The sequence below is a fragment of the Leptodactylus fuscus genome, chromosome 11 (genome assembly GCF_031893055.1).
Source record: "Leptodactylus fuscus isolate aLepFus1 chromosome 11, aLepFus1.hap2, whole genome shotgun sequence".
Taxonomy (NCBI): Eukaryota; Metazoa; Chordata; class Amphibia; order Anura; family Leptodactylidae; genus Leptodactylus; species Leptodactylus fuscus.
Genome location: NC_134275.1, coordinates 41,039,729 through 41,106,043, shown reverse-complemented (window position 1 = coordinate 41,106,043; position 66,315 = coordinate 41,039,729). Strand labels below are relative to the sequence as shown.

General features: G+C 43.9%; 3 protein-coding genes across 6 annotated transcripts; all 3 read left to right on the top strand.

Moving 5' to 3' along the window:
* Nucleotides 1-5,892: 5,892 nt before the first annotated feature.
* SWI5 (SWI5 homologous recombination repair protein) lies at nucleotides 5,893-10,695 on the top strand (the record flags this gene model as incomplete). The annotated part of the gene is made up of 5 exons (XM_075259749.1): nucleotides 5,893-6,029; nucleotides 6,890-6,938; nucleotides 8,225-8,346; nucleotides 9,019-9,113; nucleotides 10,483-10,695. Coding segments are annotated over 5 exons (468 nt in total), but the record flags the coding sequence as incomplete, so codon positions are not given.
* Nucleotides 10,696-13,978: 3,283 nt separating this feature from the next.
* SLC27A4 (solute carrier family 27 member 4) lies at nucleotides 13,979-38,755 on the top strand. Of its 4 annotated transcripts, none has more exons than XM_075260605.1 (14): nucleotides 13,979-14,172; nucleotides 16,529-16,578; nucleotides 23,219-23,383; nucleotides 27,883-28,277; nucleotides 28,615-28,773; nucleotides 29,048-29,117; nucleotides 29,201-29,292; nucleotides 30,709-30,818; nucleotides 30,902-31,111; nucleotides 31,194-31,320; nucleotides 32,410-32,547; nucleotides 32,624-32,788; nucleotides 32,880-33,026; nucleotides 33,941-38,755. In XM_075260605.1, exons 3-14 carry the CDS (start codon nucleotides 23,220-23,222, stop codon nucleotides 34,096-34,098), a joined length of 1,935 nt encoding a protein of 644 aa, XP_075116706.1. In that variant the 5' UTR covers nucleotides 13,979-14,172; nucleotides 16,529-16,578; nucleotide 23,219; the 3' UTR covers nucleotides 34,099-38,755. The 4 variants fall into 4 exon arrangements, with proteins under 4 accessions (XP_075116706.1, XP_075116704.1, XP_075116707.1 ...); XM_075260603.1 differs by having other exon boundaries at nucleotides 13,979-14,220; XM_075260606.1 differs by lacking the exon at nucleotides 16,529-16,578 and having other exon boundaries at nucleotides 13,979-14,220.
* Nucleotides 38,756-46,248: 7,493 nt separating this feature from the next.
* Nucleotides 46,249-61,589, top strand: URM1 (ubiquitin related modifier 1). Its single transcript, XM_075258818.1, has 5 exons — nucleotides 46,249-46,302; nucleotides 53,106-53,176; nucleotides 56,378-56,459; nucleotides 58,177-58,225; nucleotides 61,279-61,589. The coding sequence occupies exons 1-5, from the start codon at nucleotides 46,268-46,270 to the stop codon at nucleotides 61,345-61,347; spliced, it is 306 nt and encodes a 101-aa protein (XP_075114919.1). The 5' UTR covers nucleotides 46,249-46,267; the 3' UTR covers nucleotides 61,348-61,589.
* The last annotated feature ends 4,726 nt before the right edge of the window (nucleotides 61,590-66,315 follow it).

The following is a 66,315-nucleotide window of genomic DNA, read 5'->3' as shown; positions in this document are numbered from 1 at the left end:
TGCCTGACATTACTAGGCATGGTAATAGGCACAGCAGGTATCTGTGTGTTTTACTTTCACTTTATTCTAGCCGTCTCTCCTCGATGCAGGGCAGCAGCAGGGGCCTCCCGGGCTTTCATCTCTCTTGCTAAAGAAGGGGGGGTGTCCTATATTATTACTGTAGCACTAAAGGACCTTCCCCTTCATTTAATTTATGCAGGGCTCCTGACCAATACATTTGTATTAACAAAATGAGGATTAATAGTTGGGGTTTGGGGCCCACCAGGGGAATCACCGGTTCCCCGTTGGGCCAGTCCGACCCTGAGTTGGACCCTGACTTGAGTATAAGCCGAGGGGGGCTTTTTCAGCATAAAAACTCTGCTGAAAAAGTCGGCTTATACTCGAGTATATACGGTAGATTCTAGCACTAGGGGCTGCCTAGAAAAGCTGTTGGTCTAGGTTCACACATAAGAATCTGCCATGGATTTGGGAGCGGATTGATCAGTAGGGGGTGATCTTCAGTATTTCTTCTTCTTGTTCTACCTTCTCTTCTTGCAGCCTCTTGACATTGAGCAATAAGAATTACAGCTCGCCCCAAAAAGAAAAAGAGCTAGGTTCACATATAGAATCTGCCACAGATTTGCATACTTCCCAACTTTTGAACAACAGAAAGAGGGACAAAATTTAGACCTTCCCACTTTTATGTCTATGTATGAAGAGAAGTGTGCTGATTCCAACATCACTAGGCGCAGTACACACTGTGTATGAAGAATTTTTTCTTCCATTACAAAAGTAAACAAACACAATGAAAGAAAGTAGACTGCGCCCGCCATGTTGTTTACATTAGAGTCAATGGGAATGGACATACGGAGGGGGCTCAGTCTGTGTCTATTACTTTGCTACTGTAAATGTCCGGTGCTCTCATCCTATGACAGATGACAGCAGCGGATTGTAATGATGGTGGTATAGAACTTTATTTTCTCCACATCCCAGGAATTACAGCTGTAAATTTCCACAGGTTTGGGATCTCAGCTCCATAATGTCACTCTGGTCCCAAAACTACCTGAAAGGTTCCCATACTTTTACATACACCTGTGTAGAATACACAGAGTACACTATTACAGGATAGGTGAATCCGAAAACGCCATGTCGCTGCACACTGTATGAGGCTGAGGAGGCCAGTGATGGCTGCGGCGGTCATGTGTGACATTATCATACTAGGAAATAAAGACCAGCAGAAACCACCAGAGCATTTGGGTTCTTTTTTTCTCTTACAATTTCCTGCTGGTAGATTACTTGACATCAGGACAGCCCCTTTAATATTACTTCCATTTAAATGCCTATATATGGCTCTGTTCACACATAGCTTTTAGGTTGCATTTTTGCTGCAGTTTTTTGCTTTTTGTTAATCAAAGCGTGTGTTTTTACATGGAAAACCTCTATCCATTAGTTTACACACATATATGTAGAGTTAAATGTACTTGTTATTATTGGAATTAAAACAATCGTCCAGTTCTTAAGATGCTTTCACAACAAAGGCGCAATAAAGATGCACTGTGTGAACATAGGGTCAGGGGATAATCGTACACATCAGGGAGAGTGTGTGCCTACATAGGCAGTACGGAGACTTACAAGTCATTCCTGCTCCGCTAGGGATTCTGGGTAAAAAATATGCAAATCTATTCTTCAGGATGTATCAGACTTTTCCGCCCACTCTCCTTACGTGTAGCTGTGATCTACCGTCCACCTGGCTCACCCTACCAATTTTTGGACCACTTTGCTTCTTGGCTTCCCCACTTTTTATCCAGTGATATTCCTACCCTCATCATGGGTGACTAACATCCCTATTGACACCCCTCACTCCCCAGCTGCCTCACAGTTTCTCTCATTAACCACTTCTCTTGGTCTTTCACAATGTTCTTCTTCTGCCACACATGTAGGTGGAAACACGATTGATCTTGTCTTCCATTGACTCCTCACAGTTTCTAAATTTACTAACTCTGCTCTGCCCCTCTCTGACCATAATCTTCTGTCTCTCACCATCAGTGCCCTCTCCCCTTCACAAGATACATCTACCCATCACACATATAGGAACTTGCGTACTATCAAAACCCAGCACCTCTTTGATACTCTACAGTCCTCTCTGTCCCCCATCTCTTCAATCTCCTGTCCCAATCTGGCCACCAGTCACTATAATGAAACCTTTAAAAATGCATTGGATGAGGTGGCTCCCCCCTCCACTCGTAAAGTCCCACATAGGAGGCATCAGCCCTGGCACATGCCACAGACACGATTTCTTCAGCGGTGTTCTAGGTCTGCCGAACGTCTCTGGAGAAAATCACGTTCACCTGCAGACTTCCTCCACTTCAAATTTATGCTTAAAACATATAGTTCTGCCCTTTACCTCACCAAGCAAGACTATTTCACCGCCCTCATCTCTTCTCTCTCCAGCAACCCTAAAAGGCTTTTTGAAACTTTTCACTCCTTACTCACACCCAAGGTGCAGACGCAAGGTACAGTTCTTGCCCCTTTTCTCTTCACACTATACACTGCTGACTTTAGGCACAACTCATCCAGTTGTTACTTACAGAAGTACTCCGATGACTCTGCTATAGTAGGCCTTATCACTGATGGCGACGATAGGGAATACAGAGACTTAAACCGGGATTTTGTTGAATGGTGCCAGCAGAACCAGCTCAGGATTAATGCTGGGAAAACCAAGGAGATGGTGGTGGACTTTAGTAAACGGAGAGGTGCTCCAACCCCCGTGGAGATACAAGGGACATGCATTGAGATAGTCAGGACCTATAAGTATCTAGGCGTGATCCTCAACAATAAACTAGACTGGGCTGATCACCTGGAGGCGCTGCACAGAAAGGGCCACAGCAGGCTCTACCTGCTCAGGAGGCTGAGGGCCTTCGGAGTTCAGGGGACACTTCTTAGGGCCTTCTTCAACTCTGTGGTTGCCTCAGCCATCTTTTTCGGTGTGGCCTGCTGGGGGAGCAGTATATCAACCAGGGACAGAAACGGACTTGACAGGCTGATCAGGAGGGCCAGCTCTGTCCTGGGGAGCCCCCTGGACCCAGTACAGGTGGTGGGTGACAGAAGGATACTGTCTGTGGTGACCTCCATGCGGGAGAACAAATCCCACCCCATGTATGGGACCCTGATGGGACTTGGCAGCACTGTAAGTGACCGTCTGCTTCACCCCAAGTGTGAGAAGGAGCGCTATCGCAGGTCCTTCCTTCCAACCGTGACCAGGCTGTATAATCTACATCAGACCAAGCGAAGATCACTCCACACAGAGAACTAATGATTATGACGATGACCATGAAGTCTTCCTCTTTCTCTTCTGTTTTTTTTCCTTAGCTGCTATGGACTCCTAGTATATCTTCTCTTCTCAGCTTATGTGTGTCTACGTCTGTAATATATTACTGTGTATTATCCTGTATCTGTATTATTATTGCTGCTGTAACATGCTGAAATTTCCCCAATGTGGGACTATTAAAGGATTATCTTATCTTATTCACAGACCTTAGTGCCGATGACCTTGCCACTTATTTCCATGATAAAATTGATAAGATCCATCAGGAAATTACTGCCCAAGCCCCAGGTGGCATTGATCCCCTCACCAACCGCACTTCAGACTGTCCATTCTCATCTTTTGAACCTGTTACAGAAGAGGAAGTCTCCCAACTACTTTCTTCATCTCGCCCTATTTAACCTCTCTCTCTCTTCTGGAATCTTCCCATCTTCCTTCAAGCATGCTGTTATAACTCCGCTATTGAAAAAACCCTCCCTGGACCCATCCTGTGCTGCTAACTATCGACCCGTCTCTAACCTCCTCTTCATCTCTAAACTCTTGGAACGCCTGGTCTATTCTTGTTTAATCCGCTATCTCTCTGCTAACTCTCTGCTTGACCCCTTACAATCTGGTTTCCGCGCTCTGCACTCTACTGAAACGGCTCTCACAAAAGTCTCCAATGATCTCCTAATGGCTAAATCCAATGGTGACTTCTCTCTTCTTATTCTTCTGGACCTCTCTGCAGCTTTTGACACTGTTGACCATCAACTCCTCCTCACTATGCTCCGCTCAGTTGGCCTCAATGACACTGCGCTCTCCTGGTTCTCCTCTTATCTCTCAGACCGCACTTTCAGTGTATCATTTGCAGGCTCTGTTGCCTCCCCTCTTTCCCCTGCTGTTGGAGTTCCTCAGGGCTTGGTCCTAGGCCCCCTGCTCTTTTCTCTCTACACAGCCCCCATTGGACAAACCATCGCCAGATTTGGCTTCCGGTACCATCTTTATGCTGATGACACCCAATTATACACATCTTCCCGGGACATCACCCCTGCACTCACACAGAACACCAGCAACTGTCTCTCTGCTGTCTCAAATATCATGTCCTCACTCTATCTGAAACTAAATCTCTCCAAGACTGAACTACTACTGTTTCCACCATCTAATAGATCTGTCCCTGATATATCCATTGTAGTCTCAGGCCTCACTATAACTCCTAGGCAGCAGGCCCGCTGCCTTGGGGTCATGTTTGACGCAGACCTTTCCTTCACCCCTCATATTGAATCACTCGCACGTTCATGTCACCTCCACCTCAAAAACATCTCTAGAATACGTCCTTTCCTCACCAGAGATACACTAAAGACACTTATTGTCTCTCTGATTCATTCTCGCCTTGACTACTGTAACTCCTTACTTATCGGTCTTCCCCTTACTAAACTCTTCCCTCTACAATCTATTCTGAATGCAGCGGCCAGGCTCATCTATCAGGCTAGACGCTGCAGTGATGTCTCCGGTCTGTGCCAGTCGCTACATTGGCTGTCAATTCATTATAGAATAAAATATAAAGTTATCACCCTCATCCACAAGGCTCTCCATAATGCCGCACCTCCCTACATTTCTTCCCTCATCTCTGTCTACCACCAAACCCGTGTTCTCCGTTCACTCAATGACCTAACACTTACATCCTCTATTATCAGAACCTCCCACGCTCGTATACAAGACTTCTCCCGAGCTGCACCACTTCTCTGGAATGCTCTACCCCGGACAATCAGATTAACTCCCAATTTCTACAGTTTCAAACGCAAACTAAAGACACATCTTTTCAGACAAGCCTATCACAATGTGTAACGTAAACCCTTAACCCTCCTCTGTCCCCGCTCCCACATTACCCCACATGATATGATGCCATTTCAGGCTAACTCTATATATCCAAGCTCCATCCACATGTTAAAGGACACGACTGGTGACGGCTCATAAAGTCTTATGTTTATGTAATGACAGTCACCTCTATTACAAAAGTGTCTGACCTCTGTATAAGCAATGCCGCCCCTGCTACCTCTTGTGTCACCCCCTCTACCTCATAGATTGTAAGCTCTTGCGAGCAGGGCCCTCAGTCTCATTGTGTGAAATGACTTTCTTTGTAATGTATCTTTCTGTCTGTATTTGAACCCTACAAATTGTACAGCGCTGCGGAATATGTTGGTGCTATATAAATAAATTTTTTTATTATTATTATTATTAATTAGGAGAATAGTGCCTGTGTGTGAACATAGTCATAAAATCACATTCAACTGGCAGCATGACAAATATTTTATAACAAATCTGCAGCTAAAAACGCAAAAAAGAAGCACAGAGTGAACACAGTCTAACAAACCATTCTGTTTGCCTGCAGCTGCCACTAGGGGGCGGTCATATTAATTCATATTTAGCTAGCGCCCTCTAGTGGTGACTTTTTGGCTCTTCCCATGTTTCCCGGTCTGGAGGTGACAACACATAAGCTATGTGGCCAGTGAGCGTGGCTTAGAGACTAGACAGCGCAGACAGGTTAGACACGTGACACGGACCATGTGACCAGTCAGCTGACACAATTCCCTCCCTGTTTTCTGATCATGTGACCTGCTGTGAGTGAAGCGGCGCGAGGCACGGTGGAGTCTCCTAGCGGCCCGGGGCGCCCCCAGGCGGGGGTTTGTCTGAGTACACCCAGCCATGTATCGTCCTCCCTGACCCCCAGACCCCGGGGCAGTCTGCGCAGGTACTCTTATCTATTGCAGCACACTAGCAGGATGTATTATACTGACAACACTTTCTTTCTTCCCCACATTCAACAAGCGGTTTGACCCTGATAAATGAAGTGCAGCTCTGAAGCGCCATCTTCTACTCCATAATAAGTCATGTGATCCTTCTGCACCGTGTGACTGAGCTGCTATACCAGACACAGCCACTAGACTATGTGTGGCGCTGTGCCTGGTTTACAGTGAAGAGGACGCAGCATTTGAACCCTTAAATCAGCTGACTGGTTGGGGTATTAGGGGTCTAATGAATGCAACTGAGGGGCGTCCGATGGTCCCTTCCGATTAATTATAGAACAAGTCCTATCAGAAGCCCCCATAGAGGCAAGTACGTCACTTAATGTACTTGTATAATAGTCAGAGAGTCACCCAATACATTCCGCTGCAAAATCGCTCCCCCAAACCCTTGGATGGCACACTCGATTGTGTGCATGGGGTGTAAGAACGTGCAGTCTATATAAAAATCCTGCTGTGCCCCTTAAAAATGAAAGACATTCCTGGCATAAATCGGCCTGGCGGTAAATATGGTCTATAGGGGGTGCCAGTGATTAAACAACTGTAGCTATATCCATTATACTTACAGGGTCCTCCTTACCTTATACATATATAGAGGTTCTTACAGTGTATTATAGTCTTATTCTGTGGTGTACACCATCAGTGACTGAGTGTATTTGTCCATCTGAAATGTGTGCCTGGAAGTGTTGTCATAGTAAACCCTGGTAAAAGTGGCAAATAGTGACTACTACAGAAGGGGTTGCAGGGATGGGGATTGTTCCTGCTGTTTTTCATAATGTCATCTTTTATCCTTCCTGTATTCACCTAGAACTCCCCTGGGAATTAGAGGACGATGCAACAGTGGATTTAAGTCCCCAGTAAGTATGGAATGACCCTATGGTAAAAATGTCCCCAGTAATATGGGATGTCACTATGCTGAAATATCCCCAGTAATATGGGATGTCACTATGCTGAAATATCCCCAGTAATATGGGATGTCACTATGCTGAAATATCCCCAGTAATATGGAATGACCCTATGCTGAAATATTCCCAGTAATATGGGATGTCACTATGGTAAAAATGGGGCATATTACAGAGCATATAATACTGGGGGTGTGTGTGTGTGTGTACTAAACGCTTATAATACTGGGGGGGGGGGGGGGGGCGTACTGAGGAGCATATAATACTGGGGGGGGGCATATTTATAAGCATATAACACTGTGTGTGGGTGCCACTGTGGAGCATATAATCCTGTGGAGGGCTAATATGGAGCGTATAATACTGTGGGGCTACTGTGGAGAATATAATACTGTGTGCTGGGCCTACTGTGCAGCATATAACATTTTAGGGGGGGGGGGGGGCACTGCAGAGCATATCATTCTATCTTGGGCCCCCTCACTATTTATATCACACAGTATCTGTTTTATAGCAGGCGTGATATTAGTACAGGCTGTAATACCATTGCTCAGTCACTATAAAACAGATCCTGTGTAATGTAAATAGTGAAAATTAATTGTTCAAAGTACAAAATGCTGAGACCTTTACATTTCAGTACAGTTGTTTGTATTATTGAAAGCCCTGTAAAGCCCCATTCACATGACTGCAATTTGTGGTCCGTAACTGTCCACAATTGTGGATCTGCGCAGTATTAAGTTTAAACTGCTGTGTTGGCACTCCGCGAAAATTTAGTGGGTTTTGGGTTGCAGTTTGGACCCTCGGTCACTAAAAGGTTCGCCATCACTGCCCTATCCTATGGTTATACTAGTGCCAAAATGGTGGCTGCCAGGCGCTATAGCCCACCAAGCGGTTCCCTTATCGCTAGTCTAGTGGGATATATACTGCGCCTGGCATCCAATTGAAAAGGTCGTGATGATGGAGCATTGTAAGAAATCTAAGAAATCAACCTTCTTGCTTATGTGTATGGAGATAAATGGATCATTAGTCTACATTTTATTATCAGGGGAAAGATCACTTAAGGAGACCAGTGGTGCTGTTGTGTTTGGCAGACGCTTATCCGCTATGTATATAGATAACATTAGCTTGTCTGAGCTGAGCGCACATGGTGATGGTGCTGCTAGGCCTGGTAGATGTTGTGTGTTAGTTCTTGGCAACATACATGTGTGATACATGTAACCACAGCTCTTAAACGGATTTGTCCACAGGTTCAGTCTCCAGATGTTGGCAGATCTTCTGCAGTCCATGAAGAAAACCTACAAAGAGAGATCTCAGAGCTGAAGCTCAAGGAAGCCGCCTTAGATAAAGAAATAGAGCAGTTAGAGTCTGAGTAAGTATCTCTATCTGTGTGTGTGTGTGTGTATATATATATATTATTTTTATATATCTAATATTTTATTATATTATATACACATACACACACATAGGTGTTCTTTCTACTGTCCAAAAATCTATGTGTTACATCTGTCTGTCTTAATCACAGATCCGCAACAAGACTTGTGCGATCCCTACAGACAGGAATAGGACCTGCTCCATATTTTGCAGATGGTTTCTATGGCCCAGGCACTGATCTGTTAAAAACTATGGACATGTGTATGACAGTGGATCTGTATATCATCCATGATTATGGCTGATGTATACAGAAAACAACTATGATCCTGTGCTTGGGGCCTTATTATGTTTATTGTACTTGCTTTTATCTTGATATGGCCTCCATATATGTGTCCATGAGCATATCTGTTATATGGAGCTATGCTTGGTATATGCTTGGCTACTCAAGTTGAATGGGACTGAGCAGCAAACAAGCCATGTAACTCCTATGTGCGACATCACGTGATCTGTGAAGACAAAGCTACACTACACAAGCACCATGGCTGCTTCAAACAGCTGATCTGTGGAGGTTTCTTGTGTAAGACCCCTGGAGATCTGATACTGATGACCAAGCCTATTAAAGTACCAACAAGACCCCTTACCCAGTATCTGCTTATATTCTTTTCTCCAGAGGCTATGGTATAGAAGAACTGGACCAGCACATCTCCCTTCTTCATGAATACAATGAGTTAAAGGACACAGGACAGATGCTATTAGGCCGATTAGGTAAGAGTTCTCCTTTACAATAAAGAGGTATTCCCACCTTAACAATTTAACACCGGTCTATTCATTTCCCTAGTTGTGCCCCCCTCCCCATTTTGCAAGTTATCCCCTATCCCACTTAGATCTGCGACTGTTGTGGTGCCCCTTCTCCACCTCTATATAGCATTGTCTCTGACTTCAGACATTACTCACCAGTTGTGGTAGAGATAGAAGATCTCTGCATTAGATGACATTTTTCATTAGTCAACAGGAGATGAAGCAGCTCAGTACTCTGAAGAGTGCCAAAGGTTCCCTAGTAAATTACTTTGCGCTGTCTGTTTTATAAACCATGTGTAGATCAGATGTGTTTAAGTTTCATCCACATTGCTGTTACTGGAGATCACAGCCGGACAGTCACCATTGGGATTGCAGTCACATAACCCGCTGTGATTGTTGCCCATGTAGCCTCATCCTTTATCCTCAGAACATGCGCTATAAAGTCATATGAATGTCATTGAATTATTCAGAAAATGCAGTTTTTACCCCCTCCCCCCCATCTCTCCAGGCCAGCACCCATGCACTCTCTTTGCTCCTGTGTATATGTATTCTTAATGGGAAGGGGTGAGTAGGCTGCTGTCAGGCACCTAGTGGCAGCTTATCCCCTTGAAAACAGAAGGATTAACGTGTAAATATAAACACCCCCATACACATCTGGCTGACCTGCCAAAATCAGCAGATTCACTCAGTATTAATTTACTTAGATTGGGTCTCACATTGCTTGGGTAGTCTCGCTGCCTCTTTCCATTGTATAATGGCACAGAGTGATGACGTGACCCCAACAATTAATGGGGTTGAGCCAAGTTGACAATTACAGGATAGATGTGTCTGACTGGTGGAAGTTCTGGCCTCTGCTCCTTGGTGGTCCCTTATACCCCTATTTGAATGAAGTCATGCTGGCACAGTCATGCTGCTGCTCCGTTGATCCCTATGGGACTACTGAATGGCAGCTGAGTACAGCACTCATCCATCTCTGCCTGTCCCATAGACAAAAATGGAGTGTACCTGTATGATCACTGCTCTGTTCAGATGGGGTACAAAGGACTAGTGGGGGACCCAGTGTTCAGAACCACAACAATCAGGGACAACTTTTTTGAGCTTTGCTTACATTTCTATGACCATGCTATAATCCAGAACATTTGATGATCTGGCACCCTCAGGCACTGGCTCTATAGGGTAAAGGAGCTCTGTTTTTCTGTTTTGTACATTTTGCAATGCCACCATTGCATAACCTGTCATCTGTAGTGACAATGATGAGGGCGACTGGGTGAGAAGCCGCCCGTGTTAGTCAATGACCTGTTACTAATATTGGTTATTACATTGTGTTTGTCAACAGCTGTTCTTCGAGGAGTCACCACCAAAGATCTCTACGCAGAATTCGGCTTGGACTTGGACGATTGAGAACAGATGATGAATTTCATCTTTACCCCACTTACCTCACTTGTGACGTAGCGAGGTTTCCCGAATGAGGATTGTATGTACTGAGATCTAGGCCAGAGGTTTCTCATGACCTTTACCATAGTAACAGTTTGCATCTTTTCTCTAAGAGCCCCCACCAATTCCAAGACTGGTGGTGCCCGTATGATTTGGATAAGGCACTGAAACAACATGGTTATGTAACATTTACTATGGACTCTACAAGTTGTGCAACACTGCACAAATGGCGTAGTGTCATACTGATAAAACTGCAAGACCTATGGTAGTCATGGTCACACGACTGTGTGCTGTCACTGCACTCTTCTTAGTGCCCCATCTAATGTCTGTTGTTTAAGGGGTTTTCCAGTAGTTAAATATTGATGACCTGTCTTTAGAATAGGCTATCAGTATCGGATATGTGGGGGAAGGGAGGACGACGACACCCTGGACCCCCACAGAAGTGAAAACTGGTGCTCAGGTGAACGCCCCTTTTACTTTGCTGCCGAGTGGTGTCACATTTATTGGTCACATAGCCTGTTTGCAGCTCAGTCACCTCTAAGTGAATGGTGCTGAGATGCAATACCAAGCACAGCCACTATACAGTGTATGGAGCTGTTCTTGATACACAGTGAAAAGGCTGCAGCACTCACCCAAATGTGATCTCTTCAAATAGCTGATCTCTCCACTTTCACCAATCTGATGTTGATGTCCTATTCTAATTCCAGAAAACCCCTTTAAGTTTGTATCTGCAATTTGTTCAGTTTGGTTGGACACTGTTTAATCTGGTTGGATAGTTGCTGGTCGTTTGTACGAGACAGTTTGTACAATAAATCAGTAAAGTTAGTGTAACTATTTGTATATATGAAATAAAATATGGGTATGTTATTTGTGTCATTTGTTGCTATAATTTTTCATATTTAGTTTAGTTTATATATTGGAGTTGAACATGTTCTTCCTCACTTCAGCCACCAGGTGGCAGTGGTACTCACCATAAGTTACATGGGTTTCAGGATGGAAATATAGGCTGTATAGGGTCATAGAGGAGCATATAGTGCCTGCAGATTATAGGGGAGATCACAGCACCACAATTCTTTGTTACTTATGCAAATTATACTTCCAGGAACATCTTGCAGAGAAGAGTCAGACTGTATTTTTTTCAGTGCAGGTTTTCAGCTGATCGCAGAGACTAAGCAACCCAATTGTCATGATATTAATCTAAAATACTGCACATGATAAGTGGAGTAGGATGTTTTCCTGCAACCATAATTTGCATTTATTTCAGGAGCCCTGACATGTGACTGTACAGTTTCAAATCAGGCCTGAACATGGGGGCAGGGACTTCATAAAGCCATATTGTAACCAAAGCAGAAGCTGGAACTGCTACTTCTAACCTGATGGAGTGCTTCAGCTAGAACAGCCACCCTTTCTTTGTAACCTCTACTGCAGTATGGGATACGTGTCTGCAACCTTCACAAAAATAAGGGTCCTCTGGGTAAATAGGGGGTTTATTTTTCCTGGAGAAGATGAAAAAAAAACCAAACAATACATACTCACCTGTCTGGTCTAGCAGCACCTTAGGTCAATCCACGGCCTAAGGAAAAGACCCAGGACGGCACTCACATATTTGACCTGTGATGTCCCGGATTCTTTCCTTAGGCCGCTGATGGCCTCAGTGGTCATGGGCAGAGAGGACTTCCACTGGATAAACCTCGGGGTGCCGCTGGACCAGACTAAGCGGCCTGAGACACCAGAACACCAGGGACAGGTGAGTAATGTATGTTGTTTATAGTTTGGATTTTGTTTTGTTTTTTTATTTTATTTTTCACCTTCCCTGGCCTCCAGGAAAGAAAAATTGTATTTCCCGGACAACCCCTTTGATTTATCTCTATGTGACTGATGGAACTCTGTGCTGTACTAACTTTTCCCACAGATCTGAATGGAGCAGTGGTCACACTTGGACACTACCGCACTACTAACGCAGGGGACCAAGCCAAATTCACTGTGTAGCCGTAGCCTAAGGGAGGACCCCAAGCCCTCTAATCAGTGGCTCTTGTATGTGATTTAATACAAAGGGGGGGCTTTAATACATATTGGTGGTCTTAGCAATCCAAACAGTATTATGACTTTTGCTCCCCTGATGGTTCCTAGGGTTCAACCTTGGGGGATGAACCATTCGCGGTGATCATCACGCAGACATTTGATTGGCTGTGATGTTGGACAAGATGCTGTAGGGGATCCATTGACTAGAGAGATGGGTAATGTGTATTTAAAAGCATTTGATGAATTTATCTGTTATTTATATTGTGAACTGATAAGAGTTAATTCTTTGGTTGCTATGGCTCCTTTATAAATCAATCCATAATGAAACAATCTTGCAAACAGTCTAGTTTTAGAACTACAGTTCCCATGCAAACCTATGTGTTTCCATGGATACATCCTATAAACACACTCTGAGTGGTCAGCTATGGCGGTCATACTCCCATCCATCTTTCCCCCAGTCTTGCTAAGCTTACTTAAGAGCGGCATGACTGCGGAATTTGCAGTTTGTTTCTATTCTCTAACTATGGCAACACTGCGCGTAGATATATATATATATATATATATATATATTATTTTTTTTTTTGTAAAGTTGCTTTATTTCTCATTTATAAGGGATTATCCACTTTCTCACATCGATGGTCTATCCTAAGGATAGGTCATCAGTTTTAGATCTGCAAGGGTCCAACACTGATCAGCCACTTATGGACATCACGGCTCACTCGCTGAATGGTGAGTAGTGGTGGTTTTAGGTATTGCAGTGCTGCCCCATTATTGTCTGTGAGACAGGGCTTCCATATATAAAGCTGCCGCACTGCGGTTCCTGCTATAACATTAGCTGGAGTTGTGCTGTCCCAGAACATGTGATGTGCAGAGCTCCTGCGTGTCAGACCCTGACAGATATAAAATTACATAGGATAAGCCATCAATATTAGAAAGTGGATAACCCCTTTAAGTACATTGGAGCAATTAACATAATCCAAGATGGATGTCTATGGTATTATATTGACCATAGACTATACAGTATGACGTGTGTCGCCATAGAAATGTTAATGGCCCTAATTATCAGCTGTGTCCCCAATGTCATAAAACCATTGTACCCTATGTCAGTGCTCCATGACCTTTCAAAATAGCTTTAGCCATGCTGGGAGTTGTAGTGAGTTTGGAGACCATTGTTGTACAAGAAGCATCCTCCTAATATCAAAGACATCCCCCCCAATAATAATAATATAATATAATTAATATAATATTCTGAATATATCCAATGCAGCGCTGTACATGTTGGGTTTAGCTGAATTTCTCCATCTGCTATCTTCTGCTCAGGCCTGGCCGCAGACTCTGCCTCTATCTCCCGACATGCCTTGCGCGCTCTCCCCATCAGGTATTCAGGTTGATAGAAGGTGCTGAGTTTTGGACTACGACTCCCAGCGGCACTTGTGGTCGACGTCACGTGGTGTAGGAAGGGCGGGGCTTGGGTTGTCTCCGCATGAAAGGGCTGCTCCCGGAAGATCGAGCACACCGGGCAGAGCGGAGGAAGAGTCCTCAGTACCCGGCGGGGAAGGACATCAGACGGGTGAGTGCGGGGAGAGGGAGCGCAAAGCATCGCATGGAGGCACTACAGGTACCAGCATGCACTGCATCACCTACAGATACCAGCATGCACCGTCATAGGAAGAATACTGCATCACCTCCAGACCTGGAGACACTACAGATACCAGCATGCTCCATGATAGGGATAGTACTGCCTCATCTCCAGACACTACAGATACCAGCATGCTCCATGATAGGGATAGTACTGCATCACCTCCAGACCTGGAGACACTACAGATACCAGCATGCTCCATGATAGGGATAGTACTGCCTCATCTCCAGACACTACAGATACCAGCATGCTCCATGATAGGGATAGTACTGCATCACCTCCAGACACTACAAATACCAGCATGCTCCATGATAGGGATAGTACTGCATCACCTCCAGACACTACAAATACCAGCATGCTCCATGATAGGGATAGTACTGCCTCATCTCCAGATACTATAGATCCCAGCAAGCTCCATGATAGGGATAGTACTGCATCACCTCCAGACACTACAAATACCAGCATGCTCCATAATAGGGATAGTACTGCCTCACCTCCAGACACTACAAATATCAGCATGCTCCATGATAGGGATAGTACTGCCTCATCTCTAGACACTACAGATACCAGCATGCTCCATGATAGGGATAGTACTGCCTCTTCTCCAGATACTATAGATACCAGCATGCTCCATGATAGGGATAGTACTGCATCACCTCCAGACACTACAAATACCAGCATGCTCCATGATAGGGATAGTACTGCATCACCTCCAGACACTACAAATACCAGCATGCTCCATGATAGGGATAGTACTGCCTCATCTCCAGACACTATAGATCCCAGCATGCTCCATGATAGGGATAGTACTGTCTCACCTGCAGACAGTATAGATCGCCGCATGCTCCATGATAGGGATAGTACTGCATCACCTGCAGATCTACAGACACTACAAATCCCAGCATGTATGGCAGCTGGCCTATCATATGGTTATTACTGCATCCCCTCCATTATTATTATGTATACAATCTGCCCTACTACACTACACATCCCAGCATGTATGACAGCTGCACCATTACATGAATAATGCTGCATCCTCTCTACTGTTATTCTGCATATGTACTACCCTCCAGCTGCAGGGCACTACAATTTCCAGCATGCTTTGGCAACAATCAATAAACAGAGCATGCAACAAAACAACAACAGAGGATGTATATGAAATGTAAAACCTCTCCTAATCAGTTGCGCAAGCCCTAACAGTGTTTGTGTCCTTACCATATGAGGACCCATAGCAAACAAACAAAAGCTAAGTATGACAATGACAAAAAGAGTAGAAACCAGACTGTAGTAGAAATTTACCAAAAAATAGTTTTATTTCTTATATCACCATCATTAGTAATATAAATAAAGGGACATAGACGAAAGGGAATTACATGCACAGTAACCACCGGTCAGTGGAGAGCCAAGATGGAAGAAATCCCTGTCTGTGCTATGACACACCATAAAAGATGGGCTATGATTCTAATGAAATATAGTGTATTAGTACAGAGTTCGTATAGTCCAAAGTGTTGTACCTGAAGGATATAAGTAATAGGGAGCATAAGTGCATGAACAGTTTCAACAACACAAAACATGGAGTACAGCTATGTTCAAATAAGGGGACCCAATATCAGCATGTAAACATCCAAATAGGATATAGTACAGCTTACCCTACACTACAAATCCCAGCATGTATGACAGCTGCACCATTACATGAATAATGCGCCATCCTCTCTACTGTTATTCTGCATATGTACTACCCTCCAGCTGCAGGGCACTACAATTCCCAGCATGCTTTGGCAACAGCAGACTGGCTTTCCAGTTGGAGCTTCTCAGATTGTAAGCCTCCACACCAGGGGTCTGCTTCTGCTTGGTGTCAGAGCATGCTGGGAGTTGTAGTGTCACAGTGGATGGAGTGCTGCTGATGCTGAGCCCTGCAGTACACTATATGCAGTGTCTATATGTGATGGGGTCTACTGGAGGGTAAGGGTGACATTTGAAGTCACATATAGTGTATGATATATATATTTGTGTGTGTGTGTTATATCCATCTATATATGTGTATATAGATCTATGGGCTGGCAATCTAGAAATACAGCTGCATCCAGTATATGTATATTGTATATAGTGTTGTACTATATACATATTACTATGTACTTTGTCTCCCCTGCATGGTTCTGTTCCCTATATACCCTGTATACAGATGTGTCTATCCTTGCCTTTCTTTTTGGCCTGAGATGATCAGCTTTGGAAAAACAAAAATCACCACAACAATAACAAATGTTTTTTTGTTTGTTTTTCTTTGAAGTTGGTTATTTTGTACCACTGAGCCAAGAGGAAAGGGGCGAAGACTCATCTGTAAGTATCCCCTCTCTATAGGATGCCATGTCTGCCCGGGAGGGGGGGGGGGGGGGGGGCAGTGATTTGGTCACATGACCACAGTGTCCATGGACATAGTCCGGCCATTACAATCTACACATCAGGGTCTGTGTTTTCTGCTGTGCTAGGGATCAGCATCTGAGGGATGGGAGAATGGACAATACTCTGTCACCCGGAGATGGTAGTCATTTTTGCTAGGCAACCTGCCAAACTTATTAGGCGCTCCTAGTAACGTAACCCCTTGCAAAAATGGTTCCTTATGGGACTGAGTTGCAAAGAGGTCACGTGATATCACTGGCATGTGAAGTGAAAGTGGCGCTCAGCTATGGGCACCGGTACGGGTGTCGGACCCTTACCAATCAGATATTGATTACCTATCCTAAGGATAGATTATCAGTAAATTCCTGCATGGGATCCAGTTGTAAAGTAGTTGTCAAAAATGAGCAAAAACAAAAAACTTTCTTCCCTGAAAGAGCGCCACACTTACCATAGGCTATGCCGGCTATTGCAGGTCATCCAAGGATATGAAAACCGAGCCTAGGCGGTAAAGGGCCAGTTACTGAATGACCTCTGTTAGTTCCTCTGGTCAGGCCTCTCATCTCTCTGACCACAGTTCCATGTCTGTTCCTTCCATAGACATTGCATCTTATATTGTACCATGTATTGTCCAGTGTCCACATGTGTTTGATAGGAAATGGACAGGGGTTGTTTAAGGGTATGTTCACATGTGGCAAATGCATATCAGATTTTCTGCCATTGAATAGCTTCAGCCTTTTACTGTACAAACCTAGTGGTAAAGACTTCAAAGAATCTCATTCACACACTGCAGAAAAAAATCTGCATCAGAAACTGATGTGCGGTACGGGTCTCATATTCCCAGAGATTTGTGGAATCTGCGAGCAGTCACACAGATTTTGTTGATTTCTGTGGATGTCTTAAAGCAGACATTCCCTTTAGGTCTGGGGTCTCATCGCTTGGCTTTCATGTTATTACAGACTAGCCAGTGTCTGCCAGCTGGGAGTAGTTTTGTAGCAGTTCTCACCTACAGGTTGTAAGTGATCTATCGGCCTTTGGCCTCTGCTATAAAATGACATCTCGCAGATTGCAGATCTTGCAGGTTATGTTGAGAGTTGTAGTACGACTGCGCTTAAGTGGAGGTAGACAGGGGCGGGGTTATGTCTAGAGTTGGTTTAGGGCTACACGATGGCTACTGTTATGCCACCAAAAATCGCCAAGTGCCATCGTGACCCTGAGGGTACCTTGACCGTAACTTGTAGGTGCAAAAAAAATTGAGCACTGCAGATTTTTATTAACTTTTTTTGCAGCCTCCTACCCGCTATTCTCTTGTATTAGTGAAGGATTCACAGGGCAACACTGCCATCATGGGTTGCATGACAAGATTCACGTCCAAAGTCACCATATAGCCCAAGCCTTAATCAGCTTCCTGGGTTTACACTCTGATTATCCCTGCTGGGTACAACCAGAATGGCCACCAGTTCATCACCCTCTTGTTCTGTCACCCAGCTTTCCCAGACTCCAGAATGGCCAATATACAGCTATAGACCCCCATCTCCCATATCTCTGCTTAACAGAAGAAGGCGACTATGCATAAGCCGGATGGCTGTGGGTGACAATGGGGGATATCGTGTGAGGGTCCGTCTCTGGTGACCCCCATGGCTTGCCTGCACGCTCCTGCCGCCTGCATTCCTTACATGGTGACCTTGTGTCTTGTCATCCTCCATGACACAAGGACTTGGGCTAATAAGGTTCAGTTAGCTTTTAATCTTAAGTCTCGGTCACTACCTCGTATACAGGATTAACCTCTTAGTATCCAGAGCTGTGGTTGTAACCCTACATTCCATATTTGTCCTGAAATAACCCAGGTGGCATGTGCGTGTGTGTGTGTTTGCCCGCTGTCACAAGCGTCACCTCTCGCCTACTTTCCTTCCCTAAGGAGACGGCGTACAATGATGTAAGTGACCCCAGGCTGTGACTCATTAACCCCCGAGTGTGCATTTCACAACAGTCGTCACACAGCACCAAACCAATGTGAACTCTCACCTAGATTTTGGAGAACACGCTGCGAGCTGTCTGCCGTCTATAAATAGTTCATCGCTTCTGACGTGCCCCCTGTTACGTTTTTGCCACTTCCTTGTCTCCTGTCATTAGTTATGTTTTTAGGAAAGCTGGGTGACAGCCTGAGTGGATTAGCAAATTGTCTTTGGTCTTAAAAATGTATATCTTGCAGCTCGGGTATCTGGGAAAGTTGGGTGCCCCAACACCACCTTCAGTGGTTGTCACTCAGCTTTCCTAGAAACGGACATAATTTAATGGCTGGCCTTGATTTTGGTTCCCTCAGTAGTAGTTTAATACATAAGGCCAGGTGGTGCGATCCCTGCTGGGGCCAATGCCCTGCTCACACATGTGCTCAGCCAAAGGCAAATGGTACACGCACAAGGTTTTGTTGGGGGTCATTGTGAGTTGGAAAGACTGGTGCAGGGGTGTGGAGTTAGGCAAGGCTAGCAAGCAAGGCCCAGAGAACTAGCCAAAAGGAGAACTACCTCATGACACTTGCCACCTGTTTTGCATAAAGGGTTAAAGTTGACTTTCCAGGCAGTGGAGTTTCAGCTGACACCCCCCCCCCCTTCTGTGACCAATGGTTGTGCAATTTTGTCAGGAAAGCCAAACAGTCACGTGACTGTGGTCTAGCCACGTGTGAGACCAGATGGTGCGGTTTACAACAGGAAAATGCTTGCATCTAGATGGAAACCATCAGCAAGTAGGAACAGGCAGTGAAGAGGCGCATTCCATCCATTCTATGACATATCGAGCTATGTTGTGTAGTTTTGCTTGGAGCAACCATATCTGAAGGGGTAGTTAGCAGGTCTGATAAAGTACAATTGATCGCAGGGGTTTTGTGGCAGGATGCCCCCTGACATGGGGTCCATGTTGGGTTGGGTGTTATGTGCTAGTGTAATGGATGGTGTATCTTACGAGGTATGTTCGGGTGTGTGTGTGTCATGAACCATGTATACTGTGTACCCAATAGTATATATGTAAACCTATGTCAGGAAGGTGGCGTTTTTGATTCCATACATTTGTCTATAGCAGTGGTTCTTAACCTTGTTTGCATGTTCACTGAACCCTTCTTTAGTGATAAATCAAATATGATTTTTCTCCAAATTCAAGTCCTAGGTATATGTTTATTTACTGGTACACAAAATGAACCGTGCATAGGGCCTAGGGTTTGATCGAACCCCGGTTAAGAACCACTGGTCTATAGGGATGTTTGTATCTTTCCCATCTGGCTATAGGTGGAAAAGTTCTAAAATTTAGCACCATCTGATCCACAGGGCTTTGGAGTTGTGAAGACAAACCATTGACTGACGCCTCTTCTTCCACAGCCTGACTCCAACTCCTTCATAAATGGCTGACCGTCATGGTCGGACAAAAGCAGTGAAGATCCTCTAGTTCATTAAAAAGTCAGTGATAGAAGTAAATATGGAATAATCTTCACCCAAAACTGACTCAGACTCCACAGCTCTGCCTGTGTAACTACCATATATGAGGAGCCAGGCCGTGTCACTATCAGGACTGTGGAGTCAGAAAAAACGTTGTTGACTGCGGCTTCAAAATAAAATTATGAATTATTATACGAGTTATGTTATAGTATTATTATACATTATAGGATTATTATTATGGTATATTTTGATGTAGGAATCGATCTCTGGCTTTTTAATAGAGGATCTTTACGGCTTTTGACTGACCCTGCATGTCAGCCATTTATGAAGGAGTTGTAGTCAGACTGGTATGTGGTGTCAGCCTATATAATGGAGTCATAGTCAAATTCTGGAGAAATAGTAGAGTCAAGTCGGTGATTTAGCCTTCTGAGTGCAGAGCCCTGGTTACCATTATGTATGAGGTATTGGCCTGTGTCTCCCCCATGTATGAGGTGCCGGCTTGTATTACTGTCATGTATGAGGTGCCGGCCTGTGTCTTCCCCATGTATAATGGCCGGCCTGAGTTACTATCATATATGAGATGCCCCCCATGTATGAGGCGCCAGCTTGTGTTACTATTATAAATAAGGTGCCGGCCTATGTCTCCCCCATGTATAAGGCGCTGGCAGTGGTGTAACTACCAGGGTAGCAGTGGTACATTAGGGGGCTCAGTGGGCCTCTTTTTAAAAAAATAAATAAAAAAGAAAATAGACAGTCACCTGCGGGGGTACCTGGCTCTATTTACTTACCAATCCCTGCTCACGGCTGCCTGCACTCCCCCTTCTGTGGATGCGGAGGCAGCTGTGATCAGGGATCGGGCATGTCAAATGTTCGCCTTGGGGCCCAGCCATTCAAAGTTAGGCCACTGGGTGCTGCCCTGTGTCACCCCCATGTATTAGGTGGCGGCCTGTATCTACCCCATATATAAGGTGCCGGCCTGTGTCTCCCCCATGTATAAGGTGCCGGCCTGCGTCGCCCCCATGTATAAGGTGCCGGCCTGTGTTACTGTTATGTATAAGGTGCTGGCCTGTATCTACCCCATATATAAGGTGCCGGTCTGCATCATCCTCATGTATAAGGTGCCGGCCTGTGTCGCCCCCATATATAAGGTGCCGGCCTGTGTTACTATTATGTATAAGGTGCTGGCCTGCGTCGCCCCCATGTATAAGGTGCCGGCCTGTCACATCACCATGTATAAGGTGCCGGCCTGCATCGTCCCCATGTATAAGGTGCTGGCCTGTGTCACCCCCATGTATAAGGTGCTGGCCTGTGTCACCCCCATGTATAAAGTGTTAGGGTTGTTAGCTCATAAAGCAGGAATTTGCTCCTCTGATATGACAAGACTTTATAGCAATGATCTGAGCAGCTGTGAAGGTCAATTACAAATCTCCCAGCAGATCTCCCCGCCCTGCCAGTGATACCATTGGCTCCCGCTGCAGCACTCGCCTGTCACTGTGACAATCCCCGGAATTGTCCCCTGTCGTTTTCCTCTCTTTCCAGTAGTCGCTTTGGATTTCTTCAATTCTTGCTTTTTCCTGGCACTTTACGCTTCTGCCGGCAGCACAGACAACTCTTTGTTGCAGGATGTTACGGTGGCTCGCACGCTCTGCACAAGTGTGTGTGTGTACAGTATGTGTGTGCCCACATGTCTTAGCTGTTTTTTTTCTTTTAGTAACCCTTTGCATACTGATTTCTACTCCAGCTTGTCATATGGAAATATTTTTACAATGGAGTTACAGTATGGGGATTTCTACGAATGGGAAGGTCTCATGGTTTGTGGGATCTGAATAGCCCTGGCATTTTTAGGATGTGTTTCCTTTTTCCACTAATATAGAATATGGTATTGTGTATGCCTTCCTTCCTCATGACAGTGATAGTCCAACAGTGCCCCCCTACTCTATAGCAACAGCCTGGAGGGCCCGACCGCTGTTTTAGTGGTTACACACAGACCTTGGCAGACTCCAATAATGATAATGGGATCCGCCAGGTTTCTAACATTTCAAAACTGAAAACTGAGAGAAAAGTCCTCCATGCAGGATTTTTCTGACTATTTTCAGCGCTGATGTGTACTTAGCCCATGCCCACGTGCACACCATAGTTTTGATCTGTTTCTTAGCACCCGTTATTTTCTTTTCGCTCATGTATACCACTGTGGTTTTTTCACAGGACCGTTCTGGGGACCATGAGCCCAAATTAAACCCTTAGGACAGAGCCTATTCTTTTCCGTTCTGTGGTCGGTGCTCAATCATTGATATATATGGGTCTATCAATACTATCCACGTGTTGTTGATTACAATTTATTACACACCTGTACATGAACGCTGTAGTGTGTATGCAGCCAAAAATATACACCCAATGGTGGTGGAACTCGAAGTATTCACTACATTCTCCCCATGACTGTGACTGTTCAATAGTGGCCCCTACCCCAAAATGTGATCGAATAAGGGTGCATTCACACAGTAAAAAACTGCATTCAGTTTTAATGCTGCTTTTGGTTCAGTTTTCTTCTGCATTTAGTCTAATTCTGTACCCCTAATGATGGTGTCAGCCTGAAAGTGTAATGCCCTCGTCCTCATGACAGAGGAAGTCCAAGACTGCCCCCTACCCCCCCAATCAGATAGAATAAGATTGCATTCACACTGCATGCACTTTTAATATGGTTTATTAATTTGCAATAAATTAAACATTTATTTATCATGTTTTACCTGTAAAAATTGAGACGTTTCATCAAACCCACGCACAGTTTTTGACTGCACTGTGTGAATACACCTTTATGTAAATGGCACTTTAGACTTTGCTACCAGTGAAATGCTTGGCACTGTCCCAGTGAGCTACGGGCAGGTGAGTTGGCATTTCATAGTGACATATTATTTACATAAATTGTGCAGTATTATCTATAATCCAGACAGACAGGAATGGGTTGTTATTTTCAATCTTTCTCCAGTGTCTAGGTGTACTGCCATGTATTACGCTTGATCTTTGCACCATTATTAGACCTGCCCTTGTGGTAGGCGGTGTGGTGCACACGTGTGGGTGTGGTGATAACTGTAGGCTTGGGCTGTTGGTATAAAAACCGATATGGGAATTTATCTTGACTCTGCCTTTCTTCTCTGTCACAGGATGATGCTGCGCCTGATGTCCTGTTCGTCCCTTCTGTTGCTGTTTAAAGCCGTGGTAGGGCTTCCCTGGATCCAGTCGATTGGCGCCGTCTTTGTTTTTTACCTGGGCACCGGAGGATGGAAGTTTGCAAAGGTTTTCTACAAGACTATTGGGCGAGATGTGAGGTAAGCAAAGAAAAGACTGCTTATAAGGGTGTATATGTTTGGATCATGCTTATATCAAGTGGTTATGGGGCACTGGTGAAATTTTGATATGTCCAAAAAAAAATGGGGGTTCAATGAAGGATTAACACATTCAGGTAAGTGGTACGGCTACTTTGTTTGCCAGCACTGGACTCTCCCAGCGCTCCGTTGTACAATCCCAGTTCCCTGTCCTTGTTGTGTTGGAATTTGCCGGGCCAGAAGTGGAGAAGGTCACATGACTGCTAAGACCAATAACTGGCCTCAGCTATCTTTGCAAGGAACTGGTGACCTATCTGATTAATGCCACCAATAATGTGACACTGGCCTCAGTGGTCATGTGAGTATGACCCCTTTTTGTTTTACACCCATCCTAACCGCCCCTTAGTTTCCTATGTATAACTGAAAAACCACTTGAAAACTGATATTGTGTCCAAAGACAGGACCACAATAAGCCCTTGAAGCTGTGCTCACATCCAGACTGCTCAGTCCTATAATGTGCACAAATGCTTCCGGATGGACCCCAGTGACTATAATGGACTTTTTTTTTTGTCTGTCCGTGATGAAGGCTCCTAATGGATCCTGCACACCTCTGTGAACATAGCCTTTTCTTTTTGCCTTAATGTTTATCTAAACTGTTCTAATTTACTTCAGAAATCAATAGTGTAGGTGGTAACACTAAGCTTTGTAATATAAAAATACTTCTTTCTCCTGTTATTCACAACCCCACCGCTTCCCCTGCACTGATTACTGTTCCTGAATTCACTATTGAATTCTCCATAATCTGGAGATGCAGCGCATTGAAGTGTATGGAAAAGTGAAGCTGACAGATGGCATAGCGATAACTGGTTGTGGCTATAGCTTCCCATGAGGGCCTTATCTCATCACAGAGCTGGATAATATTTCACCTGATAATCCATCTCTGTGATAAGACTAATACAGACTCACTAGAAGCTTTTGCTGAATTTCCATATCTCTCTGCACTCTACTTGCTTGTCTTCCTCCTCCCTCCATAGACTTCAGTGGTCTGTGCTGTAAGCTGTATACAGACTCTAATGTACAGTGTATTCAATGATGGTGATCAGTGCGGTGGGGAAGGTAAGAGGAGAAAGAAGCATTTTTCTTTAATAAAGTATATTACAAAGTTTACTATTATCACCTACACTATTGAATATATGAAACTTCTAAAAGTTTAGGGCTGCTTTAAGGGACCACAAATGTAGAGTCTAAAAACACACATGCCGTCATGATCACTGTGAGTGCCAGTTATTGACATGCACACTCAGACGCAGAAGATATTCTCTACTACTCCCATACCTCACCCATTTTCGGGTTTCGTGTGTTTATATGTATGTAGCTGGGAGTCATCCAGCTCTGTTAACATTGCCGTCTGTTATATTAGATCACTGGTCAGCAACCTCCAGTGCTCAACATACAATTCCCAGAATGCTATATTCACTTTTATGGGAATGTTTTTATGTTTTTGGAAATTCTAAGTGATTCCAAACCTGGCTGCCAATACGGCTTCTTAAGGGGGTTGGCATGTACCAGGGAGCCCGCGTCTCCTAAACGACAAGTAGCATTAGTGATAAACTAACATCATAATTATGGCAAAGTTTGGAAGTATTCTTTTCATGACATGAAAAACTTTGTGCAATAAGCGATTTGTAGATGGATATTGGGACAAGCGACTCTTTGTGTCAGGGATGTAAAGCCTTCTGTGACAGGCTGAATTCTAATGTCTCATCCATAAAAAGAAGGATAAAGAATCCGGATCCTCAGTACAAAGTCTTCCTTATTTATCACACTTAGCCCGTTCTGTTTCTCTTCACCCCAAAGTGATGACGCCCCTGGGCTTAAACAATGCCTATAGTCCTCTGGTCAATGCATTGCTGCCCACTTACACTGTCAGCAGCAGCATTGTCCTCCGGGGCAAGGGTCATGAAGTTGCAGCATACCCACAAGATACTAATGATAAGGCTTGAATAACATTTGCAGCTCAGAAAAATGCTGTCATTCAACTCTCTACAAACCCTGAATGGTAAATGAATCAGCATTATTACATTACAGCAAGGTCCTGGTTAGGAAATTTCTTATTCAGAACTCTAGGAAAGCTGGGGAAAGCGCCCAGGCATTTTCCATGCAAATGATACTGATGACCAGTGTCTGATTGGTGGAGGTCTGACACCCGGGATCCCCACTGATCAGCCGTTCCCAGCACTGCTGTATAGAGTGCAGAGTCAGAAGCAGATGGCTCTGTTCTCTATGTAGTGGCAAGGCTTGGTTAATGAAGCTTGGCTCCTATGCAAATGAACAGGGCCTGGGCTACTTTAACTCAGCTTTCCTAGAAACAGTTAGGCCAGTGCATGTCTTGGTTAGCTTAACCCAACACATTATTGAGTACACCTTGTCGCTCTTCTGTTATTGTCCTGCGTCCTATCACTATTGCCATCCCTTTGTACCTACAGTATCTGTATTTTGCTCATCGGCCTTGAACTTGATTTTCCAGTTTAGATGTCAGTGCTGCAGATAAGCCCCGGACTCTGCCCCGTGCTTGGGACGCGATTACCCCACTTTTAATGGACTGTAGCCTGCGTCTATAGTTTGTAGGAGAACTTATCACCAGGCCGGAGTCACATTTATTACTTACATCGGTAACCTACAGTGCATGCAATTGTGCGAACAAGGTATTGCTGCCCCAAAGTGCCGGGAGGCCGGAGCGTACCTTACCATATCTGCCCCTTTATCTGTGAGCCCCATCAGCTACATATAATGACTTTCTAGCTTGATATTGTAGATCAGCCCCATTCATTTCAATGGGACTGGGAAGCAGCATGGTCATGTGATTCATGGATGTGATCTCACTGGTCTGCGAAGAAGTGGAGCTCAATATCGTATTCCCGGATACCCCTTTAAGATGCCACTTTGTTTCATTCTTTGAGATGGTCGCTCATATGATGGAAGCAATTGTCACAGCAGAAGGTGACCGTGCTGATCTTGTCTGAGGCAGTGACCTGTGCTTGTGTTAGTGAGGTCATGCACGAAACATGACGGTATGAACTATGAAATACATTGCACTATGTACGCCGTCATATGGCTGCCGCTACCTCAGGGTATATGAGCTAAGATATAAATATATCCTGTGACGGACTGTTCCCCAGACTCTCCTCTGAGTCATCCTGAAGCCATTGACGGATTTGTGAATATTTTTGTCAAAGGGCAGATTTATGAAAATGGTCTAAAAGCAAAACTATCTTTGTTGGCCATAGCAACCAATCAGCGCTGCTTTCATTATTTAGGAGCAGAATACATCATGAAAGCTGTGTTGTGATTGGTTGCTATGCGTGACGAACATAGTTTTGTTTTTAGACCATTTTAAATCTGCCCCAAATTATTTTGTGAAATTATTTAAATAAAGTTTATTGAATGGGACAAGAAGTTTGTTGGGCCTTTCATTTCAAAACAGTCTGGAAGAAAAAAAAATGACTTTGTTGCCCTTAGCAACCAATAAAGATTAAAGGGGTTGTTCTGTTGTGGACACTTATCCCGTATCCACAGGACAGGGGCTAAGTGTCTGATTGCCGGGTCCTCTAGTGATCGGGAGGACGCGGGACCAAAAGACCCCTAAAGCTTCCATGTGAATGGAGCACTAGTGTGATTGCATGACGGGTGCCGCATTCACAAGGAGTCCATAGTGGACTTTCGGTCCTCCGCCCGCCTGATCACTGATTATGTGCCAAAAATGAAAGCACGTGGACAAGAAGGCCACTTTTCCTCTGAGATGGTTGTCCTTTAAGTATGACACCGCAACTCGCAGCATATTCTTTACTCATCCTGGTGGCGTTCTTTAGTAAAGTATCGTCATAGAGAACTCCTCACTCAGCAACATGTAAGGCGTTGTCCAAGATTAAGAAACATGGCTGCTTTCTTCTAAAAACAGCGCTACGTCTGACCACTGGATGTGCAAGGTATTGCAGCTCAGTCCCATTATGTACAATAAAGTTGAGGCACAACCTTGGGTAGGTGTGGCGCTATTTCGGGAAGAAAGCAGCCACGTTTTTCTACCTTGTTAAACCAAGTTAACTTGATAAACCATTTCTTTTAGCAGACAACCCCTCTCGATATGTCCTGGTGAAGGATATGGAGATCTTAGCCCCCTTCCACCAAACCTTAACTAAAACGGGCAGCTACTGGAAAAAGTGTCTCACTATGAAGGATTTGATGACATAGGTGGCCATTGGCTTTGGTAGACACTGTGTAATTCATCATTTCACCAATACCTGTAGTCCATGTATATTTAGACTACATTCTGCTACCACAACAAGATCCTCTCCTGGCATCCATCAGGCCCATAGGTATATATGGACCCACCGGCGTATACCCTGAGAGTATTTCTCAATAATATGTCAAACATTCACCAAGTTCTCTGCGAGCCTACTTCTCACATGACCCAAAAAGCTCTATTTTTGTTCTATTTTTTGCAGAGGTGCTATTACACTTGTCCGGGTGAAGTTACAGGTTAAAAGACACCTACGAGAGAAGAACACCGTCCCCATCATATTTAAGGAATGTGTGAAACGTCATCCCAACAAGACAGCGCTGATCTTTGAAGGCACTGGAGAGTCATGGACGTTCCAGGAGCTGGATGAGTTTTCCAATGCAGTAGCCAACTTCCTGTACGCCGAAGGTTACCGGGCCGGGGATGTCATAGCGCTGTTCATGGAGAACCGCAATGAGTATGTCGGGTTTTGGCTTGGCATGGCCAAGATAGGGGTAGAAGCCGCCCTGATCAATTTCAACTTGCGTCTGGACGCCCTAGAACATTGCTTCAGCGTCTCCAACTCCAAGGCTGTGGTGTTTGGACAGGAGATGTCTCAAGGTGAGGAGGTCATGGGAATATGGATTGCTTTACTATGTGAATAGGATGTACTATTGTATAAAGATAGCTTTTCAGGAGTCAAGGAAAGTAGGATAACAACCCCATATGGGTTGCCGACCAGCTTTACATAATCCTGAAAAGCAAGTCTTTCTATATATGCAGCAGTACTGGACTTGGGAGGTATTACCATCTGAATGGTGTAGGTCCTAGATGTCCCCATACCCACCACTGATCACATATTGATCAGCTATCATAAGAGTATGTAAGTCCTGGAAACCCCTTTAAATCAGAATTACATTTGCATTTAAATTTTTACATAATTGTTTTGTGTTTATAGCAATGACTGACGTCTACTCCATGATGGGGAAATCCATACGACTTTACTGCTTTGGTGACTGCGACCGCTCAACGGTTCCCCCCAGCACAGAATTCGTATCATCCTTGCTACAAAGTGCATCCCGTCTTCCTCCAAAAGACCCCGGGAGGAACTTCACAGGTATGTGGGTTGTCCAGGATTGGAAAAACATGGCTGACTTCTTCCCAAAACTGCACCACACTTATTTATGGTTATACACAGGTGCTAAGATACCCGCCACCATTCCTCAGATTGCTGTAGGGGGGCAATGCTAGTTAAACATGAGTTCATCCTTCCATTAACAGCGCCACCCATGTCTATGGGCCGTGTCTGGTACTGCATCTTGTCTACAACTGGCCTGTGTCTACCCACTTATAGTTTGCTAACTTCTCTCTGCTCTTTATATCCTATTCAGATAAATTATTTTACATCTACACCTCTGGGACAACGGGGCTTCCTAAAGCGGCTATAGTGGTGCACAGCAGGTAGGTCAGTAGGGGGAGCTCCACTCTACACAACAGGCACAGATCATTGTGCTTCCATTTATTTACTTGTCTTTTCTTTGCAGATATTTCCGCATGGCTGCCCTGGTGCATTATGGCTTTGGCATGCGATCTGATGACGTGATTTATGACTGCCTGCCTTTGTACCACTCTGCAGGTAATCATACGCCCGTCAGGGTGCAGAGTATGGCTGCCATCTTGATTTATGCTCTTAAGGAAAATTGTAACATTTACCTTTTTGGTGTTTGCAAAAAACAATTTACTTCAAGGGCGTCAGTCACATGAATAGAACGACCTGACAGGGGTGATGTAGTGGTGGTGGGGGAATTTGCTAGTCTCAACTTATCTTGCCTCCATTGAAGATCTAGTTAGAGGGCTCAGTAGAGAAGGTCATTCTAGAGGTGCAGAGAAGACGCCTTGGTAGGGAGTTTCTGTGGTACCTCTGATTGGCCAAGATGCCTCATTGATTGTGATATAGGATAAGCATATAGGGCACACTGAAGTTTTCACTAAGCGGTTAACCCCTTGTTTCAGCAGGTGCACCCACAAGCTCATGTCAGCTAGGGCAAGTTATAAGTGCCCTTATTTAAAGGGGTACTGCTATCTTAATAAGTAATCCCCTGATTCCTAGAATAGGGGATAACTTACAGATTGGTGGGGGTCTGACCCTGCCACCCACCGGTCAGGAAAACAGGGGAATATGGCACTTGACTATCTCCGCCACTTTTATTCAAGTGAATGGAGTGGTGCTTGCTAGCCTGACCACTGCACCATTCAGATTGTGGGGGCAGAACTCCCTTGTCCTACTGATCGCAGGAGGTCTGAGCAGCTGGACCCTCACAATCTGCAAGTTATCCCCTATGCTAGGAATAGGCAGTAACTTGAGATGCGAAGATCCCCTTAAAGAGAACTTGTCACTGTTACCAGCCCCTTTACAGGGTAACAGTAAACACTAGTATAACACGATTGGGCTGTCATACTGATATCTTTCGTCCAGGTTCTTTAAAATAACGTTTATTTCCCTATTAAGAAGATATTGGATAAGTGTCTGATTTTTGGGACCCTTAGCAATCATGAAAGTCCCAGATTCCCTATGTGAATGGAGCATGTGGCACTGACAGATATAGCAGTACCCCATCAGTCCCATAGAAGTGAATGGACTGGTGACTGAATGGGACTGAGCTGTGATACAACCACCTTCTGTGAGGAGGTTACAGTGTTCATCCAAGCTCTGCAGTCTCTTCAGTCAGCTGATTGAGAGTCTTGGACTCCCGCTGATCTTCAGTTGATGCTAAGGATAGGTTATCCATTGATAACCCTGGCAGTTCAGACATGACAGATTTGCAGGAAGGGTTCAGAACTAGAAGTCCGCACCACAATACACGTGGGTGGGATTTTGAAGACCCTATGCACACGCAGGGAAAGTTTTCTAGCCAAAAAATAACCATGCTGTGGATTTCACCCCTACATGGAATCGAATTGGGATTCAGATTTGCACCAAGTCTAGACTTGTCTTAAAGGAACCGCTTCCTCATTTGCAACTGCCTTCTAACTGTCTCCTAATTCTTGGCAGGTAACATTGTTGGTATGGGTCAGTGTATCCTCCTGGGTCTGACGGTTGTAATAAAAAAGAAGTTCTCTGCTTCACGGTTTTGGGATGACTGTGTGAAATATAACTGCACGGTGAGGAGACTTCATCTTACCTTGGTCAACTGAGTTAATGTCCTGTTAACCAGTCCGTTTTAACATGGCTGCTTTATGTACAGATCGTCCAGTACATTGGCGAGATCTGCCGCTATCTCCTGAACCAGCCAGTGCGGGAGGCCGAGTCCAAACACAGAGTCCGCATGGCATTAGGAAATGGGCTCCGTCCTGCCATCTGGACCGAGTTTATGACCCGCTTTAGGATTCCACAGATCGCTGAGTTCTATGGAGCAACAGAATGTAACTGCAGCCTTGGCAACTTTGACAATAATGTAAGCATCTCAAATGTGGCTACATAAAATGTTAGCGAAGTGTCGCTCAGCGGCATCGGTAACCATCCAGCGTTATTTCTAGGTTGGGTCCTGCGGATTTAACAGCCGCATTCTGCCCTTCGTGTATCCCATCCGTCTGATGAAGGTGAATGAAGAGACCATGGAGCTTATCCGTAGTCCTAAAGGTCTTTGTATCCCCTGCAAGCCAGGTAGGTCCCTATCTATATCTCCATTGTGTAATGTGGCACCCCCTATAGGTTGTAGAACATAGCCAGATAAAGGTTTAGACCTCCTTGAAGGGGCTGTCTGTTTTATAAATTAAAAACAAAAATAAATATATATATATATATATATATATATATATATATATATATATATATATATATATATATATATATATGTGTGTGTGTGTTAGCAAATATGTGGTTAAAGGGGTTGTACAAGACCTAAGCATAAATGACACTATCCACAGGATAGTTCATCAGTATTGGAGTGTGGGGTGCACCCCCTGCACCAATCTGCTGATTCAGCTGCTGGAAGCCATATACAGTGTATACCAATGGAAGCTAAGCTGCCTCTGTTGAAGTGAATGAGTGATGAGCTGCAGTTCCTTGGCACCACCATTATATAGTACATGTCTCTGTACACTGTAGTGGTGGCGCAAAGGGAACTGAAGCTCTACACATTCATTTGAATAGGAGCAGAGCTTTTTCTGGCTCTATAACTTGTGTACTGATCATTGCAGAGTCTAGATGACAGATCCTCAAAGATCAGATACTGATGACCAATCCTATGAGTAGGCCATCCGTACCAATCACCCTTTAGGCCTTGGACAACACCTTTAAAGGGATTTTGGGTTAATAGAGGATTCCCCTATTCAGAACCCTCATGTATTAAAATTGTACAGTGGCTACAAGATCATATTTCAGTCTGAAGTGCCCAGGAGGTCAATGCAATATCTACAAGTCTCACAGTCCATTCATTGTTTACACAGGCGACATGTGGTACTGCATGTCAGCCCCATTCAACTATATAGGACTGAGTTGCAGTACCAGGCACAGCCACACTGGTATGTCTGGCACTGCTACAGAAAAATTTGTCTAACAGCTATTCCTCCCCCCCCCCCCCCCCCATAAAGATATGCATGCTTACCTTGACCAAAAGTGAAAGTGTTCTCAATGAAGGGAGAGGAATACGCTATGTCCTAGTCATATCTTGCAGTAACTTATCTGTCATAAGATTCCTGACCCTCCATGTACATTAACAGGGATTTACTTGGGTGTCTTTTTGTATCACAGGTGAACCTGGGCAATTGGTCGGCCGTATTATTCAGTCAGACCCGCTACGAAGATTCGATGGTTATGTGAATGAATCCGCCACTAGCAAGAAAATAGCCAAAAATGTTTTCAAGCCTGGCGACATGGCGTATCTGTCGGGTAAGAGCTCTACCTATACCAAGGAGCGGTCTGTCTACCAAGGCCTCCTGCGTTCTGACCTTTATCTCCACTACAGGTGACGTGCTGGTTATGGATGAGCTGGGATATATGTATTTCCGGGATCGTACAGGTGACACATTCCGATGGAAAGGAGAGAACGTGTCCACCACCGAAGTGGAGGGGATCCTAAGCAGACTCCTTCAACAAGCGGATGTGGTAGTCTATGGAGTGGAGGTGCCAGGTACACTCCTGATCTATGTTCCTGAATATGAGCTTTTGAGAGGTCTCTGTACTGAAAAGGGTTAATGGTTTCCTCTCTTATTTGCTCCTAGGAACGGAAGGAAGGGCTGGAATGGCAGCCATCGCTGACCCTGATCATAAATCTGACCTTGAAAAGTTTGCCAGAGACCTTAAGAAGTCGCTGCCGGGGTACGCACACCCTGTCTTCCTCCGATTACTACCAGAGGTGAACAAAACAGGTGAGTGCCCCCTACAGGTGTACATGTCATTTTCTGGGATTGTGTCTCTCTATAATTGGACACCACCTTGTATAGTGAATATATTAGGGCCCTGCCATGTGCTGTGACTGAGGAGAGTATCAGACTGGTATCCTTAGGCCCCAGCAGAGAAATAATTCTTAGGACCCACTGTTCAGCTGTACAGTGTTTAGTTCTACAACCATAGGTCATATTATCTATATGTTTTAAAGGGGTAGTCCAGGATTATATTTGATAACCTCTTCTTAGGATAGATTAGCAGTTGAAGATAAGGAGGGGTCTGACACCCAGGACACCTGTGCATCAGCTATTGGAAGCAGTAGCAGCACTTGGTCAGCACCTGTTCCTCTTTTCAGATGATTTCACGTGTATTGATCATGTGGCCTGTTCACAGCTCAGACCCAGTGAATGGGGATGAGCTGCAATACCAAGCACAGCCACTATATAATGTATGGCACTGTGCTTGTTTTTCTGTGAAGAGGCCACAGCACTCGTCTTAATGCTGTGTGTCAGACGGCTGCTGATCTTTCCTAAGGATAGGTCTTCAATTCATATATTATATACTATAAACTCATCTGTGGCTTGTCCCTGAGTTTACAAGGACAGAAGCCTATTATCTCATCAGTTCTTGCAGTAACTGTGCTGATAAATTAGATCTTGAAGTTCCCCTGCCATCCAGCAGATGTCGCTGGCGACACACACAGTTATTGATCGGTGTCATAAATCAGGCCTGACGTTGCGGGTTCCCCATCCGATGTTCTGATCTCCCCTCTGGGATCCCCTGACACCTGTTGAGCCATGCTAGCGTCAGTACAGCACGACAAGAGCTGAAATCACCATCCGTCAATATCAGCCACTCATTTTAACCCTTTGCATCTAACTCACTGTCTCCACAGGAACCTATAAATTCCAAAAAACAGACATGAGGAAAGAAGGCTTTGATCCTAATGTGGTGAAGGACGCCATGTACGTGCTGGATTCCCAGCAAGGAAAGTACATCCCCTTGGACGATGAAATCTATAGAAAGATCCAATCAGGGAAGCTAAAGCTGTAGCCTCCAGGTTTTGGGTTGTTTTCATTTTTTTTTTTACTTTTTAATTTTTCTTTTTTTTTTGCTTTGGTTCTGGTCATGTGACACAGATTGGCTCATGGAGCAGACCGGATTCTCACATCCTCTGAGATTATATTCACATACCAAAGTATTACAGCTTGATCTATCTGGGAAATCATGGCGGCATGTTAGGGATCTGGGGCGCGGCCCCCGATGTTTAAAGGGACGTTTGTATTTAAACTCTGTTTTTCTAATTTATTTTTTAGTCACAGGAGAGTTTTAAGTAGCTGTACAGATTGTGTTTCATCTCTCAAACACTCCGGCTTTTGGCTTGGATGAGACCTGCATTCCTGGCAGAAAGTCGACGATGAAGGGAATATTACATGGACTTCTATCTGACGTTACTGTGATCTGAGGGGGGGCGGGACAGACTACACTGACTCCATATTGGACCTATACACATAAAGCTGTGAGCTTGTACATAGAACCGGACCAACACATGATATCTCTCCATTCAGGACCTCACGGCTCTACACACTATGTCAGCTGTATTATAACCCGGGTGGGGTATATGGGCGAACTGACTACACTTTTACCTCTGTCTTCAGTGCTATCCCTGGCAGGAGAATATCAAGCCATAACCCAGACTTCTTAACTCTAGCCACATCCTGAGCAGCGTCTATGTTGGCAGTACCCAGGATCCAACTCCTGACTGAACGGTTATGCAGCAGATTACAGCCAGCGGGCCTTATGTTACTTTTTATTCTGTATTTTATTACTTAAAGAGGATGTCCTGGATTAGAAAAAGGCTTTTTAGGCTAGAAACAGCGACACTCTTATCAACTGGTTGCATGAGATATTGCATCTGAATTTTATTAAGTGAAATGGATGAGCTGCAATACTGGAAACAACCTGGGGACAGGGATGGCGCTGTTTTTAGAAAAAAAAAATCCTTTTTTTTCCCCACCTAATCCTGGACAACACCATTGAATGCTTCTTTTTTCTTGTGCTCAACTTGAATGTGTCTTCCTTTAAGTGAGATTATTTCTGGAGTCACTGATGCCCATGGAAATAATTCAAGGCTCCCTTTTCTCTTTGTGCATGGATTCTAAATATTAGGCCCAGAAAATTCCAGTAACTGTATTTGTTTTATTTCCTTATGGTGGCAGCCATCATGCAGAGAGGTTGTCACAGCCCCGCCCCAATGTATGTTGCTGAACAATAATCTTGTTTACAGTGCCAACCTCTATATTTGAAGGGGTTTTCTGGGATTGTGATAGTGATGACCTATCCTTAGGATCGATCATTGTTATTAGAATGGTGGGGGTCCAACACTTGAAGTGGGTGTGCATTTGGACCAAAGACAGCGCTGTACTTTGTATAGTGACTATGCTTGGTGTTGCATATCAGCCCCATTCACTTGAACGGGACTGAGCTGCAAGCAAGCCATGTGACAAATGAACTTGACGTCACATGAAGTGGAGCTTAACTCGTTGTTGCCGCTAAGCAACTGATCTGTGGGGGTCCCTGATATTGGACTCCACATATCACATATTGATAGGTCATCAGTATATATAACCACCAGAAATCCCCTTCTAAAAGGGGTTGTCCAGGGTTAAAAAGATGACTTGCAGTCGGGAGGGGAGGGTATAAAATAAAATATACATATCTACATCCTCCCCTCCATTCCTGCGCTGGGGCAGCTGTCAGTTCCACCGCACTGTTTGTATACGACGTCACTTCAACTGTATGGTGACGTCACTTGGGTGAGACGCCTCCAGCCAAAATGCTTTTACACGTAATTTTTTTTTTTTTAACTCCTGGACAATTCCTTTAAGTATATCACATTGTGGTCAGTGGCAGTAAGGTTTGAGACTGTATGGGGTGATGTGTACGTCCTTCTTTCATGGCGGACTAGCAGTGACCTGATTTTGGGTTCTCAGGTCCCTTATGGTCTTCCTATTGCAGATGCTAAAAGCTGTACAATTCCTACTGAAATGAATGTATATGACCCACTATAGATCTAGGGCCCAGGTCCTATCACAGCAGCGCAAACCAATGTTCTTCATCAGTATTGATCTGATCTGACCGAATCCTGGTCCTGTCCCCCAGTGTTGCATCCATGACTCCTAGAAGGGGCCCATTGCACAGGCCTAATGATGGTTTTTCATGAACTAGCCAGATGCCCTAAGGATGACCTTAAAGGGGAACTCCCTTCAGAAGGTAACATAGGGGCGGACCATGAGCTTTGCCCCCACAATTTCCAGTCTGATGTGACCCTGGTTGGAGATATTGATTTGAACCACACTTGGTCCCTTATACCAGGTAGAGGGGTACGAGCCTGATCACCATCTGTGCCATCATTGGGCTTGTCAGATTTGGGATTCTCCTATAATTTTTGCATATGAGGCTGTAGACTGCGTTATTCCAAGAATGGAAAACTATGCAAAATAATGTTCTCGTTGTTGTCTTCTGTGGCAGCCAATCAGATTCCAGCTCCTGTTTCTTCAGATGAAAGCAGGATCCTGATTGGTCACGGCAGATAATGCTTCTGTTTCTCCTCTGCAATAGCTTGTGTACATGACTGTGCCATAGTAACAATGTTACTTTATAGAATTCTATTCATTCTGAAGCCACGTGAGTGCTGGATGCATATCCTGTGACTACTCCACATGTGCATGTAAATGGAATACAGTGATCTCTTATAGGAGAGGGGGATCCATAATGATTATTTGGGGCAGGTGGTCCTAGACACCCCACCAACTTAACCCTTGCATGACCCGCCCCCCTTTGCTTGTCCCCCTGTGGATTGGGATTGCCCTATAGTATGGGGCCAAAACTGGAAAGCCACCTAGGTGTTTACAACCGTGGAAGCAAACTGACTGGTTAGTGTTCGCAACTTCTCCCTCCTGCAAGGATTTTGCTGCTAATGGCGTGTTTTTGGATGACGGAAGTATTCGCTATCTGTAACAGGGGTCAGCAAGTTTTGGGATTCCAGCTGTTCTGAAACTCAACTCCCAGCATTCATACTTACTCTTTTGTTCTTGGCGCTGTCATAGAAGTGAATGCAGCATGTTGGGAGTTGTAGTTTGAGTGCCAAAGGTTACTGACCCTGATATACGAGGATATCTGAGCATTCCCCCAATTGTTCTTTTTTTTATCAATACCATTACTTTGCTGGGAAAGCTGGGTGACAACCAGTATAACCCCATTACAGAACTTACAGGGGGTTTCCATCCAGCTTTCCCAGACTCCTAAGGGTACATGCACACCATCAGGACTGCGGGCAGAAAATCCACACACACATTCTGTTTCTCATGCAGATTTTTGCACAGAAATTGACCTTTACAATCCCTCAAGATGGCAATTTTTATTTTTTTGGGGGGGGGCTTCAAAATCTGCATGAACGTATATGAAAATTCACATATGAATGGAAATCCATATAGATTTTGTCGGGATTTCATACATGTACATATGGATTTTAGTGCAAGTGTTAACATAGAAAATAAATCGCCATTGTGTGTTCATTGTAGAATCCGCACCATAGTTGAGCTTTCACACGGGGGAAAAAAATCTGCATCGTGTATGGAATATATAACTTTCTAATGAATTACGGAACGTTTATTCCACATTGCAGTTCTGATCGTGGGCAGGTATGTCACATCTGCCTTAGAGTCTAGGAAGGCTGAATGAAAGCCGTTGGCGGCCATATTGGATTCCACTCAACCTTCCAGTAAACAGATTGAACTGACAGACGCCTGAATAGACTTTATAACTTGAGGTTTCTTATTTATTTCAGGGAGAAGTTCTCTTCAGTATGTAAATTGCACAATGGGTTAATGTTGATTATATATACCAGGGACATAGTGTTATAACTGTATATAATGTGTAATCTATGGTAGAGGGGTGCGAGGGAACCAATATCTATTTACTGGGAACCAATGCTTAGGTGACTGGTATATTGTGTATCATGGTAGCCCGACCTACGGCTCCCCAGCTGGCGCAAAACTACAACTCCCAGCATGGCTTGACAGTGAATGAGTTGCAGTTTTGCAGCAGTCATAGTACAGGATGGAGACGACTGCTATATGTAGATTGCCAGCCCTGAGATCACACTCTGCTCTATATCCATGTAATGTATATAACATATCGAGATGTGTATACTGTCAGGAGGGGGTCAGATATACCACAGTGTACCCTGTCCACATCTAGCTGGGACCCAAGTTATTTCGGCCCATGCCCTGTACTAAGCCAAAATCCATCGGACTGTGTAATAAATGGAGCCAAAATGTAGAGTTACTCAACCCAGTGCCAACCAATATGGCTGCCGTTACAGTCCCCACATGGGTAGTCTCCAGCTTCTAGTCCTGAATGGCAGAAGTAAGATATATGACTAAGCAGATACTATGCAGGACTCTAGTAAAGCTGGGTAACAACCCGAGAAACAATTATCTGCTTGCTTTTACATCTATATTGTGGCGTCCATTATCATAATGTCCCCGCAGATCAGTTACAGTAAATGCTGTTATCTGGTCCAAGCATTAATAGACTACATCACCCCCCAAAATTGTCCCCCCAGTGTAGTCTCTCCACACAAATCATGTGCTGTCTTACATACATTGTATGACAAGAATTTTCCATGTGCAATAAAAACAAAATATGCCAATTGCTGTTTATTTTTTGTAATTTTATTGGGCGTAAGACGACTCCAGGATGTGCTATCAAGGCATAAGCCAAGGTTCAGCTTGCTATATCCTGCATTCTCCACTATGGCCACAAGGGGCTGTCGTTGTCCTGTGCTATAAGCATGGGCTCATAGTGTGCAGTGCTATAACTCTGCAGGTGACAGGAGGTGGCTATAAGAATGGCTGCAGAGCCCGAGCAGAATTTACAATGAGGGAAGTCTCCACCGTTCTAGCTATGGGATCCCTGGAAATGTCCATTAGATTTCATCCCATGTAAAATAGGGAAACCTGCTCATGTTTAGAAGTTTATGAGGCTGAGCTGCAGTAATGCCAGTGGTCAAAAGTGGTGCTGTTCCTAGGAAAGAAAAAATCAGATTTTTTTTTTTTTTAATGCTCTGTCCTTAGGTTTTGATCATTAGTATGTGCTTGCTGGGGTCCAACACCATAGGACCCCATAGATCAGCTACTCACTTGACATACCTTCAACTGTCCCGGGTCCTGTCCTGGTCGGTGGGAGGTATGTCTTGACTTCTGTATCTATCAGATGAGTAGATGACACTGGTGATGCTCCCTGCTTAACCATTTAATTCCTGCCTCTAGTTCCTGGTGTCTTGGGAGCAATAGGTGACATCACTGAAGCCTCCAGGAGCAGAGACTGAAGAACAGCAGGGTAGCAGGGCAGGTGAGTATTATACTGTGTGCACCTGGGGGGCAACTGGAAGGGAACATTATAATTTAGGAACATAACATGTCAGGGCCGCTATAGAGGCTTTATATTGTGAGTGGACACAAAGAGACATTGATGGGAATGGCCAGTACCAAAGTGGAAGTGGTTGGTTCTTACTATGTATAAATCTGATGCTGCACGCAGAGAGCACCACACAATCTGTTTTCTTCACCGCAATACCAAGCATAGCCACTATGCAATGTACGGCGCTGTGCTTCATAAATGGTGACGAGGCTGCAGCCGTCACCCCAATTGGCTGGCTGATGGGGGTCCTCAGTATCGGACCCCCACCAATCTGATATTGATGACATATTTTAATGGCTGGTTATCAATATTAAAATCCTGAAAAGTAAGGGGGTGGGCTGAATAACAGGGTGGTATAGACAGGGGGCATGTTGTTAGTCTGCTGCCTTAGGGAGAGAGACCTGCAGTTCATGTTCTGAAGGTCTTACTTTTTTATGGGGAAATCAAAACATATATATACTCTCCCCCCCCCCCCCCCAAAATAAAAAAATAAAATAGCGCTACAACTGTCCTCAGGTCATGTCTGGTATTGCAGTGCATCATGATTCACGTCAATGGAGCCGAGACACAAACCATGGATATGTGTTTCTGGAAGAAAGCAGTCATGTATCCTGGTACAACCCCTGTCGATATGGTCAATGGGAGAATGAAGGTGTTAGCAGTAGGTTCTGCTTGGCATGGATCTAGTAGGTGGTGTTGCCTTGACCCCGGCCATGTTTGCTGTGCAGTCTAATGGGGCCAAACACAGCTAAGACACCCTCTCCCTTGGAATTTATTGTTCCTGCGTGGTCCAAGATAGCTAGCTAAATATGCCACAGGAGGCGCCATCTATTGGATCGAGGCCAGGGACAGCCTACTCTTCACTTCCCCATTCTATTATTTATCCTATGGATATGCCATAAATGTGGCCCCTGCTGAGGACTAGGGGTCTGGTGTCTCCTCTTCACAGCCCCCAGTATATGGAGGTCTGCCATGCTTGCACTGCTATCTTCATGACCTCTATAGATTTTAATGGAGAGGACAATACAGCCACAAATCGGGGTCTTGGGACCCACCAATATATGCCTACTGTATGTGTATATATATATATATATATATATATATATATAAAATGGGTATACCCCTTTAAATTGCAATATAAGAAGATGGGACCGTAATTTAGTCATCGGTAGGGGAAGTCATGTTAGGGGGCACTATACCCCCTTAATCTTCCAGCTAGAACACATTTGTTGGGGGGAAACCTGTCTTTTGCCGTGCAAATGGCCTCCGTCCTGAGAAGCCGGGGGAGGGAGAGGTGGGATAAAGCCTGGTTTGCGGCTTTAGTGTCACTTTCAGTCTTTTGGGAAGGTTAAATGGCTGTTTAGAGCGCAGCATTGAAGGCCGAGCAGGGGGTGTATTGTGAAGGGCTTCTCCTGCATTGTTGAGGCCTTTTCAATGGTTCCTTGAATAAGAATGCTCGAGGCCCCCACTCTTTCCTCCTCCCTCAGCCGGAACACAAGTGCTTGGTATGGGGGAGGCCTGGAGTTTCCTGCGGGTTGTGATGGTATTCACGGCCTCCATCGCTTCAGCTCCCTCTTTCTTTCTTTTCTGCAGTTTAACCCGGGCAGGGAGACTCACTGATCTCTGCTTGACACCCAATTACCACATGAATACACTGGAGTGGCTGAAAAAGGCCTCTCACTTTAGCTGACCCCCTCACTCCTTCTGCTGAGAGGCTGTGGATCAAACAAAGCTACTGCGGGCAGGCCTCCATTGTCACCCCTGCCGAGGGGTCCTCCTCTATTCCAGCACCCCATTGTCTGCTCTTTTATTAAATGCTTTCACTGCACAGGATGCAAACAGCTGTTCCAGGACGGCCCCGTGCTTTATGCAGAATAAGCGGGCACCCCCCCTCCTTACGACCACATGCCACAAAATCTCCCTCACTACTTACAAATGCCAATTTTTGCCATTATTGCTACAGACCTCATGCCCACAGCCACATAGAAATAACCCTTATCGGCGGGCACTGTACCCCTAAGTGATGTCCCATATGTGCTCTATATAGGTACCGATGGAGTCTTGTCATATAGCGGTAGAATAGAGGCAAAGAAACCTCCATAACATAACCTAGAAGTTTTTATTTTTCAGCACAAGGGTGTTTTTTTTTATTTTTATTTTGCAGTATGGAGTACATATAACTTTTTCATCACTTTTTACTCCATTTTTTGAGGGATACAAAATGATTAAAACCGAGTAATTGTGTGTTGTTGTCACTGTATAGGATAAATAACATAATATTTTAATAGATTGGAGATGGCAATAACAATTGTGTATTAATTTTTATTCAATAGATTTTTTTTTTAACTTTCATATTAAAAAAAACCCAAAAACTTTAATATTCTTAAGCCCACCTAATTCCTTGTACAATGTAATACATCTCGCCTGCAGTGTGTCATTCTGTAATAGAAGTACTAAGATGACTCCCACCTGCCATGACGACTCTTTAGCATCCTATGATTAGGTGAGCAAGTGAGCTCACTCCATCTATGTGATCTCCTAGGCCAGGGCCATATGAGATGAACATGCTGCGGAATCTTCTGCAAGTCACATAGTGCCGCTTGTTTAAAGGGTTATGCGACAAAGAATATTTATAGTGTATGCATAGGATAGACAGCTGATCAGTAGGGGTCTGACCGCTGAGACCCCTACTGATCCTATGATAAGGGAGTGTTCTACCACAGTTGTACATTCAGCCTGACCACAGCCAGGCTGAATGTAGTTGTGACACTTGGTGGACCAAACAGTCATTGGTCATCTGAATACAGGCTGAGGCCCTACATTGCAAAGAAGCTGCTTATTTTTGTTGCAGATGTTGCTGCAGTTTTTTGAGCCAAAGTCAGGAATGGCTACAAAAGGAATAGGAAATAAATAGGAAGCTCTTAGGCTGTGTTCACACGGAGGAATTTGCCGCAGGTTTTGCCACAAAATACAGGGCAGATTCCTCCTGGAATTTGTCTCCCATTGTTTTCAGTAGGAGGCAGAGATCGCAGCAGAACGTGGAAAAAAGAAGTGTCTTGCTCGATCTTGCCATGGACTCTGCGACTCAAGCGTTCCTCCCTGCTCACACTGTACAGCGTGATAGGCGCTGCTGTGGAGAAGGACGTACCTGACTGACTGTAAAGCGCCCTTCTGACTGTAAAGAGCTACGGTTCCCGGGACCGATAACTCTTCACCCGGGGCACAGATCGGGAAAGCCGACAGTAGGCTGAATTCAGCGCACTGTCGACTTTCCAGAAGTATATAGAACTGCCTGTGCCCCAAACCATGAAAGGTCCTCTTTAAGTTAAAAAAACAAACAAACAAAAAAACTACTAAGTGAACACTAGGGCCTCTAAGGGTCCATTCACACTGAGTATTTTGGCGTGGATTCTGACGTGGAATCCGCGTGGAAAAAAGCCTCCTATTGACTTCAATGGGTTCCGCGCGCAAAACAGAACCCATTGAAGTCAATGGGAGGCTTTTTTTCCGCGTCAGAATTTGCACCAAAATACTCTGTGTGAATGGACCCTAACACAGTCAGAGATTGTCCTAATACTGCTCACAAAACTGAGGTTCTGTTGCAATGTATCAGGGCAGGATCAAGCCTTATGCTTAAATATTATAAGGGTCAGTTAATACATTCCAGATTTGCGGAGGATCTGCTAGCATTACACATACAATGGAAGGGAATGGGGTATTTTAGTCCAGGGTTACACAGCAAGCTTGAATGTGATTCCAGTCATGCAACTCAAGATTTCAGTGCTGCCCTGCGAATCCTTTACAAAAGTAACCCTGCATGTGTTGGCTGGATTTATTGGCCTGCATCTTATACTGGGAGAGGGACTCCTAACAATAGTTATCTATAAGGCTGGGAGTCTCCACCTCCCACCAATATACTGTCCTGTACTATAATTGGTAGGGATAGCAGTATAAATATCTATGAGGCTGGGAGTCTCCACCTCCCAGCAATATACTGTCCTGTAATATAATTGGTATGGATAGCAGTATAGTTATCTATGAGGCTGGGAGTCTCCGCCTCCCAGAAATATACTGTCCTGTACTATAATTGGTATGGGTAGTAGTATAGATATCTATGGGACTAGGAGTCTCTGCCTCCCACCAATATACTGCCCTGTACTATAATTGGTATGGATAGCAGTATAGTTATATATAGGACTAGGAGTCTCCACCTCCCAGCAATATACTGTCCTGTACTATAATTGGTAAGGATAGCAGTATAAATATCTATGAGGCTGGGAGTCTCCACCTCCCAGCAATATACTGTCCTGTACTATAATTGGTATGGATAGCAGTATAGTTATCTATGGGACTAGGAGTCTCCGCCTCCCACCAGTATACTGTCCTGTAATATAATTGGTATGGATAGCAGTATAGTTATCTATGGGATTGGGAGTTTCTGCCTCTCAGCAATATACTGTCCCATAGTAATTACAGTATGTCGCTGACAGGCAGGGACTCGTAGCCTCATAGATAACTATACTGCTATCCATACCAATTATATTACAGGACAGTATGCCACTGGGAGTCAGGGTCCCCTAACATGATAGGTACTGCTCGCAGTCCCTTTCCCACCATACTATTCAGTCTGCTAAATACATCTGAAACTTGGTCATGTGAATACAGAGTAAGTGAATGGAGTTGCATTATGAGCCTGAGATTCCTGCAACTGTGGCTTATGGTTGCAAAAGGTTCAACAGAAGTTTCAGTCACGGCATACCGGGTGCACAGTGCGACTCTATTCACTTACATTGATCTTAGGGTGATCTTTGCTTATTGTTAGAGTCACAGTGTAGCCCTAGCATTATACTCCATTTACATGCAGCAGAAACAACAATCAGCTGCATGTGAAGGAGTCTGTTCATCCTTCTCAAGGACTTACTGACTTTGGTAATCCTAGTGTGGATCTGCAACAGAATTCTAGGTGTCCACCTAAGATTTCTGCCATAGATCCACTTATAACACTTGATGGCAAATCTGCTACATGTGAACTTACTTTACGGGACACAATGATCCTCCCATTCACAGACTGCAAGCAGAGATCCTGGAAAGGAAGTGAAAGACACATTACATTAGAAAGTTGCAGATCTCTCATTATACAATACTTAAGGTTCATTTCCATAAGACTGGACAAATCCTTCAGGTTCCTGAGCCATCCCCTGAAGTGAGCAGCAGGTGCAGATGGCCAGCTCTTAAGTCTACAGGGTAATTCCTCCGCACTAAAAGACATCTATTTGTTCACTAATGATGCCATTGTCTCAGGGAAGGGATCAGCAAGCCTGTTGTAATGCAAAGCGCAGCCATTGTGCAGCATTCCTTTCGTTCCTGGCTGCCATCACTACCGCGTGTTGGGTAAAAGGCATTATCTTGACCCCTGCGCTCTTTTGCCTCCTTTTACAGTTTTCTTTTCAGCGATTTCCTCTGGATCAGAAATCCTTCCTCTTAGGCTATGCAATTGTTTTACATGAGTGCCATCTTACCAATTTCAGACCATTTTATGCCACAAAAACTGACTTAATAGTATTAATGAATCCCTGTGTAGTTGCTTTCTGCTAGAAACATCACTTCACCTGTCTAGGGGTTGTACCTGGATGGAAGTGAATTGAGCTGCAATACCACATACAAGCTATGCACAGATGTAGAGCTGTATTTGTCAGAACGCAGCCATATTCTGTATAACCTCTGTAGTGGCTGCGCAATCTCCCTGCCATATAGTGCACTAATAATACAGTAATAATTCTAGTTCAGCAAGAGTCTCCAAACTGGAGCAGCGCCACGTATGTGAGGTGGACTTGCAATGTGCTGGCCATGTGACTTTTTTTGGGACGTGAATGCAGTAGAAGGAGTTTAGCCCGCTCCTCCAGGACTTTGGGAGTCACCTCTCTTTATGGACATTCTGGGATATGTATGGCCATATGAATGATGTGGTGGTGTGCATGCCCAGCCTCCATTCCATTCACTTTCAGGAGACAGATGGGGCAAAGACCAAGCATGTACCCCAGCACTCCAAAGTGTATAGCGTATAAAAGAAACTTGGCACAACCTCTTTATGGAGCAGATTTATCATCCAGAAATCTGAGAACGATGGGTGACAGCACCTGTGAGAGCCATAATGGCCACCACAATGGTGAGGCCGGCACTGAGAAAGGTTTGGCCATTTAAAGGGTTCCCTGACCAGCAGGAGACGCAAAGTGTTACCATGGCAAGCATATGATGTTAGAAGGCTCACCTGCGGAACAATCTTTGGGTATCATACACTTACCATGGCAACAATACTACCTTTCTAAAGCCTCCACTTTGGTGGTCACCCAGCTTTCTGATCATCCTGATCGGCAGACCCTCCTAAGACAGAAGCACAAATATTCTAATTTACTATTCAGGAGCCTGGAAAAGCTGAGTGACTGCACCATGTTGGCTACCAGCCAGCTTTCCCAGATGTGACATATCAAACAATACAACTGCTAACAATCTGAGCTTATGGACAAGCAAGCAGGGGAAGCCATGAGGAGGGTGAGGCAGAACATGACTGCACCCCCCGAATAAGTCACCGGTAATAGGGGGGAGAGCGAGGAATAACTTAGAAGGAGGAACAGCTCCTGCGCATGCTCAGTCAGCCGGCTTCACGTCACCATGACAACCGGCCGGGATAGTAGCACTTCCGGTGCAGATGGAGACGACTTCCGGGAACTCCGGCAACATGGCGGCGCCCATGAACGTGCTGCTGGAGTTTGGGTGAGTCGCAGAATCGGCTGTTTATTCTAATAGAAGAGGGCTAGGAATGGGTGTGATCTGTCTGTAGGATCCTGCTGCCCCCCTGTGTGCTCACAGACAGCAGATACCATCCGCTACACAGTGCCTGCTCCCCCCACACTGCCAGTCACTAGGGACCCCTTTTGCTGCCATTTGATGACAACAGGGAGTAGAGGTGAACCCTTTATACTGATCACTGACCTCTCGTCATAACATTTCTACGCTCATGTGCTGTCGAGCAGCCAAGGAAGGGTTAAAGTAAGCTTAGGCTGTGTTCACACCTGTGTCTCCATCAGTAGCATTGTAACATAGCAGCAACAATATTGCCCTAGGCTCACATTTGCGTTCGGGAAGCCATTTCCACATAAAAAGCAGCTGCCTGTGGACCCCATAGACTATAATTTAGTCTGCCAGGTTTCCTCCCACACATGCGGAGAGAAGAGTCCGGCTTTGGAAGACTTTTCTGTCCACGTTTTTTTAAGTAGATTCAGGGACAGAATTCCCGAACGGCGACTGAGCGCAGGTGTAACCCAGCCTGACTATGTGATCACTGCGGCCATGTTAGAAGACGTCTCACCATCTCCTGCACACTGCGTCCTTTACTAGGCGCAGCTCCACTCATCCGGAGCATTTGGAGTTTCTTTTCTCTAATCCGCACCGCTCCCAAGCAATCATTGTGGTTAGATTCAGCACAATTATACTGTCAAGTGGGAGGATCCTGTCTGTCCCCTCCAGCCAAGGACTGCCCACATGACAGGAGAGGGAAAAATCATATATTGGATGCCAAAACTTTTTTTTTTTAAAGCTATTTTAGTGCTATTAATGGGTTATTAATAGCATCAAAATACCTTTAGCAGTGTTTTGAGTGATTTCTGGCTTTCTCTGGGACCTCCTGACATTCTCTACATTTGTTTACATGCTTCCCCCTAGCCTACAACTCCCATGATCTCCCTCTCTCACAGCTCTCCCTGTTTCCCCAGCTAGCCCGTGGACTAGTAGCCCTATCTATCTTTTAATCGTTGAAAACATGTTCAATAAAAAAGAAAAAATCACCAGATACAAAAATGGAAAAATAGCATGCAAGACAACTTACAGCTCCAGTTCTGTGCGTGCGTGCGTGCGTGCGTGCGTTTGTGTGAAGCACCGGGACAAAAAAGTCTACCGGTTTCGGGGCATCTGCTCCTTACTCATGACGATGTCATGTGACTTACGGTCCATGGTCATGTGATGCACACACAGGTGCCACTCGTTATAGTCACAGCACAATAATCAGACAGCTGTGTGGTAATCAGCAGTGCACCTGTGTGCTCATCACATGACCATGGGCCGTAAATCACATGACCATGGTCAGAGTTTTATCCTCTAGAAGTAACAGAATGAATGACAGCGAGCAGAGATCTAGAGAACCGTGAGGAATTGATACAGAAAGTATATTGGGAAATTGTATATCTTTTTATTGTACATTTGTTTGTCAATATTGGTCTGAAAGTGGCCAAGCCCTTTAAGTAATAGTCTGCTCCACTGATTCTGACACAGTTGGAATTTTTTTCTATAGCCCCCACCGTACCTCAACAGTCACTGCTCTGATATGCAATTTAGGCTCTGTACCGTCAGGAGGGTGGAGTCAGACAGGAGCAGGCAAGGGGTGTGATTCTCAGCTCTGACACTGGCTGTCTCTGAATAGAGCTCTGAATCATGCCTGCCCCTGCCTGACTTCTCCCTTCTGACATTACAGAGCTTAAAGGGGTTGTCCCATCACAAGGATCCTATCTATACTGCTCGTTAATGTGGATGTAAGACTTTTCCTAAATACACTGCTTCAGCAAAACTGCTTTGTCCACTATCTTACTTTATTCAATTCATTAATGTCACAGCCCTTGACTTATCTGCTCAAAAGTCAACTGATGTATCTGCTGCTCTCAGGGGGGAGGGAGGAGGGGCTAAGTGTACGGGAGCGAGCCTGTGTTTCTAGCTATTCCTGTGTCTACACCACGTGACCTAGGTTCCTGATCTCAGATAGGGGAGAGGAGCTGCTTTCATTTCTGAACTCTCTTCTGTTCTCCCAGTTATCAGGCTAGCTAATTCGATTGTGTTCATTATGGCAGAGACAGGCAGTCTCTGTATGTAACACAGAATGGAGTTGCTCCTGCCTGTACTTCATAGTCCAATATTGTGCATATAGTGTTTAAGGACCTTTGATGACATCACAGGCCCTTCAGCCGCCCCATAGGATCACGCTATGCAGTGGGCGGAGCTACACACTAATTTGGGGCGGAGCTAAACGGCAGGTTGCATGTGAAACCCCAAATGATGCAAGAAACGAGGAAGAAAGAAGATTTTACAGCAGTGAAGACTGGTGAGTATGCGACGTGGGAATACCCCTTTAAGCAGAACATTACGCACCAAAACTACCAGCACATATTGCTCTGGAGTGGTGGAGATTAAAGGGAAAACTCCAGCTGTGCTGGAATCAGCAGGGTAGAGAATATTAACAGATGCTAAGAACTAGAATTGGTGGAGGTGTGGTGAAAGGTGCTCTTTAAATGCAGCCTATCCCCTCCCCCAAGCATATCTTCCATCACCACCGTGTTTCAAAGTACACTACATACATCATTCCTTTGTTATTAATGTTGCTTTTATATATTTTGAGAAAATAACTTTAAAGCCTTATGCATATAAGGCATTGGTGGGGCACCAATTGGAGCCTTCAACTCCCTGGAGCACTTCTCTTCCCACTCAGACCCCTACCACCTACTTCCTGTGCCACCCTGTGCAGTGAGAGTTGATCCCCCTACTGTTATGATATCAACCATCCCACTTGAGTTGCAAGACCAGTGTTCATAGAACTGAAGGCCCGCCCCTGGTGCACCAACTCTTTCATTTGCATAACATTTAAAAGGTGTCTTTCTCCAAATCCCAAAAAGTGAGCTACATAACTGAGGAATATTATTTATTCCTGTAATGTGGCGGTGACAGCTGAATATCCTATTACAGGATGAGACGCCCCCTCTTGGGTTAGCCATATACTTAGATTTTGGCCGTCAGCTTTCTGTCATCCAGTCTTCTCAACAACGCCATGATCAACATTAACAACTAAACTGCCCAATTAAGGGGAAGAAAAAGCGCAGTGAGGTCGTGCAAGATGACTGCCGACTCAAGGCTGCCATTGATCGGCTGAGAGCGAACATTTGCGCCATCTACTTGGCAGATTTCTGTCCGTTTGTTGGCTCAGTTAGGCCATTTGTAATGTGTCCGGCAGCTTAACAGTCCATATCCAGGCAATTTGGACACCCATTAGACTTGTATTTCTGCCATAGCAGATAGTAGGATACATGAGATGCCTGGTGGGCTGTCCATGGACAATAACATCTGCATCTCCGCATGTTGTCAGTGCACAATAGACATGGGTATTATAGTGTGAACTGGTTCCAGAAATCTGTGACTAAGGCTTATATGTTCTTTATAGAGAGCAAAGTCGTACGTACAAGAGTTCTGGGCTGGGGCTTTGCAAATTGTGACTGTACGCTGCAACCATGGGGCCTGGCAGGCAGTCGGGCTGTGTAACATGCAGACTATATAGGAGCTCATGGGCGTCATAGCACCCCCTAGTTGTTATAGTTGGCTGTCATTTTGTGAACAGTTGTCAGTCCTTTATCTCCATTTAAAGAACAATCCAGTGTGTAATGTCTAGAGCAGGGCAATAGGGGGTGGAGCATAGTAAGAGGATTTGAAGAATAAGTGCCATGCGCCACCCCTTCAGACCCTTCACCAGTCTTGTCCAAGACCATAAGTAGTTGACTCCATGCCCTGCATAGTGGCCAGGAGCCTGTGCTGCAGCTCAGCTTCCATTGAGTTCAATGAGCTGCAGTATTGGTGCCCGACCAATATACAGGCACTGGAGCTATATACTGTCAGCCCTGTATTATGTATAGGACGGGCGCCAGAAGTGACCCTGTACAGCTGATCGGTACAAGGGCAGGATGTTTAAACCCCCACACACACACACACACACACACACACACACACCAATATGATATTTATGGCCAATCCTAAACAGGCTACAAAATTCTAAAACTTGGACAATTAATGTCCTATCCTAAGTCTTGAAGAACCCATTTAAGGGGTAGAAAGTGAACTTATTTTCATCTGGCCAGAGTGAAGAACGGTTAAATATAATGCTGCCTCTCACTCTGGAGGACCTGTCCTGGCCAGCAGTATACACACAAGCCACTGATTTGAATGGATACTGTGTAATGCTTCTCCCCCCTCCTGTAGGGGTGCTGCAGGGATATTGAGCAGTTATTGCCAGGTTTCCCTTTTCCTCTGTGTATTAGTTTGCATGCTTTTTTAATACAGAAGAGAGAAAACTGCATATAAGTGGTTAGGAAGCCATATTGGTGGTGGCAGCAGCCTGCCTGTTATGTATTCTAGTATCCCTATCATGGATGTCTGCCCGTAGAAACCAATCACATCGCTGCTTTTACATCCAGACCTTCTCCAAAGAATCCAAGCAGTCACGTGACTGGTCAGTATTAGCGACACAGACATTGAATGACACTTTTTCCCCTCTCCATGCTTGTACGTGTGCGCCAGGACGGTGATAGTCTATAATATTGTATATAACAAATTACCACACATGTGCAGGACAGGGTGGAATAAATGGCGCAGGTCATGTCTTAATAATCACAACAGGTTTATCTCATCCTGTCACCATGTTAGCAGGGCTGTGGAGGAGTAGGCCAAACCACCAACTCCGACTCCTTCATAAATGGCTGACAGCGAGGGTCACTCAGATACCGGAAAAATCCTCTAATTCATGGAAAAGTGAGAGATTGATTCCTATGGAAGTAAATATAGAACATACTCCAATCTAATTCATTATACAATATCAATAATTCTGTAAAATAATTAATCATTTTCTCTTTCCAACTCTGACTCTACAGTCCTGCTTAAGGGGATGTTCAGCCCACTGTATACATCTATATAGTATAGTATTAGTAACATTGTAGTATATATTACTGTATATTATATTTTATTATATTATAGGATGTTACGTACTATATTTTTATAGTATATAACTGTATATTCCAATATAGTATACTATATTATATTATAGTAAATTGCTGTATAGTATATTATTGTTTATTATGGTATATTACAATAAACTGTACTATAGCACACTATATCATTTAATAGTATATTATATTACAATATACTATAGCACCCAATATCATATTATAGTATTGCTATATATTAAATTACTGTGTAGTATATTACCATATATATAGCTGTATATTAGATTTTATATTACAGAATATCACATTATAGTAAATTACCATATAGTATATTACTGTCTATTGTGGTATATTATAGTATAGTACTATATATTTCGCATTACTGTTTAGTATATTACCCAATATATATGTGTTATATTTTATATTATTGAGAATTCTTGTTGTGTTACTGTATTATATATTATAGATTACTGTATATTCTAGTATAATATATATTATACGAGAATATATATATATATATATATATATTATAAAGTATATACTATATATAGTATTTTACATTACTGTATATTAAAGTATATACTATTTATAGTGCAGTATTTATTACTATATATAATGTATATTATATATAGTAATATACAGTAATATTGTAGTATATGTTATATCTCTATACATTATAGTAGTATATTTTAGTAAATTACTTTACATATACTATATATTACTATATATTACAGTATATTGTAATGTCATATATTTTAGAAGGTTATATTATATTACAGTACATTATAGTTATAGTAGTATATATTATAGTATGTTAAAGCATAGTAGGTTATATTATATTATGGTATATTGTAGTGTGATATATTATACTATGTTAAAGCATAGTAGGTTATATTATGTTACAGTATATTGTATATATTATAGTAGGTTATATTATATTACGGTATATTGTAGTGTCATATAATATTATAGTATGTTATAGTAGGTTTTATTATATTACAGTATATTGTAGTATTATAGTAGGTTATATTATATTCCAGTATAATGTAGTATTATAGTAGGTTATATTATATTACAGTATATTGTAGTATTATAGTAGGTTATATTACATTCCGGTATAATGTAGTATTATATATTATCTTGTTATAGAATAGTCAGTTATATTACAGTATATTGTAGTATTATATGGTATAGTGTGTTATAGAATAGTAGGTTATGTTATATTACAGTATATTGTAGTATTATATATTAGTATATTATGGTGTGTTATAGAATAGCAAGTTATATTACGTTCCAGTATAATGTAGTATTATATATTAGCATGTTATAGAATAGTCAGTTATATTACAGTATATTGTAGTATTATATGGTATAGTGTGTTATAGAATAGTAGGTTATGTTATATTACAGTATATTGTAGTATTATATATTAGTATCTTATGGTGTGTTATAGAATAGCAAGTTATATTATGTTCTAGTAATAATAATTTCACTCTTTGACTTGAGTCCATGCCCTGCCCTCGGTGTCCACCACTATATAATACCGCAGGTCGCTTTTTCCTCTCCGCAGACAAAACTTGTTTCACTTTTCATTTGTACCCTAGAGAGGCTGACATAGAAATGGTAATGGGGCCCGTGTCCTGCGGGAGCCTGCGGGGAATCCTTTGTCTGCGGCTGTCTCTGTTGTGGTACTTTGCTGGCTGTGTGTGCCACCCCCTCCTCTGTGCTCGCCGTGTCAGCATATCTCATGTTTTTATTATCTTATTTCAGAGGTGGCGCAGAGCTGCTGTTCCAGGGAATCAAGAAGCACCACGTGACCCTGCCTTGCCGAGCGGATCCATGTGAGTAACCCCCAGGTCATATGCTATGATAAGTGCTGGGTGGCTTATAAAACACTCTGCTCTCTCTACCACTTTTGGGTCAGTGCCCACTTCATGCCAAAGTTTTGGAATATAGGGCACACTACACAAATCAGTGCTTATGAGGCGGAGACTGGCACCAGCATGTGACAAGTGATGTAAGCTAGCACTGTGATGTCACATTTACTTGGAAGCCATGATGTTGGAGGTGGCATGGTGGACGATCCAGGAGAACCTGTCAGCAGTCGCCCCCCCAGTTTCTCCCCCTCACCCGCCTCTGTGAAATTATTGTCAGCATACGGCATAATGTGGGGGTGGACTCTGGTGTCAGCCATTTAAACTCATTAGGATGCAGTTCACATGGAAGCTGATGCCAGCTGTTCCTCTGCCCCCCTCCTGCTAACTGACCGGCACTGTTTGCTTAGCGCTGAGCCCCCTGTGCAAAATTGCTTCTGAAAAGGACCACTTTCTGGTTAATGAAACAAAGAGTCAACACATCTGTGAAGTTTTCTGGCCGCCCTATTATCTGTATATTGATCCCCCAGCCCCCCCTTCCCTATCCCACCCAGTGATTTGGCTTCTTAGATGACTACGGAGGGCTGCGCAAGCCCTAGACTAGCGGAGCCAAGGCATTCCCCCAAAAAGTATTTCTAAAAATCATTGCAAATTATTAGCAAATTGTCACCACCAATATGGCCGCCATTACCATTTCCATCACCCAACTCTTCAAAATCTGCGATGTGATGTGTAACTAAAGTGCTGACGTTGTAAGAAAGTCCATCTTATTTAGTTTAATTATGTTGAGTGATCATATTGTGATTGGAAAAGAGCAATTCTCATTTCTCTTACCCAACTTTATTAGTTTCCTGAATGGCAAATCTGCCTGGATATAGTAGTAATTGCAGAACTGGGCCTATATACTCTTCTGCAGAATCTTGAGTGACTGTGACTGTAGTGACATTTTAGCTGTCACCCAGCTTTCCCAGGAAGAGATAACTAAAAGCTTAAGGGCAAGTCCAGTTCCATGGATGGAGCTGTACTGTATTACGACATTGTAATAGCTGAGTGGTTACTTATTAGACGGGGGGATGGCCCCTTCCCAGATTGGGAACAAAAAGAGAAGCGCGGTGATGCTGGGCTCTCCATGGTAACCCCTCTATACAATGGCTACCCTGGACCGAGAATGTGGGCGGGTGGGAACCAGGCAGAACTCTGTGACCCCCTGAGTCAGCCTGATAAACGATCCTTCCTATCCCTGCGCCTGACCCTGCAGTGACCAGCGCCGCTCTTCATCATACGTACAGCTCCACGCCCACCCGCAGCGGGCGTCATCTCCAGTGCACCATATTGGGAAGGTGGGGGGGGGGACGTTTCTGCCAGTGCGCTGATCCATGACATCTGAACCATGTGTGAAAGACTAATGGTGTCCTATATATTACACCTCACTAAATTGGTTTCTGCCAGCAGGTCCCCCCACCCACTGCTACACGTTACACGCAACTTAATATCTCTCATCCAACCTTCGGAAAGGACCTCGACTCGCATTTCCAGATGGGTCCATGGAAATGTTCCTTAGGCTGTGTTCACATCTGCGGTGTTCGTTTTTGTTTCTCTCCTCCATGAGAATCGCTAATATTACGGACGGACACAGACAGCAGACGCCATTGACATTTTATGGTCCATCAGGCTTCGATCATAGTGTCCTTTATGAAGACTCCAGCACTGATGTGAACACAGCCTTAAAGGGACCCCCAAGAAAAAAAAAATATTGTATTTGCTTGGCTCCGGTGGCCTCTACTGCTGTGGGGTTTTGGTCCTGGTCTGATGACGTCACGTGACCAGGGTGACCACAGGACATTGCTTCACCATAGAAACCTAAGCCTGGCTGGCAGTGCTAGGTCATAAATTTCTTCCAGCCTGAACTGACTGATAACAGAGAACAATAGATGCTTTTACTGATGCCATATATAGATAAAACTGGCATTAGGTGTAGCCGTCCTGTACAGCAATGATACATTGTAACAGAAAAGCAAACAAAAGACAAGACAGTGTGATGTCACGTCACAAAGGCAAGTAAGGAGCCGCCATGGCCATACACGGTAGATGAAAGTTGAACAATCTAGCTGTATTGGGGGGACTGGATGGTCATCTAATGTGTATGGGGTTGTTTTGATTCTCTCACTCAGAACACCCAAATAAACCTTAGATGAGGGATCAGCGCTCCATCTGGTACAACTCCCAGCATGCATACTTACTCTGCTGTTCTTGGAACTCCTATCGAAGTGAATGGAGCATGCTGGGAGTTGTAGTTTCACAACAGCTGGAAAACCAAAGGTTGCTGATCCCTGTGTTAGTCAGCTGTCCCAACAAAATCAGGATCTTGCATATAGGATTTCAATTTGCTGCCACTAGGAGACAGATGCTTATTCTACTCTCCCTGCTGAGCATTCATGTGTCTAGGGGTCCGGAGAATAGCTGTTAGCTGTCACCTTAAAGAAAGTTGGATACTAGGAGGGACTCATTGTGGGTGCTGAGTCCCCTAATTTAAAGGGGTTTTCCCATTAACATTCCCATATTTAAATTTGTAAACAGTTAAAAATCAAAAGTTTTTGCAAATTTAAAATTTTTCATCATTTTACAGATTTCCTCTAATCATCTTAGTGGTGACATCTTCTTGAGGTCAGCAATAGATACAACCACGAATACAGGAGCTTTCTATGGTCTCGGACTTGTTATAACCTGATCACAATACTGTTATCTTCTGGTACCTGTTGTGCCCCTACCTGAAATCCTGCCCACATTAGGACATCATGGCTGGGTGTCTGACCATAGACATTTCCTGCATTCATGGCTGTATCCATAAGCAGCCGATCAAGACAACACATGTCACCACTGAGATGGTTAGAGGAAATCTATAAAACGCTGCAAAATTTTAAATTATTTATATCTGCAAAAATGTCTACAAATTTACATTATGTTTATGTGAAAATCCGTGATGAAAACTGTATTGAAGCAGTTGTGGAATACGGATATGAGACGCTTCTCCACTGGTCGGGTTGGCAGTCGCCATCATTTGCACAGAACGCACGTTTTAAGTAGACATGTAGCGGTTTTCTCATTGGTCGCTAGGGCTGCACGCACAGGGCACTGTCCATGATGTAATCCTCTTCTGTTTCCTGTCAGGGCACATCAGGCAGTTGCTGGTTTGGATAAAAGAGAACTTGCTGAAAGAACGCCCCGAGCTATTTATTCAGGGGGATACAGTGTGAGTATGGCCGACACTCCTAGCTTTATATTCACTGTTATCCTGTTGTTTTCTGCCCACATAATAGACCTGCATAATATGATTATTAGGCTAGAACCGCACCATGCCACAATGTCTCACGTAAACAGGTACAGGGAGCTGAGATGTGGGGAGCTGGTGGATGGGAAGATCACCCTACTAGACTTATACTGCCCCTGTACTGAAAGTATATCACCGCTTACTACACTGTCCATGCCACAGATACAGGGACAGCTAAAGCTCTACAGTGACAAGATCCCACCAAACAGCACCCCATATCTCAGCTACTGGAACCTCTGAATGTATGAGACTTATAAGGGGTTATTATACATCATAGGAGATGAAAAGCTGAGCTCTGTGATATGTAGGATTACATGATAGAGGAGAGAAGCTCAGCACTGTGATTTATAGGTTATATGATAGAGAAGAGAAGCTGAGCTCTGTGATGTGCAGGGTTATATGATGGAGGAGAGAATCTGAGCTCTGTGATATATAGGTTATATGATAAAGGAGAGAAGATGAGCTCTGTGATGTATAGGTTATATGATAGATGAGAGAAGCTGAGCTCTGATATATAGGTTATATGATAGAGGAGAGAAGCTGAGCTCTGTGATATATAGGATTATATGATAGATGAGAGAAGCTGAGCTCTGATATATAGGTTATATGATAGAGGAGAGAAGCTGAGCTCTGTGATATATAGGTTATATGATAGAGGAGAGAAGCTGAGCACTGTGATTTATAGGTTATATGATAGAGAAGAGAAGCTGAGCTCTGTGATGTGCAGGGTTATATGATGGAGGAGAGAATCTGAGCTCTGTGATATATAGGTTATATGATAGAGGACAGAAGCTGAGCTCTGTGATATATAGGGTTATATGATAAAGGAGAGAAGCTGAGCTCTGTGATGTATAGGTTATATGATAGATGAGAGAAGCTGAGAATCTGAGCCCTGTGATATATAGGATTATATGATAGATGAGAGAAGCTGAGCTCTGATATATACCGTAGGTTATATGATAGAGGAGAGAAGCTGAGCTCTGTGATATATAGGGTTATATGATAGAGAAGCTGAGCTCTGTGATATATAGGTTATATGATAGATGAGAGAAGCTGAGCTCTGATATATAGGTTATATGATAGAGGAGAGAAGCTGAGCTCTGTGATATATAGGGTTATATGATAGAGAAGAGAAGCTGAGCTCTGTGATATATAGGGTTATATGATAGAGAAGAGAAGCTGAGCTCTGTGATATATAGGATTATATGATAGATGAGAGAAGCTGAGCTCTGATATATAGGTTATATGATAGAGGAGAGAAGCTGAGCTCTGTGATATATATAGGGTTATATGATAGAGGAGAGAAGCTGAGCTCTGTGATATATAGGGTTATATGATAAAGGAGAGAAGCTGAGCTCTGATATATAGGTTATATGATAGAGGAGAGAAGCTGAGCTCTGTGATATATGGGGGTATACGATTTGGAGGAGAATTTCTGAGTAGAAAGTAGAGTACGCCTGGACTCCTAGGGAAGAGTCCTGGTTGCCTCACCCACACACGGTGATTGACAGTTACCCAGATGAGGGGCTCATCAGTCCTGTGACAATGCATTTTGGGTTTGATAAATGAGGAGTCATTTCCACCATTTTGTATTGTTTGGTCATGTGACATGTTGTGACTGTGTTTCTGCTCTCCGCAGGCGGCCGGGTATCCTGGTGCTCATTAATGATGCTGACTGGGAGTTAATGGTAAGCGGGTAACAATGGTTTCCAGACATTTCCCTGTCATTTCCACCTAAACGGAGTCCGCATGATAAAGCCTCGTTGGGCCTTGCACTAATTTGCTTCATTAAAGAACTAATGTGAGTCCATGAATGCAGAGTAAGTGTCGGCTCTCCCCTGCGGCCTGGCAGCGGGCAGGACACTACAAGCACCCCCAGCTTGCTTCTCCCTCTGGGTTGCAGTGTATGTCAAGGCCAGGAAGGCCACCCATTGACTTACATTGTGAGCCACATAAGAAGGACACACAATAAGGGGCTTCACTTCCCCGCCCATGAAAACAAGCCCCATTAACAAAATGGTCGCTCCCTGGGTAGAGAGCCAACCTGTTTAATTAGTCTGCTTTATGAGCTACCGGCTGAATAGACCCCAGCACAATTTAGCTATTTCATTGTGGGTAATTTTTAACCTTTTTGGATTTTTTGTATATTGTTAACTCTGTTTTTTTTGTGATTTGTATTTTAATTAAAGGGATCTGGAATCTGTATGAGGGTAAAACTCTGTAATATACACCCTATCCCAGATTAGCTACTGAGGAAAGATTGTGATGGTTGCAAAGGGGATTGTAAGAAGGGTTAAAGAGGTTGTATTCTAAAAACAGCACCACCTCTGTCCACACTTTGTGCATGGTATTGCAGATTTACCCCATTCACTTTAATGGATCCAGTCTGCAATACCAGACATAATCCATGGATTGGTGTGGCGCTGTTTGATGTCATATGTATGGGGGCTTCTGCGTATCTCCTGTGGGTAAGGTATAAGTGTCTGACCACTCCAGCTGTTGCTCCCATGACCACTGCCCATTACTGTACTCTGTCGTCTCCATCAGTCTCATACAAGTTAAAGGGACAGTTAGAGATGAGCGAGTACTATTTGAAACAACCGTTTCGAATAGCACGCACCCATAGGAATGAATGGAAGCGGCCGGCACGCAGGTGGTTAAGCGTCCGGCCGCCGGCAAAGTCTGCGTCCATTCATCCCTATGGGTGTTTCGAATAGTACTTGCTCATCTCTAGAATGACCCATCGTTAAGATAGGCATTTGTTAAAGATAGGTAGGGGTCTGACACCCAGGCTCCCGACTTGACTTACCAAATATTTACCCAGCACAGCGCCATACCTTGTATAGTGGCCGCACTAGGTATCACAGCTCAACCTATTCTCTTGAATGGGTCTGAGCTGCAATCAGGCCATGTGACCAATGAACGTGACATCACATGGCCAGTGATTACTTCATATAGCTGATCAGTGGGAGTCCTAGGTATCTGGCCCTCACAAATCTTCAATTGAAGACCTTTCCTTAAGTCTCGGAAAACCCTTTAATAGCACAGTGATCATTGTATCAGTGTGGTCAGTGTATTATGGCTCCATTCACACATGTGACTTGGGGATGCCCATTCAGGGGGTCCCAGGGGTTGGAGACCCACAATCGCTTGTTCTGTATAGTTTATTATTGGGAATACACCTTTAATCCTATTAAGCCACTAATCCTGATTCCAGAACTACACTCACCGGCCACTTTATTAGGTACACCATGCTAGTAACGGGTTGGACCCCCTTTTGCCTTCAGAACTGCCTCAATTCTTCGTGGCATAGATTCAACAAGGTGCTGGAAGCATTCCTCAGAGATTTTGGTCCATATTGACATGATGGCATCACACAGTTGCCGCAGATTTGTCGGCTGCACATCCATGATGCGAATCTCCCGTTCCACCACATCCCAAAGATGCTCTATTGGATTGAGATCTGGTGACTGTGGAGGCCATTGGAGTACAGTGAACTCATTGTCATGTTCAAGAAACCAGTCTGAGATGATTCCAGCTTTATGACATGGCATTGCATTATCCTGCTGAAAGTAGCCATCAGATGTTGGGTACATTGTGGTCATAAAGGGATGGACATGGTCAGCAACAATACTCAGGTAGGCTTTGGCGTTGCAACAATGCTCAATTGGTACCAAGGGGCCCAAAGAGTGCCAAGAAAATATTCCCCACACCATGACACCACCACCACCAGCCTGAACCGTTGATACAAGGCAGGATGGATCCATGCTTTCATGTTGTTGACGCCAAATTCTGACCCTACCATCCGAATGTCGCAGCAGAAATCGAGACTCATCAGACCAGGCAACGTTTTTCCAATCTTCAATTGTCCAATTTCGATGAGCTTGTGCAAATTGTAGCCTCAGTTTCCTGTTCTTAGCTGAAAGGAGTGGCACCCGGTGTGGTCTTCTGCTGCTGTAGCCCATCTGCCTCAAAGTTCGACGTACTGTGCGTTCAGAGATGCTCTTCTGGCTACCTTGGTTGTAACGGGTGGCTATTTGAGTCACTGTTGCCTTTCTATCAGCTCGAACCAGTCTGGCCATTCTCCTCTGGCATCAACAACGCATTTCCGCCCACAGAACTGCCGCTCACTGGATGTTTTTTCTTTTTCGGACCATTCTCTGTAAACCCTAGAGATGGTTGTGCGTGAAAATCCCAGTAGATCAGCAGTTTCTGAAATACTCAGACCAACCATGCCACGTTCAAAGGCACTCAAATCACCTTTCTTCCCCATACTGATGCTCGGTTTGAACTGCAGGAGATTGTCTTGACCATGTCTACATGCCTAAATGCACTGAGTTGCTGCCATGTGATTGGCTGATTAGAAATTAAGTGTTAACGAGCAGTTGGACAGGTGTACCTAATAAAGTGGCCGGTGAGTGTATATTATAATACAAAAGTATTGGGAGAGCTGGGTCATAGGCAGTATGGTTGTCACACATCTTTCTCAAACTCCTGAGTGACAACACTTGTGGACAAGAGAAATTTAGTGTTTAGGACTTTGTCAGATTTATATAACATGGAGAAGGCTATTGGCAGCCATAACATTGCTATAGAAGATTATCACTCAGCTTTCTATATAACCCGATATATTCTTTTGTATAGAAAGCTGGGTAGCCATGCCTCTGTGCACTGTAATGGCTTCCATAGACTACCAGATTATCTCTAGTGCCTCACGTGGTTTTCTGTATCATGTCTGCAGGGTGAGCTGGACTATCAGATTCGGGACCAAGACAACATTGTGTTCATATCTACGTTACACGGCGGATAGAGGAAAGATCTGGTGATCTGGATGAAACCATTGAATCCATATGGGGGAGCCTTTGCATCTTCATCAGCCTGTATAAGTTACTATTCGTCTCCATGAATTGGTATATACTGTGGATGACGTATGCCAGGACTTATCTCATGTCATGTCACGTCACTTCGCCCAGCTAATAGGTCAGACCCATCTGCTCGGTGACATCTCCTATGTGTGGCCTTATAAAACGTGCCACTACATCCGGAGCATCTCCGTTGTCTTATAATTAGTTGTTTGTTTGGTTTTTTTAAATTAAATATGACAATTTTCATAATTTTCTATAAAGTCTCTTGATTTTCAAACATTACAATTAGAGGGAAACCATCCCAGGATTTTAAAGGGCTATTTGGACCTAAGGCACAGGATTTCCCATACATGTATACTGAGATATAGCCTGGCCTTTGGTCAGAATACCCCTTATACAGTGACGGTAAGGCAGCCATTTTGTGTGTGCTGACAAGTTGCTGCGAACTGGTGATAAATCTGAAGCATTGCTGGGGGAAGGAGTGACCTGAACTTGGCCGCCTTATGAACTGCATGAATAGGTTATATGGTGATGACGACAAAATGGCTGCCTGGGAGACGTATAACCCGACCCTTTATGTTCTGCGACTGAATTAATCTGCTGGTTGGCGGCAATCTGTATACAAAAGGAAGAAAAATGGCTTTCCATCTGCTTTTTGTGAGCCTAGCCCCACGACGCGTCTCCCTCCACAGCAGCATTGTACTGCAGCAGAGACCTCTCTGAGACGATGAGTGAAATGTGCTGTAATATCTTGATTTATTAAAGGGGTGGAAAAATAATCCCGTAAGCCGAGGGCGATGATTGCAGCGTCTTGTCTTTCTACTCGGCGGCCATCAAACGCACTGCTGCTCACCCCTGCCACTTAAGTACCTTACTGGGTTTTCAGGAAAGGGAATTTATGCTCTGCCAGTGAAACTCCACCTCCGTCCTAGCCCTGCGTGCGTCTCCCCGGCCGCCCCTCGTCCGGCCCCCTCACTGCTGCAGTGTTTGCTGTAACAGGGTAATAAAAAGAGCTCTCGGATCTCCTATCGATTCATTGGGATATGAAAGGTCCCCGATGGATGACATTTCTCTGGCATCGCTATCTGCCGCAGCATGCATCCACCAGCCCTGCAGACTGCAAGGGGTTAAAAATTCTATATCATAGGTGAATTGGAGTCGGCGCCTTTCGCAAAAAAAAAAAAATCTGAGACGCGGGTTATAATGGGCCAATGTGTCTCCGTATTTTAATGCATACGGTACACCAGTGTGGTAGGAGTGACATATGGTAGAGGACGTCAGGGGCTGTGTCATGTTAGGCGGGTGAACGCCTGGATAGGGGTGGGCTCATAAGGGTATCTTAACCGTATACAATTACGCAAAATATGTCAAATACGTTTTTAAAGTTTATACATTTTTATTTTATTTGTATTCCATAAGCCATAAGACATTGTTTTTATACTTTGACAATTTATTATTCTGAAAAATAATATAATAGTAAAAATAGGAAAAAAAAATATTTCTATACATATTTAAAAAAATAAAAAGTGTGTGTGCAAATAAATATATATAAATTAAAAATATATAATGATATAAAATAAAATGTAAGTTAAATTAAAAAATATGCATTAAAATATGATTAATATATAATTATAAAATCAAAAAGAAAAGAAATATATATATATATTTTTTTTTTAATATGTAAAAATACAATATTTTAATCTTCAAATTAAATTTTAAAAAAGTAAAAAGTAATGCAATAAAATGGCCGACGCACCCCCAGTTCAGCCCAGTCCCTTTCTGTCCTGCGTCCACCATGAAGTCCTCCCCGCAGTCCCACAGTAATAGATTGAATGTTCTTCAGGCACTCGGACCCCATATAACATTCAGCTTTCCCCCCTTCTGTGTTTTACTATCTGCTCTTTCTTACTTGTAAGAGAAAAAAAAAACCTTGCCTTTTTCTCGGCTAAATTACCGCTTACAGAGGCGTTTTTACGCTGAAGGTCATTTATCAATGTCTTGCCGGTTTGAGAAGAGGTGATCTTGATAAATCTGTTTCAGTCGTGTTAAATTCTCCTCAAACTGCTTGCAGCAAGGTGGGGGGGGGGGACGCCGCCATGTTATCAACGAGAAGACACCGATCTGTATGTGTGGCCTTACCGTGTACAGACTTCTGGTCGCTATACACAGTGTGAACGCGGCATTGTCTGCCCTGCAATATTGTCTTACAATGCGGAAGCCGTTAAATCTGACAGAAATGGCCCCGCTCGTACCTTCATATATCAGAGTACAGCGCGTGTTCCCATATAGCGTGCTTCATCACTGCCAGATGACAATGTCACCACCGCCTCCTTTTGTTCTCTGATATGAGGGACACTAAAATCGACGCTTTTTACTGTGAGGTGAGAGCCGCGTCCTCCACTACCTGATCCAGTATATTCTAGTTATGGTGTATCAGTACCACGTCGGAGAAGTATTGATCTTTACAGCATAGCCGACATATCTACTGGCATCTCATGAGTCACGTCATTTTGTTTTCCTGTTTTTGTAATTTTTTTTAATTTTAACAAAAATGTTAGAAACTGAAAGAAATCTGAAAAATGAAATTGCGTAAAAAAATAAAAATTGAAAGAAATATAATAGAAATATTTGGTACAATTTTTCCCTTCAGATTCACCTAAAGATGTATGAAGTAATGTATAACATTCAGAGATATTTGCTTTTTTCTCTGTGGATTATTTTTTGTAAGTAATGTTACATATGGTGAAAAAAGGAGACAAGACCCAAAAAATAAACAAATATATATTTAGATAGAAGAAATAGAATAATTTTTTTTTTTCTTTTTACTTTGTCCTTTCGGCCAATATGGCAGACAGTTGATGTTTGTGTCTATACTAGTTACTATATATTATCTCCTATATACCTGCCCACCCACTGATGTAGCATCTACAGAGAAATGTAAGTTTCGGATCAATTCCTAGAGGTAAGTGTAAGCCAGCGATGGCATCATTTGATGGTTGTACGTTGGGTCGCCATTTTGTGGCGTGTTGTAAAATGTTTGACCTTTTACCTTCAGGACACTTCTTTGACTTCTCCGATTTTGGACCATTTATAACACTGGTCTTTAACCTCTGGCTCGCCAGCTGTTGTGAAACTACAACTCCCAGTGAGTCAGGGCATACTGGGAGTCATAGATCCGCCATAGTTGGAGGGCTATAGGTTGGAAAATCATGATCTGAGATATGCCTTTCACAAAATCACGAGTCTTCTATTATTTGGAATGTCAACATGTTTGATATATTTGGGGTGCCAGTGGATACAGAACTGTGTAAAAGTTTTAGTCTGGTGTGTGTGTATATACTGTAAAGTAATAAATAGAAGGGTTAATATTTTTTTTTTTTTTTGTCAATAAACCAAATTAAGTGAATGAATTAAAGAGAAATGTAAATCCCATCAACATTTGGTGTGACCTTTGCCCTTTGGAGGCGGAGTCCTGGAAGTGATGATATGGCCCCCACAGATATAGTCGTGATGTCATCCCAGACAGACTGGATTATGATGAAATGAAGAGATGGAGGGGTTGCAGCAAGCCCACATCCACAGAAGATATGTCCTGAGTTCCTAGATGGCGGCAGGAACAACCTCCCTACCGAGAAGAAGTGATGGAAGGCAAAGGGCAAAGGTCACACCAAATATTGATGGGATTTATATTTCTTTTTTTCTTGATTCACTTCATTTTGTTCATTGACGGAAATAAGCTATTAACCCTTCTATTTCTGAAAGCATTCTTACTTTGCAGGATTTCCACAGCTGCCTAAAACATTTGCACATTGCTGCACAATTAATGCCTTGCATAGTCACCCTGCAGTCGCCATTATAGGCCCCCAACCCAGCTATAAGGTTGACCAGTGCTGTGTAACTGCGACATGTCCTTATATACATAGTAGTCCGGGGCTGCACTGCGATGCATACAGCGCTATTGATTTAACCATTGAGCTACAGCTAAATTCTAAGTGAATGCATTGAGATGTCAGCAATCTCATGGCCTGCAGCTGTCACTCAATAGTTAAAATCGATCAGTAGCGCTGCAGAAACCTGCAGTGTAGCCCAGGCCTTACTGGTATGTGTCATGTATACGGACACCGTGTAGAACTGGTGTACATGTGGTAGGTGCTATAGGATAAGATGGCTGTAGGGACCAGGAAACGTTCTGAGATCACAAAATAGACCTGTCCACATGTGACCTCATCTCTTGTGTTACTACTGATGCAAAATATCATCCTGGGATCTTTCTTCCACCTCTGAGGATGTTACTCATAATAGTAGATGGCGTAGACGGAGGCCAAAATGTAGTCATGTGATTGAATGACTTTACTGCATTGTCTGACAGCTATTTTGTCAATAATATGTTAAGAGTTACTCAAGATCACAAAAACCATGGCAGAAACAGTGCCCCCCTTGACCACAGGCTGTGAGAAGTATTGCAGCTCAGCCAAATTCAAGTGAATGAGACTGAATTACATTACCGGACACAGCTTGACTGACAAACTGGGCCCTTTTCATGGAGATTTCTGAGCCGCTGCTTACTCATGGTAGCCATAAATGTAAAGCGTATATAGGGCAGATTTATCAATACTGTCTAAAAGAGTGGGTGTCCTTTGTTACCCCAGCAACCAATCCCAGCGCAGCTTTTATTTTTCCAGAACAGGCTACAAAATGAAAGCTGCACTGTGATTGGTTGCTGTGGCCTACAAAGTCAGTTTTATACATCTTGTGGGCGTGTCCTTGTTGATTATAATGGCCGATCAGAATCCACATTTCATTTGTGAAAGCTGCATAATGATTGGCTGCTATGGGCCATCTCTTCTCAGGCTTCTATAGCCGATGCCTCATGACTTGATACATGAGGTCCATCTAATAACTAGAGCAGTCCA

Excerpts from the sequence above, each read along its gene's own strand:
- SLC27A4 (XM_075260605.1), top strand. The coding sequence starts at position 23,220 with ATGATGCTGCGCCTGATGTCCTGTTCGTCCCTTCTGTTGCTGTTTAAA. Across the intron at positions 28,774-29,047 it reads CCCCGGGAGGAACTTCACAG|ATAAATTATTTTACATCTAC; the intron begins GTATGTGGGTTG and ends TATCCTATTCAG. Across the intron at positions 33,027-33,940 it reads ACCAGAGGTGAACAAAACAG|GAACCTATAAATTCCAAAAA; the intron begins GTGAGTGCCCCC and ends CTGTCTCCACAG.
- URM1 (XM_075258818.1), top strand. The coding sequence starts at position 46,268 with ATGGCGGCGCCCATGAACGTGCTGCTGGAGTTTGG. Across the intron at positions 56,460-58,176 it reads TTTATTCAGGGGGATACAGT|GCGGCCGGGTATCCTGGTGC; the intron begins GTGAGTATGGCC and ends TGCTCTCCGCAG. Across the intron at positions 58,226-61,278 it reads ATGCTGACTGGGAGTTAATG|GGTGAGCTGGACTATCAGAT; the intron begins GTAAGCGGGTAA and ends TCATGTCTGCAG.